The following is a 69,842-nucleotide window of genomic DNA, read 5'->3' as shown; positions in this document are numbered from 1 at the left end:
CCTTGCCAGCAAAAGTACCGAGATTTCCTCAACTTTATCGAAAAACTGAAATTAGGTTTAACCAACATAGTATCTTGCCGAATGACTATGCAGAATTGACGATATTGTCCGCTCTGTTTTTAATAGCAACTGGTGGTGCGCTTCTCTAACTTTCCACAAATGAGGCTTTCCCACAACAATTCCGTATTTAAGCGTTTGTTATGTCTACATTTTGCCGGAAAACATGTTCGCATTTCAGCATGTAAATATTAGATGTCCACTCTTTTCCTTTATGTAATGCTGTGTCAGATAGCGTAAGGCTACTGATAGTTTATGGTGGTGAGTGACCTTTACTGAATAGCTAACTCAGACACGACGCTAACCCAATCGTTCTGCTAACATTGACCTTTATGTAAACTGATTGAAGCAAACACTGCAACGACATCAAGACTAAGAAGACATTCCAGAGAACACTTTCTAGACAAGATATTCCAGAGCGACGGACGGTTTTTGGCTCGCTGATAAATGAAAAATTTTTTTACCAAACCCGCCAATTTTATCTTTATGAAACGACATCAAGACAACGACATCAAGACTCTCTTCAAGACAACGACAAGAATCAAGACACTCTTTTCCTTTATGTAATGCTGTGTCAGATAGCATAAGGCTACTGATAGTTTATGGTGGTGAGTGACCTTTACTGAATAGCTAACTCAGACACGACGCTAACCCAATCGTTCTGCTAACATTGACCTTTATGTAAACTGATTGAAGCAAACACTGCAACGACATCAAGACTAAGAAGACATTCCAGAGAACACTTTCTAGACAAGATATTCCAGAGCGACGGACGGTTTTTGGCTCGCTGATAAATGAAAAATTTTTTTACCAAACCCGCCAATTTTATCTTTATGAAACGACATCAAGACAACGACATCAAGACTCTCTTCAAGACAACGACAAGAATCAAGACACTCTTTTCCTTTATGTAATGCTGTGTCAGATAGCATAAGGCTACTGATAGTTTATGGTGGTGAGTGAACTTTACTGAATAGCTAACTCAGATAGCGTAAGGCTACTGATGTAAATATTAGATGTCCACTCTTTTCCTTTATGTAATGCTGTGTCAGATAGCGTAAGGCTACTGATAGTTTATGGTGGTGAGTGACCTTTACTGAATAGCTAACTCAGACACGACGCTAACCCAATCGTTCTGCTAACATTGACCTTTATGTAAACTGATTGAAGCAAACACTGCAACGACATCAAGACTAAGAAGACATTCCAGAGAACACTTTCTAGACAAGATATTCCAGAGCTACTAGCCATGCAAGATGACATTGATTCATTTACAAGAAGTTCTTCTCCCTCAAGCACTTCAACAGTGATTTCTGATCCAAAATATGAAAGATGACAGAACAAGCCTTCAACTTAAAAGCACTCATAGACAAACCATGAGACAACATTTTATTGATTGTTTTATGAGAGATCAAAGTACACTTAACACTTTACTAACTGGCTGATACTGTCTTGCCACTTCCTTCCGTTGCAAACCACATCACAGTATGACTGTCCATACATAATGTACTTCTACCAGTCGTACTCGTGACAGCTGTGACGGTACTTACGTATCTGTAGTATGTACATTGCACACAAGGTACTACTCAATAAATACTCAGCCAGATCGATACTGGTGCTACAATACATTATATAGTACAGTATATAGTCATATACAAAGAAATTGTTTAGAAAAATGGAATGGCAGATCAATAATTTTTTTCCCAAAGCTCGCTCCATGGTTTCGATTGCGTTTGCCCATGTGGTTGGCACCTACCGCTCCATCGTGTGTGTTGCCATTCACGTAGGCTGACGTTAGCATTTTTGCATAATTATATGCTTTATTTTTTCTTAAATCTTTTGCTGATTACGTCGCGATAGAAATCGGGCATCCGCTTGGTTGCGGTTGAAGTAAGTAAGCACGAACAAGAAAAACTGATACGGCAAGTGCTTACAATGGAAACTGAAAACATATCAACCCTGCTTATTACCGATCATTTTTAATTTATCTCACCGGCTGATTCAGTTGCGTGATTAATGTACTGTACTTAGTTAGAATCAGATTAAAAACAACAAACCCCGATCGCTATCATTTCTGACGACAAAATCGCTGACTGCCACAATTACTGAGCCCTACTGCATGTAATGCCGCTCATGTGGCGCGATAATTCTGCAGAGCGTGGAGTTTGACTTTTGAAATGATGTACTCGTGCATGCAGTGATACAGATATAAGAATATTACGAAACCCGCAAGCGAAACTCCTTTGGTCCTCGGTTCTACCGCTGCCTCTTTTACGTTTTTCTAAAACCAGTTCTCATTTTCAGTTCGGATTCTAACCACTGATTGTGGATTTTTGTCCAGCACTATCACTTTTATTTGTAGAAGCCCGAGGCCGACATTCACTGCGCTTTTCAGTGGTACAAATCATTACTATGCTCGCCTCACTGCGCTTCAGTTTTTATCTGACCACATTATGTTCCCTCGTCTGTTGCGTTGTAACTGCAACGTCTTCCCATCAGCCGTGTGTAAAATCTTGTACCAGATTCATGTGCACTTGCAATTCAACAGTGCACTAAGATTTTCCGCGTTCATTTGACGTGGATAAAATTCCGGGCGACGTAAAGGAACTGTTCCTCATGTGTCTAAGTGGAAATCGAGATGTCCGCGTGTACTGCAACATTCTGCGAGCAGACCACAAGAGTATTCCATACAGGGAACACTTAATCGGAGTGATTCTAGGGGGGTTACTGGAGAAGGCAACCAACGACCGCCCTTCAAGCACTTTTTTACAAACATGCACAACAGAATTAAGCTCCTCGATATTTATCACAGCAGAATTGGTTATCTTGATTCGGATTTTCTTGGCCCATTCATAAAACTGCGATCACTTGATTTGTCCACTAATGATATCTATGATATATCGCCTGATACTTTCCAGTATATAAAATCAGCGAAGGATGAGTTAGCCATATGGTTTCGAGGAAACGCATTGCCGGAGCTCGATCTGGGAGTATTCAAGCCGCTCCGGCAGAACATAGTAAGGAATTCATAGCAGATCATCGTTAATATTTTTTCACCGATTATGAAAACTGCTGAAGATTACGACAGATATTGCCTGATTGCACAGCTTTATGGACCTCGGTCAGCAAGAACCTCCAATCCGTAAGCTTCACGTAAACGGTCCCTGCTTTGAATTTCCCGTGTTGACATGGCTTTCGCTAACTGAAAACAATATCACTTTTATACCAATCGAAATGATGCAATCGATGCCGAAACTAAAACAGCTGCTCGCAAATAAGTTATGCGATGTCGACGACTGTTCCTGCTGCGAATCTGAACCATTTCGGCAACTGCTGCTAAGCAGACCAGACCACCTTACTTCTCTCTATTATAGTTGTGGCTCCGTAGAATATGGAAGCCACGGTCGCCGTCCACCGTTTCTTCCATCTTGTAAGACCTCTTAAATTTCCCGTTTCACCTCTCTTGCAAGACCTTTTGAAATCAAACATTGACTAGTAAATGTTTTTGATTGTGCTAATTATACCTATCACAAATTAAACTCAAATCCGGCTTTCGCGTTTCAAGGTCCGAGGTGTGCGTGGCCGGATCCACTGCAAATTAAGTGCAGGAAAGGATCCATCTTGTTGTCAGACGCTAATTTCCAGCAAACGGACGCGTTAATGATCCATTTCACCAGCGACACTTCGCTGCGCTGTACCCCCGGGAAGGAAACAGCACCGCACTATCACCGGCCGTGTCAGCGATTCATCTAAAAACGTGGATAGAGAGCCATTTGACATGTCCGCTGGGTGCTCCCTTGTTTGTCAACTGCACAAACGGGAATGTGGTGTTCTCGCAGGACCTAAACCAAACCAGATCCACCATTCTTCACATTCGTGGTGATCCTTCCCTTCGTTGCCGGAACTTAGTGATTAACTGCCACAAATACTTGAATGGAACACAAAGGGACCATGGTGCAGGATGACGTAGCATACCGAAATTCCCAAGAGTCCATTGTAGCCGCCTGTCAACACGGACGAATCGTCCTGTCCGAATCCAATGCGGAAAGTTCGGCGAAAATGCATCTGACATACTATGCAGCGCCGAATGATCCCTGTCAGAAAAACTATCGAGCTTTCCTCAACCATATCCAACAGCTCCAACCGGTTTGATTTGGTGAGAGGTTAAGAATGATTTGCAACCTTGTCCTCTATGAGCGTGAGAACTTTGGTAGCGCGCTGCACCTTTTCATCAGCGACGTAATTCGGCCTCCAGTGGACTTTGTCACCGCAGTTTTACTAAAAGGTAGAGTACTTATTGTACCTTTTCGTCGCCGAACTTGCCTTTCCTGAAATCGAATTATTTCACATTATTTCAGTGATCAATAAAATTCTATAGGACTCGTAGTGCATACTCGGCAATAGACTAGCTCTCCAACTTGGAAATAAATTATTAATAATACTAATTTTTAGGGAAAAACGTAGGTATTTGTAAAATCAGACCATTCTCCTGGAATGTTTAGGCTTCGTTGGCTTCGTTGTTTCAGAACAACGATTCCGATTTGAGTTTTGTTATCACGGCAAATGTTTAGATGGTACACTATTAAACCCTAGGGAGAAATTCTGTACAGTACTTACAACTTATCCGGGATAAATTTCTGTACCTAGTTTTGGCAACTATGCGCACTGGAGGGCGCTGCTGCACAAGCAATTTTCAATGAAAAGTACATAACTGGTTCAAGTTTCCACTTTCCACGATACAGATACTGTTCATGTTCGAATACCGGCATTTAGGGTATTGAATCCTTGACCGTTTTTTGTCATACCAAGAATTAACCGGCCAACATCAAACATGCATGTTTGACTACGTAATCGCAAGGTAAAGCAATACATATTAGAAATCACAACTAAAATGGTTAACAATCAAACAGCATACAAAAAGGGGAAGAAATGCGCGCAAAGCATGTTCATCGCTTGAGCGCCGCCGTCATGGCGGCGTTCTCCTTCTTGACCTGCGCGAGATCCTCGCGGATCCGCTGCAGATTGGTCTCCTTGTCGCGCTTCATCTCCGCGTCCACCTGCACGAAACGTTCAACCACAACTATGCAGCAATTACTCTATACAGTACACACTAACTACAAGGAAACACCCACCTCGTCTTCCAAATCTTTGGTTTCCCGCACAATCAACCCGGTGGTTTCAACGGCGCCGATCAAACACGAACACAACTCATGGAATGCGGCTACCTAAGACACACCATCAAAACGATTTTTAAAAAAAAGCATAATTAAAACAATAATTAAAATTAAGCTTAAAGTAACCACTGAAATAAAAATTAAATAAGGATTCACATAAACGGTTAAAATAAAAAACAAATATGTAAAAATCACAACGAGAAACAAAAGGGAGAAATAAAATAAAAATAATAAGAATTCAAAAAGAATTAGTTAACAAAGATTTATTTACGAGATAAATTTCTGTACGCGAAACAAATTCCTATATAAAATCAGTATTAAAAAGGAATTCAGACAGGAATTATAATGCGAGCAAAACTGATATTCAAACCGAATAAACACGCCATGAATGAGGAGGGCTCAAATAAACCTCCAAATTTGAAAAAAATAAAATTCCAAATAAATAACTCAAATAAATAACCGAATAGCTCCAATAAAATTTAAAATTCCAGAAGCTACGATCAGCACCTGTTTATACGCGCGCCGAACAAACTCATCGTTGCGCGCATCGCGGAACATGAGCTCGTCGGTCTCGGTGAAGGCACGGTCCAACCGCCCCGAGAGCTGGTTGATCTCCTTCTGCAGGAGGCGCGTGTCGCGGATGATCTTGTCGATCTCGGCGCGCTGCTTCTTAATGTTGGCCACGATCTCCAGGATGCGCTTGGTGTAGGATGTCCGACTGCTCGAAGGATTCTCCGCCACGCGCTCGTACTCCTTCCGCAGCGCCGCCACGTAGTCGTCGCGCTCGGCCAGCTCGTTGTGCAGCTGCGAGGCCGTCTGCTTGCTCTGCCGGATCTCGTCTTTCAACCGCTCCGCCGAGCCCTAAACAAACACCGAAAATTTTTATAAGAACTCATCGATATCTTTATCCAATTTTTCTTATTCGGAAAAAAATTTAATTTATTTCTTGTTTATTTATTGCCAGTCAAACGAAACGAACCTGCGCTTATAGTGATAACTGATAATTACTTGCACTTTACATTCTTAAATTATGATAATTGTTAAAAGTCATGTGCTCAACAAAAAATTAATTTACCTTTAAACTAATATTAATTGCTTATTATTTAAATAAATTCATTAATTTACAATTCAATTTTCTGAAACGGTCAAATAGACCCGTAAAAATATGGAATAAATAACAAATAATATAATTACAGGAACTGTGAAAAATTAGAAAAAACGCGTGAATTAGTTTATTATATTATACTTTTTTAACAATTAAATTAACTGGATAAGTATTTACTTCGTTAGCCAGTGATTGTTGGCGGATCTGCGTCAGTTCGCTGGCCATCCGCACTTGGCTGGCTTCCCATTCTTCATGCATACTTTCCAGAGCGCTGTTCAGCTCGTCGATTGATTTCTGCCAAAAAGATACAGAAACCAATAATTATTTTCCAAATTCTGCCGTTCTAAACCGAGTATATTTTTTCGTTTGAATTAACCAGTAAATAATTAATAATTTACTAAACAATTCCGCGAACCGTTTTCTTTACCTGGACCGAATTCTCGCTGATGACATCCCCCTCGGCGCTCTCCGCGGCCACTTGCCGCTTCACACTGGTCGTCGTTTCGAACGTCCGCAGGAATTCCTGGCCTTCACGAATCGCCGACTCCGTCTGTAATAAAACCAATCAAAAATCACGCGCGCAACATATATTAAATTCTCTATGGATGATGATTTCTTCAACGGGACGTATCGCGGAAATTATAGCACTGTCCTTATACAACACCGTGCGCTGTTGTAGAGCTTCTCGCTGACATCGGTATGCTGTGTAACGTGGGGCCTTATGGGCGCCCATGTACCTTCGACGGCGAAACAGCGGCGAACCCGGATTGAGGCTTTAATGCCGAAATCTAAGGTGCGCACCGTGGCGCATCAAACACCGACTAATGAGATCGGATCCTAGAGCCAGCGCAGCTGTGCTGTAGGTCCGTCAAAACACAGCAGCAATGTGTGGATGGAAATCCCCAGAACAGCAAAACACAACGGCGAATGGCCAATCATGAAGGCGGAGCTATCGGCCTTCACAGCTGCTTTTTAGAATAATTTGTTACAGATACACAGACCCGCCGATTCCACCAACAAACAGTTACGAAAGCAGACGAAATTCGAATTATGTAGGGCGTCTATCTGATGTGATCTGCCGGTATTACAGTGAGCGCAAACAAAGAGGAAAGCACACAACTTTAGGGGTCTTGTTTTAAATAGAAAAACGCACTCAATAAGCGCCTCGTGGTAATTGGTTAGTGCCACTCATCTACGCTACTACGGTATTCGACCCAAATGCAAACACCAACACAGACTGATCAGTGAATTCGTGACTGCGTTATCTTCAATTTTCTGCGAGTAATTTTGCGGCGTAGTGGCCGCATTAAGTTCCTACATAAATCGCGTACCTTGTTGACGCTCTGCGAGAGGGCGTCGATGTGGCCGGTCAGCTGGCGAATGTTGTCGGTGGCCAGCTGCACCTGCTTGTTCAGCGCGGCGGCCTTTTCTTCTTCGGTCAACTCCACTTCCGGCGGGCTACTCGGTGTTGCCTTGAGAATAACGAAGAGAAAAATTATATGATTTTATAATAATAGTTTTTGCTAAATTCTTATCTTGTCTCTTGACACTGCTTTATAACAACAAAAGCAACTCTACAAACTGCAAAAATTACCAAAATAGTATCATTAAAAGACACTCACTAATGCACAGCGTGACTTGAAAATACCAATCCCAACATCCGCACTTTACGAAACGCTTGCAACTTTGATTCGGCAATCACCACGACGAAATTCGCAACGGAAAAGCGTTTATAATTATTGTCATCAATATGAATTATTAAAATCATTACGCCCTAATTTTCTAGGTTTTATGTCGGACTGCATTTGGGGGTTTTGATTTTTCTTATTTTGTAATCACCTCTTCGGCCTTTTCCGGAGCGCTTTTACCCAACTTCTACAAGAAAAAAAGAGAAGAAAATAATTATCATTTCATTTGGGCAGAAAACAAAAAAAAGTAATCAAAAGAAAATTTTATGAATAAAATAAGAATAACTCGGTAACAAAAATATGGGAATACGAACAAAATTAACAAAATAATACCCAAAAAGATATATCAATAATTAAAACAATAACAAATAAAATCAGCATTAACAAATAATAAAAAGAATAAAATAAAAACCCAAGAAATACAACGAGAATAAATCGTAACAGGCTGAAAATACCGGTTTCCGCGGCGGTAACGCGGGTTTCTGGCGCGCCGCCCGGGCTTCCGCGGGGATTTGTTCGGCCACCGCCTTCTTCACGCTGGACATCACTTTGGCCTAAACAGCAATAAAAATCTACAAAACTCTGAAAAGTTTTGCTGCTTATTGCACTTACTGAAGCACGGGAGCGCGATGCGGCAGCTCCGACCAATCTGAGGCTGTTGAACTCCACGATGGAGGTGATCAACGCGGCGGGATACTCGGACGGGTCGGAGGTGTGGATTTGTTGGGTTATCACAGGGAAATCGTTATCACTGGTTGTCGGCTGACCGGGACCGGTGGACAGGACGGTGATGCGCTGGGAACGGAACGGCGTCACAACGGCGCTGGACTGTAAAGGAATATCAATGAGGGAAAATTTAAAAAAAAATAATGGAAACCTCCAATATCAAATTGCCAATGCAAATATAACCAAAACATAAAATAAAAAAGGCAAAATAAATTAATTTCAAATTCTACGTCACAGCCGGCCGTACAAAATGAGTCTCTCAATTTTGATTCGGCGTTGTTCAAACTTTTGAGCCATTCTACTACAACGGACCATAACCACAGCTGGGTTGTGGTTAATCATAATTAGAAGACAATTATTCGATCACGTTTACAACTTATCTTTTTTAACATCATTAATGCAATTAATTTTCGGTACAAGTATTCATAAATTAGACACATCTATTCTTAAGCTAACTTTATAATGTAAAATAAAATTCCAGAAACCAAGAAATTTTATTTGTTTTGAATTTTGTTTTATTTATTTCGTTTTTTGTTATTTTATTTTGTTGTTTTCTTCAGAAAAAAACACTTTTTATTTATTTATTTATTTTATTTATTTTCTTTTATGGAGTGCAGTAAAAATTGATACCTCTATATCTGTACACGCTAAAAATCGGAAAACAAGTCCAAGGCAAATTTAATTACAAAAATATTAGTATGCATAATTATAATAAAATACCTCTATACAAAAACACGTTATTGCTCTGTGGGCCCTAATAGCTGCCGGTAAACGAAAAATTAAACGTAAAAAAGGGGAAACTGTACCGCTGTGGAATGGGGCAGCGAGGAAGAGGAAGGATCGGCGTAATCCCACAGGGCCATCGGCAGCCAGGGACGCTGCAGTTCCCGCTTCACGGCCAGCTCAATATCCCGCGCGAATACCGTTCCGTAAGCTATATTAAAATTAAAAGAAATGCCACTGTTATACCACCAAATCAGTAGGAATTCAAACGGAAAACATGAATTATTCAACAATAAATACAATTAAAAAATCCACATAAAAATTATACAGAAGATCTTCATTTAAAATCTACGCTCAATAATCTCCAAAAGGTTAACGCTAACCATAAGTCAGTTAAAGAAAAAATTAACCATCAGTTAAATACGTACACCAACATAGAAATAATACGAGTGCATCATAAGTTAAAAAGAAAAATCAACACGAAATTTCTCGTAACGAAACGCTTGCTTGTCGCCACGAATGCTTTCTTATGATCTGCATATTCGTCGCGCAAAAAAATTATTATTATCTACATACTAATAATTAATATAATTATTATTATTATCTACAACATTCTGGTAAATTGGCGTGGCACCATTTATCGAAAGCCAATATGCCACTACACTACGTTCCATTATAAAGCACACATAGTCCCAGTTTTCGTTACAGAGAGCTTTTATCGGTTGCCACGCTGAAATCAATGTTCCACTAGTACTACTCGAAACGCACTTTAAATGCGTTTTTTAAGATACAGAGCCGAGAGTTCTGTAAAAGTGAATCTACCAATGGTGCAGCGCTGAATCTTATAGAGCGTTACAGAGCAACGAGACCTCGGACTCTGAAAGCGCCCAGTTACCATAGCTGGCTGAATTGGTCAACAATTTATTTATTTTTCACAAAAATGTTGTGGCAGTTTCCTTTCTGTTTTTCTGACGATTTTAAGTTTTGTTCAGTTGAAGAAATCAAACGACTGGTGAAAAAGCGAAAGGCAGTTGCACGTAAAGTACGCCGAGGTGGAATTTTATCATTCCTCACGCTGATGGCGAAGTTGCCTGTTGCCATCGATACAAATGCAAAAATGCACAGTCTGAGGCAGCTAAAACAGTGAACAAAGCAGAACTGGAAATGTTGATTCGATAGAAACAATTAAACACCCTCAAAACTTGAAAATTAAAAATAGGACTTATAGACGACTGGAAATGTTGATTCGATAGAAACAATTAAACACCCTCAAAACTTGAAAATTAAAAATAGGACTTATAGACGCACAGCGGACTGTGCATCCACATCAGAAAATGAATTTGACCTAGCAAGAAATGCGAGTTCTGTATCGTAACGGAGCCAGGAGAGTTCCTTTTAGATACAGAACACTTTTAACTCGGTCGTCCAATCAGCGGTAGGGGGGTGTGAACGAAACGTTACAGAACTTCCGGCTCTGTATCGTACAGAACGCATTTAAAGTGCGTTTCGAGTCTAGCTACTAATGACATATCTCACGATAGTTAGTATAGTAATTCAATAACAAATATGGCTGGTTTTCTTCAGAATCTATTAAAAGTAAAATTTAAAGAAAACATCAAAAACAATTCAAAAACCTAAAATTGCCAGTTGCCACATACGGCTTCATTCATTCTAAAACCAAATATAAATCAAAAACGATTAATAATATTAATAACATGCTATCTATTTGATCTGTTTTGAAATATTTTTGTTTTGAAAATAATTAAAGTTAAAGCAGCAAAATAAATATATCCAAACTCACACTGCGCACTGACGCCCAGGCCCACCGCGCCGCTCTCCTCCTTGGGGAGTTTATCCATTAAAAACAGCAGCAGCTTCCGCACTTCATTCTCCCCACCGTACAGAAACGCTTCATACCCAATTTCCCCGGGATACCCCACCGTCTGCAATCAATCCGAATCAACAGTCGAATTTTTCTGATTAAGACAGAGAAAAACCCCTGGAAAATGGCAACCCCGGGGGCGGATGGGTTTCCTCACTTTGCAGGCATCGGCCAGCGCGGCGGCCTGGCGGTACTTGGTGGCCATGGAGGCCGACAGGCGGGTGGGCACCTGCAGTTGCGGGTTAATGGCGCGCAGGCACACGGCGGCCGACTGCACCAGGAGCTCCGTGGGGAAATCGCGGATGGACAGAACATCGTCGCCCACTTCGCTGCAAGATTACAACACACGGGAAATGCAATACCGCATTACCATAGCTGGAAGTAATGCTAACTAATCGTAGAATTTTTTAAATTATTTTTCGAAAAATAATAACCAGTGTGAAAATTAAATTCAAATTTTTAACGAATAAAATCGCGGATTACTGGTGTTATGGGAACTGCAGTGCTGCTTACCAGCCAAGTTTTCGCAGCGTCTGGATGATAATCCCGTCCACTTCCGCCATGTTTTGCGTTCAGAAACGTTTGAATGTATGAAACAAATATTATGACATAACCAGCATGTTGGAACCAGGAGGCTTTCAACGCGAAAATATTCCGGAGAGGAAAATCAGGAGAATGAAATTAGGAAAATAACGACTATAACGTCATAACGAAAACCAAACATGCGCATCGACAGCTCAAAGATCAAAGATGAAAGTCGCATACATTCAGACCACCGCCTGCGGGTGCTACCCACTACGGCAAAGCGCCGTTCAGCAGGCTGCCGCCCGCAGTCGCTGGTAGAACACGATGATTCATGTTATTCACGGTCGACTTACCTATCTTCAAGCGAGACTTTATCGCGTCGACTTTGTTCGTCACTGCAGATTTGAAATTTGGAGCAAATTCAAAAAGTCACATTCTTATCATATTTTCCTATTTCCTGGAATGTAAGCTCTCAAGGATGCTCATTTTTTAAACCGTGGTATTGTTTTTGATATACTTTCTCCCAGTTTTGATATTCCCCGCGTTTTCTAGCAAGTTTTTACCTTTGTACAGAAAATCCAGACAGTCCATGAAATCTGTCATTGATTTATTCTGATTTCGTGGAAACCTTCATCCAGGAACCGTTGCTTTCTGTTTTTTAATATTCTGGATACAAGATCCTGATGAAACGCTCATCTGTCAAACTTTTTACCATCGCATCATCACCGTGAAATCAAGGATGTCATCCAGACGCTAATTCCCAGAAAATCATCCCTGAATCTTCCCGTTTCCTCTCCCCTCGGTCTTTCTCCCCTCCCCATCATGTCCGCCGAGGAACTCCCCGCCGACCCCTCCTCCCGCACCCCCCTGCACCGCTCCCCCTCGTGGACGGGGCCGACCGCCCGCGAGATCTGCACCAAGTGGCGTTCCTGGCTGGAACCGCTGGTCTTCACCGTCTACGTCATCCTGCTGATTGTGGCGCTGCCGTTGTGCGTGCTGGTCTTCAAGCACGAGGAGACCAATCTGCGCACCCGCACCTGGTTCATCGGGGGGATCTTTGTGTTCCTCAGTGTGCCCGTGTCGCTGCACACGCTGGTGCAGCATCTGATTCACTACACGAAACCGAGTTTGCAACGGCATATTATCCGGATTTTGTGGATGCCCACGATTTATGCTGCGTCCGCGGTAAGAAAATGAGAAATAAGGTATTTTTTCGTTAAAATTATTTTCTAACAATTTTTTGGGAGGGTTTACGGCGTTACAAAATTTTTGTTGTCAATAATTTCCACTATTTTGTTTAAAAGTTTATTTTTTAATAATTTTTACGATGCTTTACGGCGTTATACGATTTATGTATGTTTTCGGTTTATTTATATTATCTTACTTGAAAATTAGTTTTTTGTAATAATTTTTACGATGTTTGTCTATATCACAGAATTTTGCATTCGATTTTTCCACAATGCATTCTTCAGGCGAATAATTTAAAAATTATCAGTTTTTGTTTATTCTGGATTTCGATTGCACTGCGTGTTTTATTTCTGGTGAAAAGAATAAGTAGAAGCAGTTATAAATCAGCAAATATTGGAGACAGAGATGAATTGGAAAGGGTGAAAATTGCTTAATCTAATTATTATTGGAAATCTAATTATGGTTGTGGATTTACTGGATTGGTTTACAGTGGTTTTCCCTGCGCTTTCCTTCCGGAGCCATTTATTTCGACACATTCCGCTCGTGCTACGAAGCCTACGTGATTTACAATTTTATGCGTTTCCTGTTGAATTATCTGGAGGAACGCTGCGACATTGTGTACGCGCTGGAGCTGAAGCCGCAGCAGTGCCACTTCGTCCCCGTCCGTTTTGTCCTGCCGTCATGGGCCATGGGATAGTGCGTAATACCGGCCTTTAAAACAGTATTATCTTTTCATTTTTATTGTTTTTATTCTTTTTAAATCTGAAATTTCTTCCCAACATCAGAAAGTAGTGCTCCGTATTTTTTAAATATTTTAAGAATTTATTATGAATTAATTTGTTGCTGTGTTTGTTAACCCCCGCAAAACCTTTATTTAATTTTTTTTTATTTTTTAGTAATTTCCTGACCAACTGCAAGTTAGGCGTCCTGCAGTACACCGTCGTGATGCCGGTTATCACCGCCACCGCTTTGTAAGTTGTGTATTATTTTTCTGTTATTTTATTTTTGCCGGTCGATAAAAGTATAATATTTTACAGCGTCTGCGAGTCACTGAACGTGTACAACGAAGGGACGTTCGACTTCACCAGCGCCTGGTCTTATTTGGTCGTATTGGCAAATTTATCGCAGATCTGGGCCATGTACTGTCTCATCCTCTTCTACCAGGCCTGCAAAGAAGAACTGGCGCCGATGCGGCCGTTGTCCAAATTCCTATGCGTCAAACTCATCGTCTTCGCTTCATTCTGGTAAAATTATAATTTTTTTTATTTTTATATAAATTTTTAATATTATATTTTTCATTTTTTCCTTAAAAGCAAGCGAAAGCATTTTCTCTAATTCGTAAAAACAATGGCAATGGCTTTTTTATGATTTTTTCCTTATGTTTTCTTGGTGTGCGTAGTGCAATCGTAGTGCGGTGGTTCTAAAATAAATTTAAATTCGATACGCTGTGGTAATTATTACGTGCCGAACAAACTGGATTGTTCTGATGAATGACTGTCTCATAATAATTTAACAAATTTTTTTTTGGAAATATCCGTGCGCTAAATTTCGGTTGGTTTTTTGCAGTTTTTATTCTGTACGAATTTTTCTGATTTTTTTATTGAACAACAGGCAGTCGATTGTCATCGCGATCGTGGTGAACGTCGGCCTGGCTAAGGGACAGAGCGCCATTCCCGAAACGGACATCAAGTCGGTCTCCACGGGGTTGCAGGATATCCTCATCTGCGGCGAAATGGTCTTGGCGGTACGTTATTAACTATTGGGAAAAATTTTACTCATTTGCACTTGTATCCCAATGTATCAATTCGCTATTCGTAAAAATAACAATGATTTCAGTATTTTAATTTAAGTGAACACTGTTTTTTTTTTCGCTCAAAGGTTTTGTTTTGCTTGTAAGGCACGCTACCGTAAGTCCATGTACGTAACCCAGTCTGTGCCCTTACACTACAGTTTCGCCTCGTCAATTGCAGCGTTACTGTTTATAGGAAGCCTTTAATCTTGTTATTTGAGCTATAATTTCGGAATCAGTATTTGTGGATTAATTTGTTTGTTTGTTTAAATTTTATTTATCATGTTCTATGACCAGGCTTCCTTCTTTATTAATCTGACGGCTGTTGCCTGTTGAAATTTAATTTTTAGGGATTTTCGCCCTGATTTCAGTGAACATTAATCTGTTTGATGCGGCTGTTAATGCACGTTTAACTGGCTACTGACAATCGGGATTTTCGGCTGACGCTGGTTGTTTTTCAGTCGATCGCGCATCATTTTGCTTTTTCCTACGTGCCCTACATCGATCTGGCCGCGCCGCAAGTGCCCTGCTGCACCTCCTTCTGGGCCATGATGGACGTCCGCGATGTCACCAGCGACATGGTCGAGCACGCCAAAGTCGTCGGTAAGTCTCCGCGCTCACACTGCGTCATTGCGAATAAATCTAAAGAAAACTGACAAAATATCTGTTAAAATATCACCAGCATTTCAACATTTTCACATAAAAATTCCCAGATAATGACTCTGTTTGATAGTTTTGGAAAGATGACATATTGTTGTTCTATTACCCAGATAATTATTAATAATTTATTTAATAATTATTAGTATTTGGTTTCTGTAACTTTGCCCTTGAAAAATTAGTGTTTTGGTTTATTTTGCGCTAGATTTTGCAACGTTTTAGAATTTTTAGAAATCTTTGAATCACGATAAGTATCGTACATGGGGCAGATCGTAGTGCGATGGTTCGAAAGCTTACACTTACGTTGCAGTATTCACTTCGGCAATGAACAGATTAGATTGTCGTTGTCAATGGCTTGTTTAGAATTACGTAACAGTTTTTTTTTCTTTTTAAATAATCCACAAACATGAAAATCTGTTTGTATCTATTATGTGAAGGTCCTTGAGAATAAGAAAAACGTACGACATTTTTCACATTCCGGACATTTTCACAATGAAGATTCGCGTGCCGGATGCCAGAGACGCGGTATTCTTCGCGTTGTTCCAAATTAGAAGTCTTGATAATTTATTATTAATTTCGTGTTACAAACTTCTATAAAAACACTAAATGTCACATAAGCAATCAATTTTCGAAAGTTTTTGTCATGTGGTACAACGCAGAGCATACCGTGTTTCTGGTATCCGGTACGCGAATCTTTGTTAGGACAATGTCCCGAATGCGAAAAACGACGAACTGGAAACCATGAACCCGATAATTCCATTAAATAAACTAGAATTTAATTAAGTTTATTCTGAAGCACAATTTTATAATTTGGACGCTTCATGAATAGTTACACAGGTGCGCTTTTTATGTTTTTCCAGGCACGCAGATCCGTGGCGGGCGTCCGGCGTACACCCCTCGCAGTCAGGACGAGCGAACGCGGTTAATAGACCCGGCGTCGCGGGCGCCCAGCGTCAGTTCCAGTCAGAACGACTTCGAGGTGCTCCAGCCGCCCCAAACCGGCGAGGTGGAGGTGCGCCGGCCGCGGCTGGACGACGAAGTGTTTCAGGAACCCATCCCGACCACGCGACACGATGAGCGCAGTGATTTGCTGGCGTGATTTGACTGTTTTGGTTGAAGCTTCAGTGCAATCTGTGATAGTTTGCGATTTCCTTTGTAATTTTCTACTTTAACTGCTCTGCGATTCATTGCTTTATTTTTGCCCGTGTTCCGCCAAAGATTTGGTTACGCTGATTTATAAAGGAAGGTGAAAAATGGGCTTTATGGAGAAATTTCAGTATTGCTTCGTTGCATGTTGGTTATTGTTATCACCGCCTTTTCTGCATGCATTACTAACGCTACGGAAGTCCGAAGCCGTAAATATGGCTAGCCGATATGATGTCGGCTTACACTGCGTCAACGTCGACCGTCACGAGGGCGGCGGTTAAGAAAAGAAACAACAAGAAAAGATCCTAAGAAATAAGAAAACCAAGAATCAAACCCTGGAAACATAAGAAAGCCTAAGAAAAACTAAGGCGGACTGGCAAAAGACTGGCTCTGACTCACTTCGTGACGAGTCGACATCGTGCCTGTACGACGTAGCGGCGGTAACGGCATCCCGTCGACGAAACGGCGGTTCACCGCGAAGCCTCCACTTGGCCAGATATCTGTGGCAGACACGGCTATTTCGTTCCAGCTGTATTTTCTTTCGCATCGCACCATTCCGCTTGCTTCGATTAAAATGTTTAATGTTTTTATCTAGCTATGTACGAGTATCTGCGCAAATGTGCAGTGTATTAATGCGCGTGCTGGCTGTCGCCCATTAAAAGAACGTTTTATTATTCTGAGTTTCCTGGCGCTATCGCTGTTACTAGAAAGCTGAGCAGTTAGCATCATAGCATAGCACTGATAACAAGCAGCAACAGTAGTTCATAGGAAAACAGTAGAAGGGTCACACTGCCATATTTCATCGTTTTTATGGAAGCATAAATCGTGTCAGATTGCCTACTGGCACGAGTTAGTGCCTTTTTTAGGTATCAACTGTCAGCTGTCTTGTTGTACTTTTGCACTAAATTTATGAGCTCTTAAGCTGCATGCTTCCGTAAGAAGCGTGATCGGTGATTGGTTTCTGGAGCAGTGTCCTCCAGTCCTCCTCCAGGCAAACCGACATAGTCTGAACCCTTGCCCCCGATTCTGTTATAATATCCGACAACAACTGGATGTCCGTTTGCCGCAAATTGACAGTGGACCATTGTGTGGGGTGTTTAGTGACATAAACCTCTACAGCAGACGCCCAATCACCGTTTCTGCCACCGCAGACATATATTCGATCACCGACAACACAAGCATCATGGTAATATCTGGGCAGTTTAAGAGGCTCTATTTCCTCCCATGCTCCAGTATCAGTGCTTAGACGAATTACACCAAAAGATATTTCGGCCATCTCCAGAATTATGCACCCCAAACTCCAAATGTCAGTTTTCCGTCCGTGTGCCTCCGAACCGGTGTGGGTACTTTGCATGTGAAAAATGTCATCCAGGTCACCGATCAACAGCTTTGTGCGGCGATTGTGTTTACTGAGTGGTGTTCGCTGATGTACCTACTAATACTCGTACAGACAAAGCAAGCTTTAATGCCCCTGCGCAGATGTATAAATAAATGCTGACATACAGAGTATGTACGTACAGTACATACGGGCCGGTGATACGGCGTTTTTTGCGGTCTGTCGTTCATGCTGCTGACAATTTTTTCGACTGCATGGACATTAGCCGTGCAAGCCCGTACATGTGTATTCAGTATTACTATTATATTCGGCGCAATCATGCATGCTTCCCATTAATAACAAAAGAACTGAACATCAACAAATGCAAAGCGCTCTAAAACGTTAGTAGACATCCAAACTTCAAACTCCGTCGCGTCGTTGATGCCACTGCGGACGAATAACAGAACTTCTTTGTATTAGCGATCTGCATGCCTCTTAGCAAGGTATTTGGTTAGAACGGTCTCAGAGCGGTCCTGCTGCTACAGTCAGTCGAATGAAAAAGCTCATCTTGTTTGTACTTCCAGTTAGTCCGTTATCCTACACTGTACACACTGCCTTCTGTTCGATTTTAAATCAGGTGCTGAGTTTTGGATACCCACACGATACCGTGCAAAAGCCAGATCGCAGTGAGTGGGTCTTCTGTCAAAATGGCTCCATAATTCCACCAAAAACACACGAAGATCTGTCAAATAAAAAAAGCTGTCGGCTTCCAGATGCAGTTCGACAGCGAGCAATGGTGAGTACGCGAAGCTTCGTAGAAGTACTGAAATCCGTTCGCTGACTAGCCAGATCTGAATCACACTGATACGCTTCGAAATCGAACAAATTAATCAATCTCATTCGACAGAGGCGGCCTAATCACAGAGAAAATTTGGTCTAAATTTGTCCCTATCGGCGCTAAATTTGTCCCAAGACCGATGCTGCATTTCCTCGTTGGATTTCGATACTGATCCGTTGGCGAAGGTATTCCGTGGCTCGTTTTTCGCCGGTTTCCTGTCGTATCATCTGTCCAAATTCGGTTATCGTGCGGGCAGCATCCGGACCGGGCGGTCCGAGCGTCTCAAAGCCAAGAGCACGAAACACGAAGTCCTGGCCGATATCGCGATATTTCTCGATCTTGCCCTCCTCGGCCTGAGCTGTTGCTGCTCCCGCTTGTGCGGATGTCGCAATAATGTGCGATATGGCCATTGTGTTGACGCAAGTAGCGTCCCATACCAGCATTCGTCCTCTCTACCAAGGCGTCAGGTAACACCGTCTGGTCGTTTACCGTCAGTTGAGAAGATGCCTTGTGGTTCTAATTCGCTTTCGAAGCCGGCCGATGCGAGGCCGATAGGGACAAATTTAGACCGAATTTTCTCTGTGATTAGGCCGCCTCTGTCGATTGATGCTTAACGTGATCGTTTCTGAGTTATTGTGAAATTGTTCTTGTGAACATGACAGCAAAATTAATAATACATATGTGTAAACATAAAAGAAAAAAAAATCAATCTCATTTCACGCAGTTTGCCGTTGGCTGGAATGGTCTTCAGACTGTTCAACTGGAATCAGATAATTGGTTCACGAACGGGCTGCTAGAGTTTGCCTGTCAAAAACTCAAAATCTTGCTAATTTGCCACTATGTTGCGGATTGGTGGTTGGGCCATCGCCTCTATGGCAACGCTTAAGTCTTCTTGGTCAGATCCCTAGCAAAGTAGTTCTTAAAATGAAACTGCATCATCGCATCGTCACAGGATAAAAACTATTACACCGGGATGAAAGCTATAAGGTTCGAACATCCGCTTTGGCGAACGCTGCTTATTGCACTATCAACCGGTAGCTGTACAGGTGATATTTGGGCGATCAAGCAATGGGTAGACGAAATCTTCCGGATCGGAGCTGCAATCAGGTACTCTGTAGGTAAAACAGGTAGCCGCACCGCCTTCAGCTGTTCTTTGCGTTGCTCGAATGCAGCTGAATTGTTGACTTCTGGGTAATCTGGAAGATTTTTTGCTTTTCGCTAAACAGTTTAACTGCCTGCACTGCGTTAAATTTTTTAAATATGGTTACAGATTATGAATGAACGCGTACCTGTTTGTAGATCTACAGAGTACATGATCGCCGCTCCCAGATTTCGTCTACCGTTCTTTCGTCCCCGCAGATTTCGTCTACCCACTGCTTGATCGCCCAAATATCACCTGGACAGCTACCGGTTGATTGTGCAATAAGCAGCGTTCGCCAAAGCGGATGTACCAACCTTATAACTTTCATCCCGGTGACCAGAATTTCCTGCGATGACGTTAAGGCTTAACTCGAGAGTGGCCATGTATTGTGTCAGAAGCTGGATAAATCCATTTGATGTACAATACACGAACTATTTACCAGCATTGGCTTTCCTTTACCGGCTCACTGCGCTTGGAGCGTTGTAAATTCCATTTACATACATACATGGATTCAATTTCTCCTGTTGACCCATTCCCTTTACTTTCGGTATTATATCAGGAAAATGCTGATCTTTCGGGAAGGCTTTCGGTTCGTAGTGCATAATCGACTGGTATGTAATCGTAAGACAGACCACACATTATTTCTGAACAATGGCTTCTCGAACTGAAATTAACTAAAATAATCGATTTCTGTATTGCAGCAGAATGCATATTGATATTCGCATAACATTATGCGCTCGTTACCTGTAGAAGCCAGCATTATTTGCCAGTACTAACTACTAACCGCTACAAACATTTCAACTGTGCTACTGAATTTCAAGCAAACCAGCCGATGGAGCTTAAACATGGTTACGGCTCTGGCGGTTTGCCCATTGTTTTTGCGGTCGAAATTATTCAATCGACAACCAAAAAAAGCAAAATTCAGCAATAAGAAGGAGCGAGAATATTTCGCGACCGGTTGCAACACGGAGACACTATGTACTTCTACATACTTTTCTGGTCATCGGGGGCCCCATTGTAAAGAAAGAGCCGTTATGACGAAGGTTGTTTGATAATACGATAATATGTCATCAAGCCTTTATTGGCTTATTATGTAAGAACTGCAAAAGGTGGTACTCGAATTGATTCTTAAAAGGCAGTGCGATTAGCGGTGGGAATTGCCACACCCGGGATACTTACCTTTTTTCCTGTGAGCCGGGCGTCGCTGAAGCGCTTCGCATCACAATGTTCCTGCTGGCTGTTGGCACTGTGGTGCTCTTTCAGTCTTTTTAACTGTGATGTCTTCTGGTGTGTGTGGTGTTGCTTGCGTAAACAAAGTGACGTTCCATCGTTTATCAAAGACCGAAAGACGTAAACGTAACATGCAAATTTTGGTTTCGTAGCACGTACGTAGCATACAAATTCGGGTTTCCGACTTCCGAGATATTTGGATAGACCAATTTAAGCACTGCAGAAGGTCTGCGTAGACACCGTAGCGCCATGGCGGTCACTTTCGTAAAAGATAAAACCCTATATGAATGTGGCGGTTGTTGTCGGCAAATAGTTGCTCACATTTACTACCAAATGCATGCACGGAAATTGGGTACGAGTACAGATATATGATGGGATATACCTGGGCGTTTGAGTTTCAGTTTCTTGGATTTCAGTAAAGCGGGATGCGCAGTATGTGAAATATATATAAGGGGGAAAACCATATCAGTCGAACCAGTTCACGGCACTGCCCCCGTCACCCGACTGGAGTGTGATGTTACGGCAGTACATGCGGCTAAATCAGTCGCGGTATATAAGCACCATGTTTAGCCACAAACGAGTTGAACAGAGTTAGACAGAGCGTGTGTCTAAAGGATATTTTGCGAATATCTTTCGATGCTGGGTTATTACAATTGCCCCCGGATGATTAATTTCCCTCATCCGTGTATTATGGGTGGCTACGGGACCTAGTCCGAAGGATTTCTTTGGAATCCTTTCGGAGGCTGTCGTGGCAGCTCGTCCCGTAGTTATCAGGCCCCCACCGTCCAGTACTACGTAAGTTCCTTTCTCTCGGGTTTTGAACTCCCCATTCTGCCTTGCGGTTTCCCTCTGTAGCTGCGATGACGTGGACCTGCACCGACTGTCAGCTTATCTGCAAGCGTCAGGGCAGCCATTTAGGCAGTGGGAACTGCCTGGAACGCCAAGCGCAGAGACTGGGGAACGCTGTCGGTCCTCCACAAGCCCCCAACCAAGCACACGGTCCCCCTCTGAATACAGCCGGGATGTCTGCACCGCCTTTCATCCCCGCTAAGAGGAAAATTATGCGGCGTATTCCGAAAGCAGCACGCGCCTCCGTAGCGATAGCTCTGACAAAGCTGATTCGGAGCGCCGTATCTGCTAATGATTCCTCTGCATGGCTGAAGCTGCTATCCGCCCCATCAGCGATACTCTCCCTTCCAGGTGCCAATAAAAAGTCACGGAAAACTTCGATCACCACCCACATCCGTGACCGGATCGCCAAATTTGAGAACGGGGAGCTCAACGGCAAAGACCCTGATGCTCTCGGGAAGCCTCGGCGCGCTACTCCTAATGAAGAGATTGCCCGACGCATGGGTATACAAATCGATGACTTTAACGTCACCGGAGCTGTACGCACCTTGCTTTCGTCGGACTCTGTAGCTGACACGACTCCAGCCGTGATAGAGGCCATGAAGCTTAAACACCCAGCAGCTCCGTTACCTACGCCCCCGACCGATCCCCCAGCCTCTTCATTTGTCCCGCTTACTCCTGCAGAGGTTTTGTCAGTTTTAGAGGCGATGCCACGTGGCAGCGCTGGCGGCCTAGATTACCTACGCCCACAACATTTGCTGGACCTTATCGGCGCAAGAATGGATGACGCCGCGTCCGATCTGTGTGATACCCTGACGGACCTGCTTAACCTCATCCTGGCAGGCACAGTACCACAGGACATTATACCCCTGTTATGTGGCGCTCGGCTCGTTGCCCTACGCAAAAAAAGACGGAGGCCTGCGCCCAATCGCCGTCGGAAACGTATACCGTCGCATTGCTGCCAAGGCAGTGGATACCCGAATTCGATCAGTAACATCGGAGATCCTCCAACCTCATCAGCTCGGTTCCGGAGTAAAGAGGGGTGTGGAAGGAGTTATCCACGCTGCACGATACTTTCTGCTTCAATACAGCAGTGACGTTAAGGCTCTTCTCAAAATCGATTTTACCAACGCCTTCAACTGCGTGTCACGGGAGGAAGTATTACGGATAACAGCCGAAGTCATCCCGGAATATTACGCCTTTGTGAAAATGTGTTACGGTGCATATTCTTCCCTATTTTTAGAAGAAACAGTTATTTCCTCCCAGTCCGGCGTCCAGCAAGGGGATCCTCTGGGGCCCGTTTTGTTTTGTTTGGTTCTGCAGTTCATCGTCAGCAAACTTAACGCTTACCTGAACGCGTGGTACATAGACGATGGGACATTAGGAGGGACACCATCAGAAGTGATCCGTAACTTCCAGCTGTTGATTCTTGAAGCTAAAAAAATCGGCCTGGAAGTCAACATCGCGAAGTGCGAAGTGTTCTTGTGCGGGGGCAGCGAAACACAGCGAACATCAGCCGCTAACGATTTCTCCAGCCTATTCCCCGGAATTGCTATAGTGACAGCTGATAAACTATCCCTACTCGGATCCCCTCTTCTACCAGCCGCCGTAATTCCGATGATCAACGAAAAGATCAGCCAGTTGGGAATTATGAGCGGCCGCTTGCAGCTAATCCCTAAACACCAGGCGTTATTCCTGTTGAAGAATTGCCTAGGAGTGCCAAAAATAGTGCATACCTTGCGCACCTCTCTCGCATGGATGTTCCCACAAGAGCTATACAGACTGGACCAGGTATTTCGCGAGGCTGTGGAAACGATTACCAACGTGAAGATGGACCACCCAACATGGCTCCAGGCATCCCTTCCTGTTCGTTTCGGGGGTTTGGGGATCAGGCGAACCGAGAAGCTAGCTCCTTCTGCTTACCTGGCATCGGCTTCCTCGCTGCGCCCACTGATTTGCAAACTATGCCCCACACTGACGGAAACGGATGTCATCACCGCCACGCGCGCCTGGAGGTTAGAAGCTGACACCGACGAAATTCCACCGGAATTTCCGACACATTCAAAAAGCATGGGACACTCCCACAACCCTGCAGACGTATTCAAGGCTTACGGCACTACGGACATCCCAGGAGGAAGTTGCGCATCTTAAGGCGGTATCAGTCCCGGAAGCAGGCCTGTGGATCCATGCATTACCGGCAGCTTGCCTCGGTAATCTGTTAGATGACAACGCTTTTCGCATAAGTGTCGCGCTGCGTCTGGGAGCACCGATCGTCACTCCACACGTGTGCGTTTGTGGTGGGCTGGTTGACGAGTTCGGCCGGCACGGACTTCGCTGTAAGCGGTCTGCCGGGAGATTACCACGACACGACGGAATCAGCGCGGAATTCACCCGGGGCCTGAAATCAGCTGGCTTTCCTTCAAGAATGGAACCAAAAGGTCTATCCCTGAAAGATAAGAAGAGGCCGGACGTGATCACCCTCATCCCATGGAAGCGCGGAAAACCGCTGGCAGTGGATGTTACCTGCGTGGACACGCTGGCAGCCTCGTATATTGACCGTACTTCCGTGAACGCCGGCGCCGCAGCCGAACTCGCCGAAAGGAAGAAACTAGCGAAACACGCTTGGATGCAAAAAAGATACGATCTCGTCGCTGCATCCTTCGAAATTTACGGACCTTATGGAGAGGGTACTAAAAAGCTAGTAGAAACGGTTGGAAACGGTATAGCGACTTCAACTGGCCAAAAACGGGCGAAAGAGGTTTTTAAACAGCGAATATCTATGCAAATACAACGGGGAAACGCGATTTGTGTAATGGGTACGATCCCCGATCAGGATAGCATAGAGGAAGTGTTTCTTTTGTAAACGTCGTTTCGTTCTGGTGCATAGTTTGTACTTGTACCATGATACTTATTAAAGGTTAAATGCCACACACGTAAAACTCCACCCGGCTGACGGCAGCAGTACAGGGAATGGTTCGGCTAGACTGCTTTTTCCCCCTATTTATGGTTCCCTCCGAAACGTATTGAGCGAAAATTAATACTAGTACCACTCCGTCAAGTAACGTCAATTCTCCGAGATAATCCTCTTTCCGTCATAACGTTCGAATGTCTGTACGGCCTAAATGGCACCAGTAAAGATCCGTACCAATGGTGCATGCATTTTTGCACCATTGGTGCATGCATGTGCGCTTTTGGTGCATGCACCATTGTTTTTGTGTATTTACGTTAACGCTAATAATTTATTTAATTTTATCGTCGCCGTGTCAGATCAGTGCATGTAAGTATTATTGTCAACTACTTTATTTATGGATGTGCCGAGTAATGCACTGTTGACTGATGTTGTGATTCCTCATCTCTCCGTGGGCCTTGTTGCAGTTCACTGGTATTTTCTCGTCGAACTACGTCGTCGTCGGGTAGGCGCCCATATTGGGTACTGCACAACCATGTATTACCCACGCCCCTGGTAAAAATAAGGGGAATGTGATCAGGAATGCAGGTACAGTACCCGTGACAGCACATGCAGCCGCTGGCAGCAACATTTGCTGTAACTTGTATTATATTGTTGTGTAGAAATCGTCGATCTTAACGCTAAGTAGTAAGTACTGGCTATTGTACGCTGTATTTTATACGTCACATACTCTGATGTACAAAATACAATTACTGCAGCGCCAAAGTGACCTTCCCGAACAACGCCGAACAAGCCGAAACAGACGATCAAGCGCTGAGGGATTTTAAAGTATTGCAGTACTTTAAAAGTACAGCAGTACTTTAAAATTACTGTTGCACTTTAGCAAGCCGAAACAAACTATTAAGCGCTGAGGCATTTCAAAGTATTGCAGTACTTTAAAGTAAAGTACTGCAATTTTAATGTCTCAGCTTTTTTGTTTTGAAAATGTTGGGAAGGTCCTTTGGCATGCTGTATTTTAAAACTTTGAAGTACTGTTTACTTTAAAGTATGGCTTAGCCTTTAAACTTTAAAGTGCAATACTTTAAATACTCAAAGTCCTAAAGCACCTCAAAAGGACCTTCCCGAACAACGCCGAACAAGCCGAAACAGACGATCAAGCGCTGAGACATTTAAAAGCAATGCAGTACTTAATTTACACTATTTTGCAAAATAGTTCTTTGCAGTATCGTACAGTGCTATGAATATGTGTTGGAACGCCGACATAACGGGCTTGTTGCGGCACGGCTACGACGACAAAACAAAATATAGTACTCGCAATAATACCAAAGATAAGAATTACGAGCTTGCAAACTGCTTGCACGGTGTACTGTGATATAAAAAAAATTACGGAAAATTGCGAACCGCCCGTAAATGATTGTTGCAATAACTTTGTTGCTATGCAAGGCAACGGCGGCAATGACAAAGTCTTTGTTGCACACAAGAAGCAGCCGTGGGCAATTGTTACGGACACAGTAGTGCAATGCAATATGGTAACAACGAGGACGACATTAATGCTCGGTTTATTTTGCACTACAGACAGACTGCACCGTACTGTGCAATGCGTGCACAAGGGTGCACTAAGTTCTGCAGACTTTATGTCCTTTTTTTCTGACATACAATGCGAGCAAGAAAGGAAGCTACGGGTTTAGGATAATGCGTTTGGCGAAGACAGCGAAAACCGGTTTGTAGTGACTTTGTACAGCTAGTACGCGCACAGACAGCCACACTCGTACGCGTGTAAGTGAATGCGAGCGGATTAACCCACTCGCACACACATGTGCCGATCGATCGATACAGCAAGGCAGCATTCAGCTTGCGCTTTTTGGCAGCACTGGAATCCGCTGTCTTCGGTCTATTTATAGTCATAGCAGAGAAGCTGCATTGATCAACCAGCCTCAGCGGGCAAAAAAGGCTGTTCGCTGGCTTTTTAACATAGACCGTAGCCTCCTCATTTAGTCAGATTGTATTAGTAGTTTTTGGTATTAGTAGTTTAAAACAGACACGTTTGCACCGTGGTGCATTATAGTGCAGCGACGACGACAACAAATGCTTATTGCCAACCGCACATATGCACCGTACTGGTACAGATTACCTTTACCCTCTCGCGTGCTGAAAAAAAATTACTCCCTTAAATAAATCGACTGTACATTTTCAAAAATAAAGTTTCACCACTTTATTCCGTTCTGCAGTTTAAAATCACTGAAAAACTGTCGAAAGCTTAAGATGCTGGATCCAATGTGCAGGTGAGCTAACAACATCTGCTGACGCATCGTCATCCAGAGTAACACATACAGTGGCTGTTTTAGCCCAAAATCCTTGACATAAACCGGCCATATCTACCATTAGTCCCTTATCTTTATCTGATAATGCGACCTCGGTCCATCCTGTGTCACGGTAAATGTCGTAGAACTCCACTGATGTCGCCGGTTCTCCTTCAGCATCTTTGCCGCCGAAAACGTACACTCTATCCCTGATTACGAAAGCAACGTGTTCAAATCTTGGCTATCGAAGCGGCTTTATCCCTTCCCACGTCGCAAATTTTATATTCAAACGAATACAGTTATTTGTGGGAACAAACTCAGAGTCTGTCCCGAAATCTCCGCCAAGGATGTATACGTATCCGCTCGGCACAGCCATAGCAAATTTCCGTCGACGTTTTTCCAAACGTGGGAAAGAAGAATACCATTCATTGGATCTCGTATCATACCGTTCCAAATTTAAACCTTTTATATAAAATATCTGCTTGCGACATTTTGCAGCTGCTTCTATAGATGAACGAGTGCTGCAACAAAAAATACTGTTACACTTTGTATGCTGCGTTATGTGATGTATAATAATTGTGCAACGCAAACATTTGCTGCGTACTTAGCTCTGAAAGGAGGAGTCTTCAGGGGCACAACACTCCCGTCATGAATATCCATTTCCGCAAAGAACCTGCCGTCATAGAAATAAATCTTGGGTTTGACTACAACGGCTGGCATGTGGCGTATCAGCAAAGAAGACCGTAGTGTGCGATGCGATCCATTGCTCACGTTTATGAAGTGACATTTCACATTTCCGCAATCTGAATTATTCGCCCACTCTATCAACATTATTTCGGTTCCTGCACTAGAAAACTGAATATTATGGGCCGACAGTGAATTTATCGACGTTGGCACGTTACACACCCGAACTCTAAAAGAGTTGGGTAAGGGATCCAGTATTAACAAACTGGTTAACAAAAGCACAACAAAAACTTTTTTGTTCCTTAGGTTATTCAATCTTTATTCAAGAGCTCGCAACACTGTCGGATGAGAACGGCTAAGTGCTCAGGAATGTCGGCGCTCACAAATGGCACGTAACATGATTAAACGTTGATTGATTAAGAGAATTTATCTCAAAAATGCCATTTTTAAAAATTTTCTCGCCATTTTTATTTCAGCATTGCAAAAACTCAAATTCAGCATTATCAATTTCAAAGTAAAAGTTTTCTCCGGCGACATGGTTTTGTAAGTGGGTTATGTTCCAGAACATTTGCACTTCAATGTAACCTGATCACGTAAGCATTTCACCATTTGTTACCTAGAATATTTGCAGGTTTTAGGTCGCCCAATATTTTGATGCAAATTAGAAGCATTTCCCTGTCATTTGTGGTCGAACCACTAGAATATTTGCAGGTTCCTGTTTCCGTTCAGCGTTTTCGAGAAGAAGCCAGGTAATGTCCTTTGCGAGCCGAACCACTTTTCTATAAGTTGTTACCAAGCTCCTGTTTCGTTCAGCGTTTTCGAGAAAAGAAGCCAGATCGTCTAGAAAACGTTTACGTATGATATCGAATCTGGTTACCGAAGAGCTGCTATGCATCTAATGCATGAGTATCGTGTTACCTTGACAGTAATCCATTGCCAGCTCAAATGTAGCCCCGCGGGAATCTTTGAAAATCGAAACTTTATGATAAACTACGAGATGTTGATGCTGCAGATATATGAGCCTTTTTAATCCCGACAGGATTCTTGCCCATTTTTCTGTGTTGCAAAAAGCTTCAGAATTCGCATCAAGGTGTACCACTTTGACAGCAACAACATTTTCTCCTGTATAATCGCCACGTTTTGAAACTCTGGCTTTGTATACGATTCCAAACATTCCCTTTCCAATAAGATCATCACGTGAAAATCGGTACTGCATATTGCTACCAGTCTGTTCCACTCGTACCAATGGAACTGAATCTACCACTGCACTGGAACTGATGTTCCCCATCACAAACCCAGTAAAAATCACAATGGCGTTTGAAAAGGGCGAATAGCTCAAGAAAATGGGATGATGTTTTCGGTTTCGTTTATTGAGCTTCCCTCGGTGAGACAGCCTGTTGATAAGTACGTGGAATTGAGAAAAAAATTAGTTAGACTGAACGCGACCATGTAGCGCGATCGTAACGGAAAGATGCGCTGTGGCGATGTACTTCAACAACATAGTGCGCGCACCCGATAAGATACCTAAGCATAACTGCATTAGCTGTAGAACTACTGTGGAGTGTGGCCGTAAATCTTTTAGTTGCATTAGATATTGAAGAAGCGCAAACACGTTTAGCATTTACGCGTTTAGCTTGTGAAATAATGTGCCAGCGGCTGCTATACGCGTGTATCAGTATTTACCCCTGATAACCGTTATGACTCTTCTGATATGAAATCCTTTCTTTGCTGCAACGAAAGAATTTTTCCGCGAGAATTCACTTACAGAAGCCTACTAAAGAGGTACATAATCTATAAAGAGATAATTTTATTAATTTTTTTGTTTTATTTTGCCGATTTACTGTATACGCGGAAAAAAAGCCACAGGCCATTGCAGTTGTTGTGTAAAGTTGGAAGCAGTTAGTTTCACATTACTCTCCGTGGGAGAAGTTTGGTATAAGTTTGGTGTTTGACTGTAATTTAAACTTACCTTTTTGAAAGAAGTAATTGTTTAGAGCCAGCGATAAGCCGGCAGAGAAACAATTCAATTTTAATGACCAAGATTAACAGTCGAAGATATGAAGACACTTCTATGATCAACCAGTATTAACAGTTAGAACTTATCCTGCACCAGAACTCGAGTTTCATAAAACTTGCGTGACACGTGTCGTTGCCAGATTTAATCGTATGGTGGAGCAGCGAACCCATTGGATGGGTTTATATCTGCCGGCGATGTGAAACAAGATTTTTTCGAAGTCTTAAGAGACCACAGAAACTTGTATAAGGGTAACTCTAATGCACTGGTAACAGTTGGAATAGCGGCGATATTGATTAAAGTTAAACCGTTGTGTCAATTTTCTCGTCACCTTTTACAGGATGGAGCGACACACGCAGTTGCAACATGAAGAATTCGGCAGCAACTGCACGTACAGATATACCAACATCTGTATCGGACGAGGCCACTTCGGTGCCGTTTATAAAGCAACGGTCATCAACAATCGCGGTGTTTTGGATACATTCGTGGCTTGCTGGGGACATCGACGGCCAGAGCTGCCGCAACAAACTGTCGCCGTGAAGCAAATTATTTTGAGTGACAGGGAACTTTCCGCCAATCCCATATACGTTGATATACTGCGGCACAAGCTGAAACTCTTAATTGGACTTCACCACGAAAATCTAATTACTTATCATAAAATAACTATAACCCCTTCCAAAGTTTCGAAAGGAGGCGCGACCATTGAATTAATGATGGATTATGTAGAAGGTAAGCAGTTTGTCTAAACTACTACCAATGCAAAGTTCATGAAATTGTGCTTATTTCTTAACAGGAGACGATTTAGCAAGTTACTTGGACAACCTTGAGAAACGCAGAAGTACATTCAAACTCGAAACATTACTGCGTTATTCTATTGAGCTTGCAGATGGAATTAGCTTCTTGCACAGGAAAGAAATTGTGCATAAAGACCTGAAGCCGAAAATTGTGCTGTTAGAGCGCTTGAATAACGATGAATACTCGTACAAACTAAAAATAAGTGGCCTAGACGACTTTGCTAAATCCCGGAATGACGCAACATGTAGCGTTGACTTGGGAGGTTCGTTGACTGTTCGCTATATGTCGCCGGAAACACTCGAGATGTTCGATCGTGAAACAAGAGAAATGCCTGGTCCAAAAGGCGATGTGTGGAGCTTAGGCTGCATTATTCTGGATCTTGCGTGCTGTTTCACGAAGAACTATGGCAAGCTGCTTTTCTACAGCGACACCAAAGGAGTCAGAGAATCAGGAGATAACATATCTGATAAACGCTACAGGGAATTGATTAAAGCCGGCCACGTCCCGTTTGTGAGCGATGATGTACCAGCTGATCTGGCTGTATTTATGCGACGATGCCTGCTACCCAAACATAAAGTCCAACAGAGACCATCGGCTAAAGAAGTCTATATCGAACTTAAAAAAGTAAGTGCACTATAAATTTCTGTTCTCTGCTCTGCTTAAAAATTGGGCAGCACCTTGGCTTGGACGCTAAAACATGATTATCACACTGCACAGTCTCTCCACTATACTCAAACATGAAAACAATACAGCTGTTTCTTCAGAGTTCCACTGGTTCTATAATTCCTGTAGTTCCGTTAGTTTATCAGTTCCAGTGCTGTCGGAACTGAGCGCAGCTGATAGAATCGCTTCTGGCTATTTTTCTGATCTGAAATGACACCGCTGGAACATACAAGGGGCAGAACGGCAGCACATATGGCTACATCAAGCGCGGTGTTCAGTTCAGCCACAACGTTGCGTCATGTTCAGCCACAACGTCACACTCCAGCCGGGTGACGGCAGCAGTAGAGGGGAACGGTAGACCGCGTTTAGATTTGCCCCCTATATAAACTTTAGCGAAGTTCATTAATATTGTTGCTGTTGGAACCGTCATAAATTTTTCTGTTTTTTCAGATTTTCGAGTTTCATAGGTTTGTTAGGCTTCCTATATTTTTTCTGGTTCTCTCGGTTCCTTCGGTTCGTTAGACTTTTGGTTGTTTCACTGGTATCTCTTCCGGGGACAGCGAAGTAAAAGATGCGGTTCCAACACTAACAGTACCGATTGAGCCAGCTCTATGGGGATACCAATGACAAAATAAGCACTTTAGGTTTGTTATATACGTATACTCTATCCTTTTCGGCCAAAATGAGGTGTTGTGAACAAAAACATAGAAGTAATCGAAGAGACTTTCGCAGAAGTATGACAGCCCCAAAAATGCTGTAAACGAAGACAAAGGGGTGCCGGAATATGAGGTTCATCGAAGTATAGTACTCATGCGTGCTTAATTTACACAAAATTCCAGATTTACGATCGGCATGCAAAGGACACGAAAAGCCGTGTTTTTGGGACTAAGCTGAAATGCCGCTATGGAAATGGAGATTTCATCGGGAGGGGCTCCTGTGGCACAGTTTACAAAGCAACGGTTGCAGAACGCAACAGCTTTAATGGAGACGACATCGTAGCGGTGAAAGTTGTCCCAATATCTAGCAAACAATTTCCTACAAAAGAAAGCTACAAAACTTTGTATGCTAAACTGGAAAAGCTACTGGAACTTCGGCACCCTAACGTGGTTGCATACCATAAAATTACCGTGACGGAGGCACTGGGTGGCGTCTGCATTGAAATTGTAATGGACTACTATCGGGGTGAGTTCCTAACACCGTTAATAACTTGCGAAGCACCACTCTAGTTTACGCAATCATCAATCGAAGCTACGTTCAGCATAGCGCCAGTAGTAGAAGACATGTAACCGAACAAAAAGTCCGGATGACAAAGACAGCCGGCGGACGTTTAGGTCGTTAAACCTGCCACCCCGTCCGGGACAAAATAAATCCGTTCTACGTAAGCCCACCCATGTTTTATTTACTTTTTTGATGCATCAGTCGCTTTTTGAGTAATTTTAAATTCTCAAGTCACCGACAACGGTGCGGCGAGCGACGGCGTTACATTTTATTCGTTTCGTGGTCTGTAAACGACGTGATGCTGAGACTGGTTGTATGCCAATAAAAGTTCACAGTACGAAATTTAAATCCATTAAGGAAGCCTGTGAGGAAAATTTGAAAAATCTGGTTAGATAAAGCCTGCGACGGACATTCCTGGCCCCGGAAGTTTTGGTCTGCTTCCAGACCATGCCATCGGACGTCTTTTTCGTTTGGACATTTTGTTCGATCTGCATTGCATTCCTTACTTAATTGAGAACTTCGGCTTCTTGTTGCAAGGCTTTAAAAGCTGAAAACAGGCGCTTCATATATGTTCCTTGTTTTGGAGAATAATAATGTTTTACTGTTGCTTGTAGACGAAGACCTCGGCTCAGTTCTGCAAATGCTACGAGCAGTTGGAGCAGCACTGGATAAGGAAACCGTCGTGCGATATATGAAAGAGTTGACTAGCGGATTGAACTTTTTGCACGAAAAAGATATGATTCATGGAGACTTAAAACCCGGAAATGTGTTGGTTAAGCATGTGAGCGGTAACAGGAAATCGTTGTTGATTGGCGACTTAGATGACTTTGTGGTCACGCAGCAAGAAGAAATGTCATCCGGGCCCATCACGCACTTGCGCGGTACGCCTTGGTATATGTCACCGGAAATGCTGAAAAAGTTTGCTCAACAGCCAACAGAACCACTTGGACGCAAAACAGATGTCTGGAGCTTGGGGTGCATTATGTTGCAGTTAGCAAATTGTCATGCTGGCATAAGTCGCATGTCCTTGAAGCACAACGATACAGTTCTAGATACAACTGACAAGACACCTGAGCAATACCAGATACTAATTATCGATGGTGATATCCCGCATGTGGATGCTAGTGTTCCGAGCGACCTCGCTAACTTTATTGTCCCTTGTTTTGGTGTCCCCAGCACTGTCAGAATATCAGCAAGAAACCTGATGGAAATGTTTCCTGGGTAAAACAGCGACGCTGGTTGGACTGTTAAACCCTGCCGAATCACTGAATCCTAACCTGTTTTTAATAAACTAACGCCAGAAAAGGCTACGGAACCTCTTAAAGCGATATACTTTTCCCGAGATGAGAAATCAGCAGCCAAGTGCAGGAAAATATGGGCTCATTCATGCATATTACCAGTTTAATAAATTTATCATTTATGGACATTCGAAACTTATCTTGTTAGCCCTCTCAAGCACTTTTTTGTCTGAAATTAAAATACTTTTTGCTGAGAATTGCTTCTTCAAAAGACTTTCAGTGGCCTTTCTGCAAGAGAAGACTAGTGAAATCCGATATTGCTGCGCCATTTCAGCAAGTACATACAAGGCCGTAGCGAGGGTATAGGCGCACTGGCGCGCGCCTACCCCTCCTCGGCCAACTTTTGAATAATATTTGCGCCCGAAACTGGCGCACAGGCGCACGGGCGCAAAATTTCTGGATTTTTCAAAGGGCGCACGGGCGCCACTGGCCATGCGCCCGTGGCGCAGAGTGGACTTTGGCCGATGTGCCTTGGTCTGAGGTACGGCGATCAAGAACTATAATAATTAAACTATATTTTATATTAATTAAAGTAGTAAAGCGCGGCCTGTTTATACGGGCGCAACGGGCGCATGCTTCGAAATTTATGGGCGCAGTGGCTCAGACTGACCTTCGAAGCGGGCGCAAATGGCGCAGGGCGCAGAGTGGACTTTGGCCGATGTGCCTTGGTCTGAGGTACGGCGATCAAGAACTATAATAATTAAACTATATTTTATATTAATTAAAGTAGTAAAGCGCGGCCTGTTTATACGGGCGCAACGGGCGCATGCTTCGAAATTTATGGGCGCAGTGGCTCAGACTGACCTTCGAAGCGGGCGCAAATGGCGCAGCCAAATTGCGCCTACCCCATCCCACGGACCTCGCTACGGCCCTGAGTACATATAGCGTATTAACAATAATTTTGCTAGAAAACGCCCTTAACCAAGGTCTGCAAAATCATTTTAGCGGAGTATTCAATAACTTACTTCTAAAAGAAAATGAAAAGGTAGATATATTTTTTATAATTATAATTAAATGCGAAAATGCGAACTAATACGGCCATGGTGCATCGGGTAACCCCTGCTGCCTTACCATTCCGATTGGCGCTATTTGCCATTGATGTAATAGTTGATTAGCAATTTCTGCTGTACTCGTTGCCGTCACCGGTTGGAACGGGATGTTGTGGAATTACACCGCTGATGTACCGCGCCTATTTTAACCATAAATTATGTACTGCCACAATGTCATATTCTAGCAGCGTGATGGTATCAGCATAGGCAAATGAGTGCAGGCGCTTGGTTTACCCCATTCTGCATATTAAAGCTACCCGGGGCATCGTTGCCCCTGCTACAAGGGGCGGCTCTAAGCGTTTGCGATGAGTGAGTGCTGTATTGATCGATCATCGCTTTAAAACGGAACGGTGAATCGCCGAATCGGTGATCATGTTTGCCGTGGTTTTTCGGCAAAGTCAACAGCTCTGTCCATTGTGCGCGCGGCAGATACGCAATTTATTGCAGGGAGAAAGTAACTCGGCATTACGTCTGGTTAAGTAAAGTACACTTGCAATCCCTTTTCTTGTACACTTGAGTGCATTTTATGAACCTTGAGTGCATTTTATGAACACTTGAGTGCATTTTTTTACTTTTTGGACCTTCGTTTCACCCATAACTACCCAACCGAATGTTGCGCGCGCAAACGAATTTCACGCCTACGTGAACAACTTATTTGGCTGCAGAATGTCATAAAGCGACGCAAAATCTGTGTCGGAGTGAGCGAAAACGTAAGTTTCAGTTGATGTACAGTAAGTACAGCGAAAACGTAAGTTTCAGTTGATGTACAAGTTTCAGTTGATGTACTATTTGATACTACAGAGTATGTACCGCATGACCTCTCTTAAGCAATTAACTTGTAGGAAAAGATGTCCAGATAGTCTCAAGTAGAATCGTTCAAGTTGTTCAACTAGTCAATAAATCGAGCGCAGTTATTTAATCCGTCCACTTGACTGTAAGTACAGTTTGGAATATATCCATTATCCACATTGAAAAGCTTTTTGAATAATAATGCACGTATTTCATTGAGTAATAACTGCAGCAATGTCGCCATCCAGATGAACCGACATGGCGCTCATAAACTCGAAATGTTCAGTACATTTGGACACCAAGTCCGACAACAGCTGAATGCCCTTTTTCCGCAGACCGACAGTCGACCATCCTTCGTCGCATTTGGTATCGTAAAACTCTACTGTAAGCGCGTGCTCACCTTTAGCACCTATACCACCGCAGACGTATATCTTCTCCTTGATAACGCAAGCAGCATGGCGATACCTCGGCTGTCTAAGTGGTTTCATCTCTTCCCACAACCGATTATTCATGTTCTGACGAATGCAGCCTGCTGAGGCACGTGCATCGCCCGACACACGTCCGCCTATAATGTATACGTAGCTGTTTACTACAGCCATTGCAAATTCCGTCAGCCAAATTGGCAATTTTTGTAACGCTTCCCATTCGTCGGCTACCGTATCGTATTGATGCAAGCTGAACGGTGTACCATAATATATCCGCTTGCCACATCTTGCCGCTGCTGATACAGAGAAATCCACGCTACAAATCAAAGGTTGAATTAGAATGGCTCATGGTCTGCTTGCGCTAAGAAAACGCATTAGCTTTTAAGACGTACCCAGTCTTTGCAAGAGGACTGTTCAGAGTAACAGTCCTGCCCGTGTAAGTATCCAGTTCTGTGAAGTGTCCATTGCGATCCCAGTAGTAACCCTTTCGGTTTACCATTACCAAACGTGTGTCCAGATGCATGCCTGATGAAAGCGTCAGTTCACGCCATGTTCCTTCTCCTGCATTCCAGAAATGCAACTTCGTAATTTGACTGTTTGGAAGATCTACTCGCTCAGCAAACAGAATTTCTGTATCTGATAACTGACGGAATTCGGTCGAAAGCCAAATGAATGGCGATAGTTTCGTGGCCGCTATCTGAGCGTTTAGAGATCCAGTGGCAGGGTCGAGTAATAAAACGAGGAAAGTGCGATCAACTTTACAGCCGTAGGCAAAAAATACAATAACTTCCTTTTCTTTTAACATACTAAATAGTATTTCTTTTGCTGATATCCTTTCCGCAGCAATGTCGTTCAAACATTTTCGGATAAGACCGGCAAAGAGGGGTGCATTGTCTTCGCTAACGTAGGGCACGAAACCTTCGATGATTTTGGCGGCATACTGGTTTTCGGTAAGGTTGTCCTCAATATCTACGACGTTCCCGCTCTTAATGAGTCGTTTCCTACGCTCACCACTTGATATTTGTGCCAACTCCAGAATTATGCAACCCAGGCTCCAAATATCGGTTTTTCGCCCGGGTGCCTCTGCTTCTAATTGGGTTAACTTCTTGAGCACTTCCGGTGACATGTAGCGTATCGTGCCGCGCAGTTGCGATATGTCAGCAGAACGAGTTACGCTCCCTTCCAGTTGAACTGTATCATCCAGGTCACTGATCACGAACGTTTTGCAACCACTTCCTGCGACTTTTACAAGAATGTTTTCCGGCTTAAGGTCTCCATGGATGATGCCAATGTTATGCAAGAAGTCTAGTCCTTCAGCTATGGATTCCACGAAATTAACAATCTTTTTGTAACCGTTAAGCAGATTTTGGTTTTGCCTGGCTTCCCGCAGAAAAGCAGCCATATCACCTGGACAGATTTTTCTCTACTGTAACAAGCCATCCGAAAAGTAATGCAAAACGCTTTTTTTTATTTAATTGTTTTTTTATATAATTTAATATTCTTTATTTAATTGTTTTTTTTTTCATTTATGATCGCCTCTCTCCCTTTCTCCACTACCAATCCAAACCATTGCACTCAATCCATTGGATCCAACACCAACTTTTTATACTTTTTGTTTGCCTTTTGTTTTAAATCTCATCACACTTGTTATTGCTGCATATTTGCTGTACTGGCCACTGCGACAGACGGAGATCAGATGTGATAGTACAAGCATCATGGGATGTAACAACGGTTGCAAACTTTTGAAACGTGAGTTTTGAGTTAAGTGCAGTAAGGTGAGCAATAAGGTGCAGTAAATCCCAAAAACGACAGCATGTCTAACGTCCCGTCAAGACGTCCGGACGTTTTGGCTCTTAAACCGTCGAAATTCCAAAACGTCCGGGAATCGCCAGAAGACTGCCATACATTTTGCCCACCCAGTTTTTTCCGCTGTTAATCGTGAAGAAGATGGCAAATTCACAGTCTGCACGGTAAATTCTTATCCAGAAGTTTTAACTAGGATAATACGTTCGTTCTAGGACGGTTTAAAGGCCAAAACGTCCGGCGGAGGTCTTACACTTCTGCACGTTTTGGACGGTCACAACTTTCATTGGCGTCAAAATGTCTCGCGCGACATGCCTGTGCGAGGAGAAGTTCTGCGTGAGTTATAATGCGACGAAATGAATACTCAAAGTTGTGCGGGTCACACACAGCGGGTGTACTTAGGCACTGGCTATAACACCGCACTGAGGTCGCCAAAATGGCCTTCAAGCCTTTGGCTATGCAACCGCACACTACAGTTTTGCCGCAGTCTTGGCCTCGATTAATAACTTGAACGAGTCCTCATCCTTTCCTGATAACTTAGATTCCTGATATCTCAGAGTTCCCGAGATTCGTGATACTTTACCGCGGAGCTCTTTAGAATATTTACTTCTTAGTTCTTTGTTCTTTTTAAATATTTTTTACTTCTTAGAATTTTTAGATTTGATTTCTTTAAGTTAAGTAAAAGTTTGTTTTAATTTCTGAGCAATAAAGGCGCAGGAAGATGCTCGAAGACTATTTACACGCGCCGAAGAATAATGCGGGAAAATAGCCCTAGCCAAAAATTTTTGATAGTAACATAATAAACACATTAGTCACCTGCATGATAGTCCATCGCTAGCTCGATTGTGGCTCCGCCAGAAGTTTCAATGATGGACACTTTGTGATAGACTACGAGATTTGCATGTGTAATTTTAGTAAGTTTACTTAACCTCTCCACGGTTCGCACCATGCCTTCGGAATCAGCGGCTTTTTGGGACGGAGCGCAGGTTTGGATCACTTTAACAGCTAAAACAGTGTCTCCTGTATAATCGCCACGCTTCGTGACCCTGGCTTTGTAAACAGCGCCAAACGATCCTCTTCCAATTAAATCCGCGTGAGAATAGTGATATTGCACAGTACGGCCAAAATTTTGGACGGATCTCACCGTGTCGGACGCGTTGTTTCCCATTCTCAGTCCGGTGAGGAAATAAAGGAAAAGTTTAAATTTTGCTCGCAAATCCAGTTAGACACGCTACCGTACGTTTGCAAATGAGTTAATTTTTAACGCTGTCAATAAGCCTACTTGAATATACGCGTAATATGGACTACTACTACTCGTATTATGGACTGTATACATTTTGCCTTGCGATGTTGCAGTGGAAAGCAAACAAAGTATGCAATCATTAATCAAACAACATTATCTCGGAAACATGCAGCAGATAACAATGCCCATAGACCCACAGTACTGTACTGTTACCCTGCACTTGTCGAAAGTTTCAGTGGCTCAGCCTGGCGAACGTTGTACGAGCGCGCTCAGTCTCCGTTCAGAATTCACATACTACTGTACTTTTAGCTTTTTTGATTATACTGCAAGTGAAGCCGAACCCGGACATTTGGGAGCGTGACATTTCGCCGCAGTTAAATTCGACGCACGACTTTTCGCCGCGAAGACATTTCGTCGGGGGACATTTTAACGCTGGGACACTTCGGTTTGGGACAATTTGCATTGTTTATTTCGTGCCATGTTGTCCATTTGGACGCACCATTACGCAGCTTCCGTATCGTAAAATGAGCTGCACGGTTGAAAAATTACAATACAGTAACAGAAAGTCAGCTACTAAAAGTTGAAAGTAAAAACGGTAGTTTGAACTCGTAAGCGACGAAGGGCATCGCCTTGTCTCCGCATCAGTGATTTGAGCAAGGAACTGTCAAATGCGACTAAGCTTTTCGCCTGTAGGATGCAAATCAGTTGAAAGCAATGAGCCTGCTTGGAATCCTAGATAAAGGAACTGAAACATTCGTGGGAAATGGATACCCACTGGTTTCATTTTTTATCCTTCAGAATCGGTGTTGTTTAGAAATTCATTGAGAAATGTCGCCATACAAGTTGACAGAAATGGCGGCTAGTAACATTCTATCAGTTTTTGCCGTGTAGTCCGACAGCATTTAAGCCCCATTTTCCAAGACCGCGACGGCCGACCACCCTGTTTTCCGGTTAACCGTGTATAATTTTAGTATTAAAGCGTGTCTTTCCACAACGTCTATGCCACCGCATACGTATATTCTGTTCTCGGCAAAGCAGGCTAACATGATAACTCCGCGGCTGTTGAAGCGGCTTCATTTATTCCCATGCAGCAGTCTCTAGATTCAGTTATTCAAACGAATACAGTCAGCCGTGAAAGTAGTCGCAACGTTAACAGCAGAAATGTATACTTTCCCGCCCAGAATAGCCGTTCACCGCAACCATAGCAAATCTCTTTCGCCATTCTGGCAAATCCGGTAGAAATTCCCAGTTGTTGGTCGCGGTGTCATACCGGTTACCGGAGTAGTCTGCGAACTGTGCGAAGTGTCGCAAAAATTATATAATTACCCTGTTTCGCCACTGACTGTAATCTGTAGATATGATTAAGCCGGCCCTGCAACCGCGAAGTGTTGTTACAGTTTTCTGTTGTCGTCATCTTAAGTGAGTCACTAAAATTAATTAATACATCGCTACCGGAGTTTTTCAGTTTCCGGAGTTTTTTAGTGTACCGTGCAAAGTGTGCTTTCCAGGAAGATTCAACAATTTGATAAAATGGTGTGTGGCTTGCAGGGCTAGACTGCTTGTAGGCAGAGCTGTCACGCGATATGTTTGCTGTCACGCGATATATCAACCTGTTGGAGCTAGAAAACGTTTATATCAAGTACGGTTCTCGCAGCAACTGTCCTAGACCTTATCAAGGAAATTAATCTTGCCGACAGACACCTTTATGGCACAAGAAAAATGTAATCAGATCCTTGTCTTGACCTATTTACGTATCACGCTAGCTATCCATCAGCCAACTGTCTAATGCTCACAACCGCATTGATGTGACTTTCAGTCGAAATTTTCCTCCGACCTGATTACTTGACTAATTGCTCGATGTTTTGCACACCGCACCTAAGGCAATAGCATATCAATCAAGTACTCAGTGACCTTCAGCGGAAAAAACTTCTGATCCCCAAACCCACATCCGATTATTTCAAGCAAATTTAACGCTCATTTCTTACACCCCAGAAATGACTGGACGTGGCAACCGAGGACGGCAGCCAGCGAAGAGCGCGCCCGCGACATCCAACAGAGCGAAACGGACCACCGCCGCCAGTAAGCCCCCCACCACAGCGAGCGACGCGGAAGCTCCGGAACCGACGGTGCAATCGCTCGCGCAGTAACAGAAAAAGCACCAGGAGCAGCTGGATAAAATTCTCGCCGCAATGGAGCGCCTAGCACCACCACCCCCACCGCCGCCACAGATAGCACCACCAGCACCGGAACCTGTTCTGCCGCCATCAGCACCGGAGAAAGTTCCAGATCCATCGGCACCTCGTCCACTGTCTCCATCCTCCAACCTGCAGATCCAGATTGGTGACGACTTCGGAAGAATCGTGCACCAGACTGATCACTTCGGACACTCCACTAACCGCAAGCGTAAACGCAGCCCAGAAAAAGGTAAGCGTAGCAGCTCGCAATCATCTGTTAGCAGTGAATTATCGGACACACTACCAGTACGTCTGCCGGCCGGCGAGCGCCTTGGGAGACGTCCAGACGTTTTCAGCCGACTGGGGCCTCTGCGGGGAACTGCCGCCGGAAACGCAGCCATTCCCCCCTTTCCGTACCATTTTCCGTCACTGGACAAAAAGCTCGTGAAGAAGCTGCTCGACCACACTGAATACATTGATCTGGACTTACTCCTGCTGAAGAACCGCGTCGAAAAACCAAAGAAACTGGATTCCAAAATGGTGTTCGATAACGGAAAGGTCACCATTAAGCCGGAGGACGGAAAGTCCGGATTACCTGTTTCACATCATGGATGCGCGCTTTCGGCGTGTTCGCCAGCTACCGCTCTCACATTGCACCGGAACTAAGCACCCGCTTCTACAAGTATATGGACATAATTGCATCGTATGTCGAGCGTGGGGTTCCGACCGCCAACTGGCTCGAGTACGATCGGCAGTTCCGCGCGCATATGACTGGACATCCGTACGATTTCGACCAGTGGACCCATCAACACGAAGATACGTACATTGAATGCATCCAGAACGCATCGCACGCCGAACGCGAACCGTCCCCGCGCCCGGAAAAGCCGAAGCAGAAAGACGATCGCTGCCGAAACTGCGGAGGGACAGACCATTACATCAGCAGCTGCCCCGCACCGCGAAAAGGTCAACCGGGATACGGGCAGCCCTTTCGTGCCGCTCCCGCCGCAGACGGGGAAATCTGCCGTAACTATAATTACGGAAACTGCCCAACACCGTGCCGCGCCGGGAGAGTCCACGCCTGCGCCAGCTGTGGTGACCGCAAGCATCGGACGGCCACCTGCCCGAAGCTGGATAAATAAAGAAGTAACAGTGCCGGCAAAGGCAACCACACCGCTACAAATTAGCACCTTTGCCAGACTGCTTGCTCAACATCCTGACTCCACATTAACGTCATTTATATCCACCACACTTACAAACGGTTGCACTATCTACTACAACGGTCCCCAGAAAGCACGCTCCACACCAAACGCCGTCTCAACACGCAAGCACCACGCTGAGGTTACGCGTACCATACGGAAAGAGGTCGATGCCGGCCATACCATCGGTCCTTTTCCTGACCCACCCTTGCCGCACTTTGTCTGCAACGCCCTCGGCGCACGGCCAAAGAAAGACGGTAGCATTCGAACCATCCTGGATTTATCCCAGCCGCACGACGACAGTGTAAACGATTACATTGACGTCACGCAACTTCCTCTGGTATACTGCACCGTTGACCATGCAGTATCCATCCTAACGGAACTCGGCAGAGGCGCACTCATGGCCAAAATGGATGTAAAATCAGCCTTCCGACTGATACCGGTACGCCCGGCGGAGTGGAATCTCCTCGGCCATCAGTGGAACGGCGAGTTTTACTCTGATGTAGTGTTGCCTTTCGGGTGTAGGGCATCACCTGATGTAGTGTTGCCTTTCGGGTGTAGGGCATCGCCGTACGTGTTCGAGCAATTCGCTGGCGCCATCCACTCGATCGTGTCGAACCGCACCGGTCTAGTCAGCATGCTCCACTACGTCGACGACTACTTCTTTGCTGGAAAACCTGGAAGTAATCAGTGCGGCACATTGATGTCCACCATGACTCAGACGTGCAGTGAACTCGGGGTCCCTTTGGCACACGACAAGACCAAAGGGCCCGCGACTCAGCTGACGTTCCTGGGCATCCGGCTAGATTCTGTCCGACAAACCCTTAGCCTCCCCGACGATAAACGTCAGATTATCGAAGAAACGCTGGAAGAATGGAGCAACCGTGACCACTGCACCAAGCAGCAGTTCCAAAGCCTTATCGGAACACTCACGTTTGCTACCCAATGCGTCCCAGCGAGCCGCTTATTTACTCGACGCATGATCGCCCTGCTAACCGACAACTACCACGAAAGGCTCATCGCTCTCAACAGTGAATTCCGTAAGGATCTGGAATGGCGGAAAGAATTCCTCCCAGCCTGGAACGGCACCGCGTCCTTCATCCAGCCGGACTGGACAAAATCTGACGTCCTGGACCTTTACACAGACGCGTCAGGAACTCTCGGGCTTGGTGCATATTGTCACGGGTCATGGTTCCAACTGCGCTGGCCACCGTGGATTATTTAGCGGAAGCCATGCATCGAGTACCTCGAGCTGATACCGATACTCCTCAGCCTAATTGTTTGGGGCTCTAAGCTGCAAAGGAAGCGGGTCATCTTCCACTGCGACAACGAAGGCGCCACCCTGGCCTGGGAGAATCTACGCTCAACCAACGTTGGCGTGTTAGATCTCATGCGCCGCATGTTAAAAGCCGCTGCCTGCGCTAATATGACTTTTACTATAAAGCATATACGCGGCGTTAATAACGCGATTGCTGACCCCCTATCTCGTTTTTAGCGAAGCAGATTCCGAGCGATTGCACCAACAGCGTCGGAACGTCCGGATCCATGCCCGGACATCTTCCCGCAGCTTCTAATAGCGTACAGCGCACACGCGGCCTAAACAACTTGCTGCACGCCCATATTGCCAGCTCCACCAGGCAGACGTACGTAACTGCCGTCAAACAGTTCTCAGTATTCTGCAGTTCTAGATTTGCTCAGACACTCCCAGCGACGCCAGAAATCACTGCGGAATACGTCGCGCATCTGTATTCCGCAAGAAAATCCCTCCGGACCGTAACCGTTTACCTTGCCGGCATCAACAATTACCACCGTGAAGCTGGCATGACATCCCCAACCGGCCACGACATTGTGACTCGCGCCCTGCAAGGCTACCGGCGACTGGCCCCATCCAGTGCGGACAAGCGCCAACCTGTCACGCTGGAGATGATGCGGCACCTGAAGGACGCCATCCGCTCCAGTAGCATGTCCCACCACGAACAGTCATTGTATTGGGCAACGTTCACCCTCATGTACTTTGGCTACCTTCGCGTCGGAGAAGTAACGTGCCCCGCTACCAATCGCTACGATCCGCGGCGCACTCTGATGTCAACAGACGTGCAAGACCAAGATAGCCGAGTCCTCATCCAATTAAAAGTCACGAAGACCGATCCAACCGGTCAGGGCCACTCCGTAGCGCTGACGGCGACCGGTCGTTCCGTGTGTCCCGTGCAGGCCTACCGGAAGTATATGGCTTTTGCTCAGTTCAACCCGACAGCTGAAGCACGGCCGCTCCTCATCCACCAGGACGGCAGATACCTGACCAGGCGTGGAAGCCTGCCTCCATCGTCTCCTGGAGGGGCACCCGGACCAGCTCCGAATTGACACCCACAGCTTCCGCATCGGCGCGGCAACCACCGCCGCATGCAACAACGTGCCAGACCGCGTGATCCAGCGCGCAGGGCGATGGAAAAGCAACTGCTACACGCGCTACATCCGGACGCCGGCCTCCACCACGCTGAATCCCTACTCCAACGGGTAACGGTTTGTTTGGGGCAGTCGGGCACAAAAGGGATATCGGAAAGTCGTCGTCGGAAGGTCCGCCTGCTCCGACTTCGATTTCGCATATGCCCAATTATGCCGACCTGTTCTCTCTCAAAAACCCGCAACACTGCTGTCGCTTCCGCTTACTCGCTACCGTCCACAACAAACAACAGTACCGCGGCTAACCGAATTTAAGTACGTACTACTTTTAAGCAAGCGCCGTAAACCTGAACCGTATTTCAGTTCTCTGTGAATAAGACAAAATGGTGTGATTATCTAACGATTCGATAGCATCTATGTTAGTACTCAAATGCTCGTGCATGGCTGTAGAGCGGGCATTACAAACTGGTTTTGATCCACCACAGATAAAAACCGGTGCAATAAAAACCGCTGTCTCCAGGCTGTTTATTGTAGTATCTAAAATAGGGTGTCCTCTCACAAAACTTTTCTGACAATTCAAACATCGATCGACCGTTTGGCGATGCCTTTTGCCGGTATTTTACATCACTCTGCCAGCTGAACATATAGCAGTATCGAGTAGTGAGATATTTTATAAATTTTGTCTTTGCTTTAGGCGGAGCACCGACGTGGGAAACTGCCTGAGGAAGGTGTATTCCCGATGTCCCGAGGTATACAACAGCGAGAAAAGCAACTATGGTGGATGGTACAGGCCGGAATGGCACATCGTCACTGGTCTGCTGTGAAATACCACCATCGGACCGGTGAAACACATCCGCGCTGCAATGCACTGCGATGAAAAAGATCATCGCAAGTTCTCCGACTGTTGCACACTAGGCTCAGCTGCCCCGTATGAACAGAACGAAAATGAGTCCGCTGCCCGCCAGACTATTTGCCAGTACGTTCTTAAAAAGCAGCGTCGGTATACGGCAAGCTTATTTAAAATCACAGTCGGTCTAGGGTCATATTTAGTTAAAGATATTAGAAAATATCGTAGTTCGTTCATTCGTTTCGGTCGATCAGCAAAATGTCGCCAGCAAGTTGTCAGTCAGCATGATAGTGGTCATCGAATTGTCGGTGTGCCCGTGATGAACATGCAGACTTACATGCTTATGATTCGTATTATGGTCTAACGATATTCCCTCGCATGCACTGCAGCGATAGTATGTCGCACAACATAGCTCGGTAGTGATATCAATTGCTGCGGCCAGTACGCAGCTGGTTAAAGCAATTATTTATAGTACATGTCTCCCTACTGCTTTTTTTAGGCGTTTGAAAGCCCTCGTAGAACGCATCAGCGGCACGGATGGTATTGAAATGGGGAGAAAATGCGGTCAAGATGCTATGGAAACGGTGAAAGAGGGTTATCAGCAGTTGCATGATGTATACTGTCCTAATCTGTAAACGGCTGTTCATAACATTAATTTGAATACTTCGCACGCTTGGATTTTTTTTCATTGCTTGTTTGAGCTGTTTCATCAAGGTGGAGGGAGACCATTGTAGCGGACTTTTCCATAGAACAACCGGCGACTTGAACTGCGCGAAATGCGTTGAGCGAGATGATTTTTCAAGTTGATTACTGGTTATTTCATTTTTATTAGATCAGTTGTGGTAATTAGTGCGAATTACAATTATCGCCGACTACTGAAAATGTTAAGGCGAATAACAGCAGGTGCATGGGTGGGAGGAGAGGGTGGATTTAATTCACGAAAACCCTTGAAAAATTAATTTATCTGCCGCTACAACGAGAACACAGAACATTAACGCCTGCACGCGCGCAGGTAAGCCTGACAAGAACATCAGTTCTAAAAACAAACGATCGTGCAATGTGCAATAATGCCTGTCTGAGCAAATGCTAGCGGGTCAAACACCAATGTAATCGTACAGCGTATAACTGTGAACATATCTTATTGTATAAGCGTGTCATCATTCTATATAAATGTAAAAAATCCTCAATCTCAGTTAAAAAGCTCCCCTTTCTGCTCTGGGAAAAGTACTGTCGCAGCTTCGACCAGGCTATACCACTGAGTTTGTGTACGGGAAGCAGCCCACTTGTACCGTGTGCATGCCCATGCGTTACCATGCCCGAGCGCTGCACCGCTGCAAGCGTTGAATTACCGTGCACCAATCGTGTGGTATAACCTGCTCGAGCCGCTACAGTACATGTTAAAGTGCGGCTTCGTTACAATAATTGCAAACGCTGGCACACTACTGTACTTCATGGTTAAAATTTGAACACTAAAAAAAATGTCAGTTATTTTGTTTCCATCGCATACGAAACATTTGGTAGCTGGATGCGGCTGTTGTTTGATTGAAGGAGATCGGTAAGAAACGCTTTATTAGAACTTTGACGGGGCGAGAGTGGCTTCACTTGTTGTGAGTGTGTTGTGTACTTTCTAGCTCTTCTCGTGCTAACTGGGACAAATGTATCATCTGAAAGTAACGAGACATGAGAGACAGCGAAAACGTTTTTTAGCTTTTAGATTGGCTGATCGGGAATGATTTGTTCCCGATGTTGTTTTTCTTGGCAGCTTTGCTGTAGTCTTGTTTATATGATTAAAATATCCATCTGAAAGTACGTGAGCGATGCTCGCTTCTACAAATATTGCTAATGCTAATAAATTCAGACGAATCAAGGTCATCAAACGGTCCCTGGGCATTCGTCTGTTCCCAATTTTATTCAATCTTCATTCCATCTGTTCATGCCATAATTAATCCAGTACTCACAACTGCAGAAAAGGTCAACAACAAATCAAAAATATCACGCCGGTTGATTTTCCGTCGCAGCAGCATCCGTAAGCGGCGGCCGCGGTTTGAACAGGTTGGCATCGACCCGGTCCAGGCCGACGCTGACGTCCGGCAGCATGCCGCTCAGCTCCTCCTCCAGCGCGTGGATGCGGTGCTCGGGATGGAATTCCGCCGGGTATTTGCCGCGTAAATACCGCACACTATCCATAATTAAATCAGTCATTAACTGAGGAGAAAAACAGTTACAAAATCATGGCACAAATAATTATCTGCAGATTTGTTTCTTAATCAAAAATCTGTACGGCGCCGCAAGCTATCTGTCGGCGAGCAAGGAAAATTAATACACATTAGCATCATCAAATAAATACAATACAGGGAAGAAATGAAATGAAACAATTTGCCGAACTAGAAATTAAAGGAAATTCAATTTAAAATAAAACCAGAATAATGAACGGATAGTGTTCTTAAATATTCCACGGTCCATCAAATCTTGTGAGAAAAAACTAACTTTTTCGTAAAAAATTTTCAGGTTTCTGGTTTACTATTTCAGTTTTTATTGAAAGTGCTTTTTAGTGTTCAGCAATGATTAATAAATAGAAATTATCAATGTTGTGCTTAACCAATGTTCACTTGAATAACCCAATAAAATGTGCTTGTAAGATTTCTTGTAAGATACAGTATCTGAATTTTTCTTTATTATAAAAATTCGTTTACCCTGATTAAATAATTTGTATGCAGTTATTAATTAATAATAACAATCGATAATAATAATATTATTCAGACAAGAATAGAAATTAATTTCTGAAAACTTGCACGAAAAATGGGATAACGGGCCAAAAAAAGAAAATCGGAACCAAATAAACCAGAATTAATTATTCAAGTCGATCGCAAACAAGTAACATGTCGACGGCGGACGACACGACACAATTGTAGCAGGTAAAACGCCATTGCACTACGAAGACACACATCTCTCAAGCAGCTGTCGCGGCGTCTCTGAACTGAGCGAGCGGATGATCTGTTATGTTCACAAAAATCACATTTAAAATCATATTTAATTTCTTAACAAAAACAGATTCAAATCATAATAACTTTTATTTTAAAAAAAATCATTTTTAATTTATTCCGCCGTGAACGTAAAACGCCACTGTACTAGAAAAAACGCACCTTCTAAGCAACCCGCGCGCCGTCTCTGAAGTGAGCGTATGGGCGTGGCTCTTGCCGAGGAGCTTGAGGACCATGTCGACGACGGGATGGCTGAGATAGGCGGCGCGTTCCATGCGGTGGCGCACCCAGCGGTCCAGGGCGTCGTACAGCGGCAGGCACTGCCGGATGTGGCCGCGGTAGTTGGCCACGAAGGCCAGCGCCCGCGAGATCTCCGCGATGCTGTCGGCGTCCAGCTCGCGCGGCAACCGCAACTCAAACGCCACCTGTTAGGGTAATTTATCGGTTAATTATCGACTTGAAGTGTGTACGTAGTAACATAGGTGCCGTTGCTGCTGGCGCTGTAAATAGGACAGATATTACTCGCAATAATTATTATGATAAGATCCCGTATTACCCGAGACCGGAAGTGAGAAGTAAGGCATTATTCCTCTGTTCGTATCTTTCGTAGGGCTCCTGATAGGGATTCCTGGTTCCTGTGTACCAACCAGTTCGTGTGTACATCGTTCCTACAATTTATTTCCCCGTACCAGTTTGCGAGAAAAGAGTGCTCTACCGAGAGATATAGGCAGGGATACAGACTGCAACATTTCTCGTACGCAGACAACGTTACCGGACGGTTGTGTTGAGTCTTGTAATACGACACATCTGTATGCGCTTATATTAAAGTGCCAGTTTTAAGCCCGAAAGTCTTACCCGGAACCATTTCCATACAATTGCCAGTTGATTTTAATGCTGAAGAACCACTTTTTTTAGGAAATTTGGAATATTATCATTCTTTATTGTGGCACTAAGCTCAGCATTTGTAAGGAAAAATTATCAGCCAGGAAAAAAAGAAGCGGATTAGTTAGTTGAAATTGCGTGTATCGTCATAACGTCAGTTGAACTCGGCACCGCCGCAGCGCGTACACCGGTTCCGCAATAAACACAGGCGCGATCGCAGATCCCTGACGCTCAGACAGAAAAAGACCGGATCGAGTATCGCCTGCAGTGAATACAGAATGGCCGATACGGTATAAAACATGGAGATTTCCTTCCGGGAAATAAAGTTTACGAGAAGATAGAGCACCAGCCCGGGGATCCAGCAGACGACAATACCAACGGTGAATAAGGTCAGAACGATGAAGGGCCGTGAAGCAGCGCTCTCGCGTCGAACCACATTATCTGCTCGGGCATGATGCCGTCGGCGATGACGGTGCTCTATCCTCCATCTGCCCGCGCAAGGTAGCCCCGATTTTTCGCCTCTGCAATGTCTTCCACAACAGCACTGGGTAACATACGGGAATAAAGAGCTTGGGGATATCGAATACCACCACGGTGGTGAATGTCGACCACACCATCTGGCGGGAGTTGTTGACCCAGCAGCCGTTCTCCACGGGGAGGCGGTAATATACAGCGTCCAGGATGATCCCAGGCAGCAGCAGAATGTGCACATAAAGGACCATACCTACGCAGAACATCACCGCCAAGCGTCTGGTGTGGTGGCTGCGATAGGACATTGGTCCGAACAAAGCCCAGGCGCGGCTGAGACTAACCAGCAGGTGGAGATGCACCGTGACGGCGCTGACAGCGTAATCGGTATATATGCGTACCGTACATAAGGCGACACCCAGTGTCCAGTTCTGGTAGATGTATCGCGCGTTGGTTATGCTCAGTATGCCGGCGATGGTGACGTAAGCGATGTTGCTCAGATCACTGCCATGATGTACACGTTGAAGGGGGTCCGAAGTTTCTCGTTGCACACCATCAGGATGACAGCAGCGCTGTTGGTCAGTAGTGCTATGAATGGAGCAGCAATGGTCCAAATCGCGAAATGTGACGGTTCGGTGCTATTCACGGATGAACTGAAAAGCAGACTCGAATTGTGGAAGGAAATGTTCAGCGTTACGGAAATGTTGGGCATGTTTTTCGTTGAATGGCTTGACGAGCAACGTTGGAATGTGCAGAGGAACCAGCCTTTTCATATGCACAAGCAGCTTGGGAATAAAGAACCTGCTTGGACGTCCGTTGACTGAATGAAGTCTTCCTGTGATCAAGAATCCTCAATGGAATTACTTGATCGAATAAAAAGTCTCCAGTTAATATGCACCGGGCCCGTGCATACGATGCGCATTGCAGAAGTCACAGTCATTGATTTTAAAGTTTTTTGTTTAAAAAGTTTTGCAGAAAAGTGGATGTTCTTTTAATCTGCGACTTGCTTGCTTTTTCCAGCTTGTTCCGACAGAACCACAAGGATATTCATGGAGCTTTGTCGCGGAAGGGGAAGCGGATGTAACCGCAACGCCCGGAAACTAGCAACGGAAAAAACAACAAAAGCACGAAGCCGAGTGCGAGTGTTTTGTTGAGAAAGCAACTAAGAAGTCAACCAAAACCAGCGATGAACAACTGCTGCGTGTGTGTCAGTGTGTGTGTAACGCCGATATGTAAACGAACAACCAGATGCCCGGAGGGGCAGAAACAGAGAAACGAACAGAAACACACATATCACGAGTGCTCGTGACAGCTCTGATTTCACCGTGCATATATCGCCACACACGAGCATCAGCCTCTTCATAGCGCAGCGCAGCCATGTCAGTTTTTGGGAAGTTATCCAGTGTAAGTACTGGCCCCATCTGTCCGTTAGCAGTCGACTATTTTAAAAAGCAGCACGCATTGCAGAGCCTGTTGTCGCGATCGCTGCCGTCGAAGTTCCTCAGCTCCCGGATCGCCCAGCCGTCTCTGCAGCGCCACAAATCCTCAGCCACGCAGAAGACCCAGGTCCGCCCTGCATTACTTAAATTCCTCTGCCTGTGTTGCACTATTATGACGTTACGTGAGTGAAAACGTGCCTGCTTGTCCCGTAGTTCTCCGGCCAGTACCCGATCATCGATCACGCCTACGATGCCGTGGTGGTGGGAGCTGGCGGTGCGGGACTGCGCGCTGCTTTTGGGCTCTCCGAGTTGGGCTTCAATGTGGCCTGCATCACCAAGCTGTTCCCCACGCGCTCCCACACCGTCGCTGCCCAGGTACGCTACGGAATTTCCGCATTTTTTACTTTAAATTATTTTTGATTAATTATTGAGCAAATTTACGACTATCACCGTTCGAAAAAAACTGCTTTTAAGCTTGTTGGTGACGTGATATAGATTACGGTAGCGGTAGTGTACGTAAAGTGACGGCTTTATCGTACTTTCTGTTATTTGCTATACTTTCTCGATCTTCTCTTTTGTTTTCGGGTCTACTTTTGGTTGTTTCTACACGGATGCGCCGTGTCTACATAAGTCCGTGAGTGGCAGTACTTTGGCATGATCAGTTCTCTCATTCTGAGTTTGGCAGTGATCGGAGTTATTCATTAAATTATAGCCGGAGATTCAGTTCTCGCTTCGCGTATTCGTAGGCTTAGCTATGCCACATTGAGTGATTGAGATACCAGCTCATACTCTGTCGTTGAGTTAGGTCGGTAGGATAGATTATTGCGGTAATTATTCCTATCGTACTGATCTCTCCGTCATTGGGTAGTCAACAGGAATTTTTTAGCTATTATTTTTGGTTAATTTTTAGAAAAGTTAGATTATGATTTCGATAATTTTGAAGTTGTATTAGGTAGCTGAAATTAAAACATGGATTTTTCACGCAAATTATTTCTGGTTGATGTTTTAAAGATTTGCGATTACCACTCTAGGAAAATGCACTTTTGCGTGCATTGGCAGACCGGAGCGCGGCGGGAAGAGTTGCATTTAGCACATTTTTGGTTTATGAATGTGTACTTGGCAAGTTGCTAAATTTTTGCTGCTACCAGCGCGCATCTGTCTATATACATTAATATTTGTTCCGATAGAAGGCAAAACGGATATGTGACCAGAAGCAAGATTGCGGAAAGATGAGAGTAATTTTTGAAAAAGTTTACGTTATACAAAGTTTTTATTGCATTTCCCAATGCGGCTGTCCTGGTCTTGCGTTCACAACTCATTTTCTTGAATTTGAATTAAAGTTCGGGATGAGGCCATTATGGACCACATTAGATGCAGTACAATTTGGACCGTCAAAAAGGTCATTTCTTAAAGATTTTCTTCTGGTAGTTTTTTTCACTTTTCGTTGACCACGAGGACAGAAGCTGGGAAATCTAGGCACAAACTTTCAGTTAATGGTTGTCATGTTTAAGCGAGAAGAAATATTTTTCATACAGAAACAAGATCTTGAAAATGACCGCAAACTTAAGTGAAGACGCACATTTCGGAATTTCATTGTTGTAACAGCTCTCGTCTGCAGTGGTTGGACAAGTTCTAATGTAGCAGCGCTTCGGCTTCCACCGGCTAATTCGAAATGCATGATACGGCCGCCATTTGTTGCTGAATCACATGAGAGCTAATTGGGCCAACCTTTATGCTTCGAGACCTTTGAATTCCCTGGAATGTGCTAATTTTCGATTTTTCGTTAAAACATTTTATCCAGGAAAGAGGGCGTGATAAATTTCATAAGTTAGCCTGTCCTTTTCCAGTTTCCAGCTTGTGCTGGTTTCCTGGCTTCCTATAACCTTTGGTCGACGTCTGTAGCTTTCAGGACCTTTCCTTGTCTGTCTATCTTAATCAACCTCCCCCTTCTTCAATCTCAATCGTTTCAACGTTTTCGAGACTTTTGCCCGCTGGAAATATTTTCATTGCTTTTCTCTGTCCCCAAGCCGTATTACAAAAAGGGCGCAATAAAAAAACTTCTAACGCTAAAGTGTTGACGAGGTATGAAGCTACGGGATAAAGAAAAGATGACGTTATAAGGGAGTTACATGATAAGGAAGTGATTGCGTAATAAGGAAGTTACGTTCCACTTTCGGGACAGACAGACATTTCTGAATTAGAGGACCTTCGCTGCGCTCCGGTGCGGATGAACTTTTAAAGCATTGAGGACAGCATTGAGGAAGTGTTTCTGTTATAAGATCAATGTTTTCTAGTACTAAGTTTGTACTTGTGACATGATACTTATTAAAGGTCAGTTATAACTTTTAAAGGAAATTGCTGTTTTTTTGGTAAACATGGACGTTGTTCTGCTTTTGGAATGAGCGATGTGGAATTATTCGTGTAATTCTTTTAGGGTGGTATCAATGCAGCGTTGGGGAATATGGGATCGGATGATTGGCGCTGGCATATGTACGATACGGTGAAGGGATCCGACTGGTTGGGCGATCAGGATGCCATTCACTACATGACGCGCGAGGCTCCGCAGGCGGTTATTGAGGTGAGTTATCGTGGTTCGTATTATGGGATGCGCAACACTTTCTCGAATCTCTGAACTCCGATTATCATGGCACGGTGGATTTATGGTTCTTTAGAATTTCTTTTATATTATCCGAGTTTACTACTCTTTATTATCTGTAAATTTCGCATATGGTGGTGGACGTCAGGGATAAACATTTTTGGAAACCTTTTTGTTGTGCATGCACCGTGCATGCACAACAAAAATGCATGATGCACGTGAAATTGTTGCGTTTATGGTGAAAGCACGTGAGACAAACGTGTACCCCTTGTATGTGAACGGTGCGGTAAAAAAACCTCCCAGATTTTTCAACCTGGAACCGTTGCGACTGGAATAAAGATGACTTTGTCATGACTATTTTGTTTCGTTACTCAGTTGGAAAACTACGGCATGCCGTTCAGCCGCACCAAGGACAACAAGATCTACCAGCGCCCATTCGGAGGCCAGAGCTATAATTTCGGGAAGGGAGGCCAGGCGCATCGCTGCTGCGCTGTGGCTGATCGCACCGGACATTCACTGCTGCACACACTTTATGGGCGCGTACGTGTTTGTAGCTTTTATTTATGGGCGCGTACGTGTTTGTAGCTTTTATTTTGTAGCTGTATCGTTTTCGTATTGTGCTACTGGTGTGCTTATAAGCGATTTTCTTGGTAGTCTTTGAAATATGATTGTCAGTACTTTGTGGAGTACTTTGCCTTGGATCTGCTGATGGAGAACGGTGAATGCCGCGGTGTCATTGCGCTGTGTTTGGAAGACGGAACGCTGCACCGGTTTAGGGCTAATAATACCGTCATTGCGACTGGGTACGTAATTTTAAACTTTCTTGGCGCCTTCATGATGTACTCGTACTGATTACCGTTTTTGCTTACTACATTTTGTGCGAAAATTATTGGATGTAAATGTAATAATAATGTTATTTTAATTTTTTGTATTATCGCTGCACTTTTATTTTTTATGGTAATATTTGAGTGTCTCTATTCCCGATTCGCTTGCTGCACTGAGCAATCTGTCTTCGTAGCGGTTTTGGACGAAACTACTTTTCCTGTACATCAGCGCATACTTGCACCGGCGACGGTAACGCTATGGTGACGCGTGCCGGACTACCCAATGAAGATATGGAATTTGTACAGTTTCATCCCACCGGTATCGTTGCTTGATTCTATATAAAACCTTACAGTGGATGACTCGGAAGGTCTAACTTGGCAATGTAACAGGAATTTATGGCGCGGGATGTTTGATTACCGAAGGAGGTCGTGCTGAGGGTGGGTATCTGGTCAACAGCGAAGGGGAACGCTTCATGGAGCGCTACGCCCCCATCGCCAAGGATCTGGCCTCCCGCGACGTGGTCTCGCGTGCTATGACGATTGAAATCCGCGAAAACCGGTAAACAGAATTGTTTACATGCAGAATGACCATGTACCGGGTGGCTGAACAAAATGGCAGCCTACTGTTTTGGTTTGTTTCTCGCGGGCCCGTTGCCGGACCGAAAACTATTTAGGATGTTCGATAAAGAATTTGTTTAGTAAACCATTTCTGAAAACAGTTAGCCGTGTTCGTTTGCAATGCTGCCAACTGAAGTCGTATAAAAAGTTTTCGTGTCCCAGCTTTCTGAACACAAGAATCATGTTGTGGCACTTCTTTCCCGTACGGACGTTTTGGACATTTTCAACTGCTTTGTCTAGAGAAATATGCCTTTTTCTAAAAGAAAAAAAGCTGTGGACATGCTGCTTGCGCTGGGCGAGTTATGCAGTCTAGTTTTATGTTAAAAAGTTTGCTCTTTCGAATGAACCTAGGATGACGTGAAACAAATGTTGGACAGATCCAGCGCACCATGGTAAACGAGACTGCCATTTTGCTCAGCCACCCGGTAATAAATTTTTTAACGGTTTAAGTTACGTGTTAAATGCATTAATAAATAACTGAATAAATAGATAGATTGAAAAAAATAAAAATCTGTGTAATACGCTTAATAAAATAACTGCGTACAGTAGCCGTACACTAATAAGAAGATTAATCAATGCTTTACGCCTTTACTATAAGTTAAGTAGTGTTTGGTACGATGACTCTGCAATGAATTCGCTTAAACGTTCGATGTAAGTCACTTTAAAGTTTCAATGACTGGAACCGACTGTTGATTTACTGTGCGAGAAACCCAAAGGCGGTAGTTGTCGGCGTTTCTTGCACGTAAAGATTGCGCCTTTAAAACATTAAGTACTTACTTAAATGCTCGAATAATCAGTATACAATTATTAAGTATTTAAAAAATTGATAAATACCATCTGAATGGTAATTAAGACGCTGTATGCAATTTAGAAAATAAATTACTCATTGGTGTTTGAACTGCACTGCTTTGCAGTGGTGTGGGTCCACAGCGTGACCACGTGTTCCTGAAGTTGTCGCATCTGCCGCCGGAGGAGCTGGCCCTCCGTCTGCCCGGTATCTCGGAGACGGCCATGATATTCGCCGGCGTTGATGTCACCAGGGAGCCCATCCCGGTGCTGCCCACTGTCCACTACAACATGGGCGGCATTCCCACGAATTTCAAGGGACAGGCGCTGCGCTATGACGCCAAGATGGGCGACCAGGTCATTCCGGGACTGTACGCCTGTGGGGAGTCCGCCTGCGCCTCGGTGCACGGAGCTAACCGGCTGGGCGCCAACTCCCTGCTGGATTTGGTGGTGTTCGGGCGGGCCTGTGCACTGACCATTGCCGAAAACAACAAACCGGGCGAGAAGGTGCCGGATCTCTCCGAGGTCAGTATGGTCGGCTGAGCGAGGAAAACTTCTTCTTTGTATAATTTTTAGCATAATTTTCATTGTCGATTGTGGTGTTTCAGTGGCAGTTTATCTTTTTTAATGTTATCATACATTACGAGGAGGGAACAAGCATCTTCGGTAGCGCGTTCGAATGAATATTCGAGACACTTTGAACACTCGTGTGGCTGCAAATCTGGCTTAACAGTCAACCGCGGAAGGCTGGCAGTCCACGTTTAACTTGGCCGGCCACTTTCAATCAGGGCACCCATCCACGGTTGACAGTGTTCAAAGAGTCTTGACTATTCGAACACGCTACCGAAGATGCTTATTCCCTCCTCGTAATGTAAGGCCTCGTCCCGAATTCAAAGCGAAACTCGTTGCGATACAGCAACTCCACCTCGCGAGGTGGCTTCGCGTACCGTATCTGTAGGCGTGGCCACTGCATACAGCCACCTCGTGCGGTTGAGCAACCGTACCATAACGAGATTCGCTTCGAATTCGGGACAAGGCCTAAGATAACATTAAAAAAGATAAACTGCAACTGTAACACCATAATTGACAACCGTACAATCAGGCGTGCCGAGGGTATACGAGGCGTAGCGTGCCTAGCCATTGTCATTTGAAATGAAACAGTAGCGCGTTACACATAATAGGATTGCTTTACAAGCATATGCAAAACTCCATTCGCAATCAGATCAAACAACTAATAACTTCGTTTAATGTCGTTTTCCTTTTAATTATAATTATATATTTAATGTTGTTTACTATAACAACAGCTAAATAAGTTATACTTCCATAAGTATGGAAGTAATCTAACCTTGTTTCGGCACAGACATTGTGCAAATCTGTTGTCGTATTTTTGAATTGTGCTTACAGTAAGTATGCCCCAGTAAATTTTCTAACAGTCTGTGAATTAACGACGATTGTTTTTAGCTTACGGAATGGTTGTATTAGCCATTTTGATTACGGCTGAGATATCCAACAACGCGCGCTAAATAAAAGTTTATTTTGGATCTCATAGGGCGAGCATGCGTTCATTGCGTTGATCTTCAGGATGTATAAATAATTCAGTACTTAATGTTACGGAGTGATGTTAGTACTTTCTGTTACTACTCGACACTTTAACGATCTGCTTCAAATTCTCAAAACTAATTCAGTTTTGTATAAAATTTAAAAAATGGGTAATAAATCGTAGAAAAGTGCTAATAGGAGATATTTTCCAAAAAATAAGGACGTAAGGATATATGAATCTATTGATATCTATATAAGTCGTAACTAAAAACTAACAACTGTAAGTGAACATATACGATGTATGTCATTGCTAAAAACTAATTATAAATCGTTTTCACAAACGTTGTAGCGACAAGTAAACGACGCTCACACATCACAAGTTCTGTACAAGAGTAGATCGAAAGCCATTCAAGTACAGCGAAGTCGCCGCCCTGGTCACGTGTATATGGCAAGATCTATAACTTGGGACATGGTTTGCTTTTGCAGAAAACGGAGTGTGACATTTTACTGGTATTGCTAAAATTGTTAAGATTAGTTTAGTTTTGTAGTAAATTTTGTGCTGAATAACTTCTCTTTGATTGTTCTTAGAAAAAAACAAGTAGAAGAGGGTATACACGTTGCAATGTGGATTTCACTGGTGTTTTGCCCGTAGACGCATATGCTTAACCTTGCGAAATGTCTCATTCCAAATGACACAATATGTAGAGCCGAAATCACACCTCATTAGCGATTGTACCGTTGTCAATTGACAACGAATATCGTTTAGGCGCAAATTACAGTACTACTTAACCACATGCTATTGCAAAATAAATAAAAAAAACTAACTTTTTTACCGGTAGCATAATACTCGTACTGTAGCACAGTATCACTTCTGTGTTTTTCGTTTTTAAGCATGCATGGAGCCATCACACCAGTGGTGTTTACAAACAAAAACCTTCATACTACGATTGCGTAATAATTAAGTCACAATTATGATGACTTGGTAGATGAGTTAGTAAAGACGTTTTTTTTCTTTCACCTGCACTGTTGCATACTGTAATTGATCGCATAAAAAAACTCGATCTGGACACGTATTTTCTTCATCAAGTAATTGTTATTTAACTTAATATAGATTCGTATTTTTGTCATATTTTATCTTTGTCATCACACCTGTTAATGTTTTTTTTATTTGTTGTTATTTATGTTACATCGATTATGATATTTTGAGTCTTTAACCTTTGTTGTTAGTTCCATTTTACTTTCCGTTGATATTTTACATGCATTGCATCGAGTAAGAAATATTTCATCAGATCGTTTTTGTCAGCTTGGACATTTACACAGCCAATTTTGGGTCTGAATCTGTTTAGAATGCTGGCGAGTCATCCATTGCCAACATCGACCATCTCCGTCATTCGAAGGGCTCCATCAGCACCGCCGATCTCCGCCTACGGATGCAGAAATGCATGCAGACCCATGCTGCTGTCTTCCGTACGGGCGACGTCCTGAAGGAGGGCTGCCGGCAGATGAGTGAACTGTACCAGGAATCCAAGGACCTTAAGGTACGTACAATGGACGACAAAATTTACTTTACCCCGGACCGTTAGCCGCTGTCGGCTTACAGCGCATACGATGAATGAGCGCCGCATATCCGTCGCTATAGCCGCTTACTGAGCAGCAGGCGCGGCAACCGTGTTCTCTCTGTTCTCTGCCTAAAGCTAAAGCCGCAAAACCGGTTCCGAAGTTAAGTAAATTTTGTCGTCCATTGTATATAATCATGCCTCGTTACAAGCAGTGTTGGTTGTTGAATGTCGGGAAAATATGGTTGATGTTTGCAGTTATTCGACCGCGGCATGATATGGAATTCGGATTTGGTGGAGACGCTGGAACTGCAGAATCTACTCTTGACCGGTTTGCAGGTGGTGTACGGCGCCGAAGCCCGTAAAGAAAGCCGTGGTGCACATGCTCGGGAAGATTTCCAGGTAAACATACCAGTAGAATCACACTTTGTAGCAAAAACTGCTGTTTATATGAATCCGATGTTGTTGTAATCTTAACGGCTTTTATGGCGTTTCATTTTGAATGTCGATTGATATTCGATTGCTCACAAAAAATATCGTTTGTATTGATTTTAAAGGTTATGTGAAGTTATTTTAGTAATTTTTTGTTGTATTATTTATAAACTATTAACCAATTATAATATATTGTTTTTAGTAATTTTATATACACTTTAGTGGTACAAATATGTATTATTCGATCACAGATTTGTTTTCCCAGTATATGACAAATTCACCCTTTTTTTAGGATCGCGTGGACGAATATGATTACACGCAGCCGCTGCAAGGACAGCAGAAGCGTCCGCTGGACCAGCACTGGCGCAAACACACCCTGGCGTACGTTCAACCGGATGGCAAGGTGAAATTGGAATATCGTCCGGTTATTGATCACACGCTGGATGAAGAGGAGTGTAAACCCGTGCCGCCAGCTGTGCGCTCATATTAATATAAAATGATTAATACCTTATTTTGATGGTTTAATATTCTTTGCTTATGATGATTCTGCCTATCGTTTTGTGTAATGACCGTAGAACATAGCTAGGGCAATGTAATTTGCAGTTTATTTTGGCTTCTGATTAGTTTTTTGGTGATTTTATCTGTACTTTGAATTTGTGGTGCTTATTCGGAAACCCGCAGGATTTTAGTAAAATAGTGAAAACTGATCATGGTAACAAGTTTGGTAACAGTATTTAAACAAATTACACATGTAATCAGTTTTCAAAAATAATTATAGTATTGCTAATGTTACCATACACCAGCAGACAAAGCAAGCAAGCACCACAATATAGAAAATTAAGTAGACACAGTTCCATAAAAGCTCCACACAGGAAAGTCGCAGGCCAGTCCTTTTGAAGCACCTCACAGATTAAAAGGCGTGGGCTTATACAGAGCGTGGGCTCTGTACTTATAGGAAGGCCAAAATAAACAACAAAAATCCACAGAGCGCTCGGTATCCTGCAAAAAGCAGCGCATTCTTTGAACAAGCGACGTGATTAACAGTTGCAACTGGTCACGTTTTACCGTTGCGCCAGGTTACCGCGTGATTAGGTTGCGGTGAAGTGGTATTTGTAGTTGCCGGCTGATTTAGCTGCGTCTGACGCGGTTCTCCAAAACAGCACGGCGTACCAGCTCCACATACCCACGGGTAAATGTGGACTGTGGTAGACGTTAGGCACAATGCTGCCAGCCTTCGTCCTGTAGGATTTCGCGCTTTTTACGCTCTAAAAGTCTGGAATGCGATCCAAATATATTCCCTTCCCTCCCACTGATTCCGAACGTGGGAACAAATAGATTCGGATATGACTCAACCACCATCGGGGTTGCCAAATTTCCGGTGGTCAGTACAGGATGCGATACAGTATGAGCTATGGTGGTGCCGGTTTGGACAGCTGTGTGTTCTGTGGTCACGGATGTCGCTGGATGGTGGTGTCGGTAGCCAGCTGGGCATTAAATCCGTGCCACGCTTATTGCCTTGCCTTACCCTTAAACTTAAAAAAGGTTGAACATCCTTTTCGAATACGTTTAATGGCGAGTATTCTGTGTCGCTTTCGCCCTATCGTCCAACTCTATTTCGAGTGCGTGCTTCTTTTCAACACCACTGCCGCCGCAGACACACGAAGTACGGCAAAAATTAATCCGACGTCGGACCACACCAGTTGAGCAAGCGGCTGTTTCGGCCAGTGTCAGGTCGATTTGCAGTTCACTGTACCCTTCTCTTCTACGGTTCTACCTGCTCCTTCAAGCAAGCGACCTTCACCTTCTCCTCCTACTGTACCTTCTACGACTTGTTTTGCGGTACAGTTGGTTTTTGAAAAAAACGACAACGTTTTACATACTGTAGAATGTAGATACATACGGTCTCGTAAAAACTGCGGCAGAAAAGATATCAAAACACGGAGGCGTAAGAGCATGGAGCTGAAGATATATAGGAAAGGGCGCAAGAAGTAGTTTGAGAACGCGAATAAAAAGAAAAAGGTTGCTTACTGAAAAGTAAAGCCAAAGGAGAAAGCGGAAAAAGATGGCAATTTAAATTTTACAGCCGTCCTTAAAAACTCAACAGACTGCACGCTTTATGCGCATGCATTTGGCATGGCTGGGTATACAACCAAATATTGCAGTAAAGTATACAGCATAACCTCGATTTCAAATTTAAAAATGCAGTTAAAATGCGGGCGGGTCAAACAATAACGTACAGCGCATAACTATGAATGCATCTTTAAGTATAAGCGCAATATCTGCCTGGACGGCTATTGTGTATGCCAAGGAGCATCGATATTTAGTGGATAATGCTGACGTTATCGAGAAAGCACGCTTGTTGGCAATTTCTACGAAAGAATCGGCTGCTTGGTTGTCCGCTTTGCCCGTCGCCAGCCTTGGTAATTTGTTGGACGATGTGGCTGTGAGGATTGCGGTTGCGCTACGGTTGGGTGCTCCTATTTGCAGTGAGCATAAATGTATTTGTGGTAATATAGTTGACACGTTCGGCCGCCACGGTCTATCTTGTAAGCGTAGCAAGGGACGGATACCTCGCCACGAGCATTTAAACGATATCACACAAAGAGCGATTGGATCAGCGAAGATATCGTCTATCCGTGAACCACCTGGTTTGGATCGGAAGAATGGCAAGCGGCCTGATGGATTAACGCATTATCCTTGGAAGAATGGCAAAGCGTTGGTATGGGACGTTACCGTAGCCGATACGTTTGCGCAGACATATATCGGTCAGACATCCGATCATGCTGGCGCTGCAGCAGAAGCGGCCGAGCACCGGAAGTGCGGCAAGTATGTTGACTTGGCTGATCGGTACATTTTTCAACCCGTAGCGTTGGAAACAATGGGAAGCTGCGGCCCTCTTACCATGGATTTCATCAATGAGGTGGCTAGACGCATCAGAGAGCAGACCGGTGAAATCCGCGCAAAGCATTTTCTGTTACAACGTTTTAGCATAGAAATTCAGCGCGGTAATGCTGCTTGTGTGTTAGGAACAGTTGAGAAGCAGCTTGATCTCGATGATGTGTTTTTGGTTTGTGTATAGTTGAGCAGACGGTTTCGTAGGTGAAAAACAATGTGCGTATGAAAAAAAAAAGCGCAATATCATTCTTTATAAATGTAGAAGGTCCTCTTATTTAGTTAACAGGTGCCCCTTATGCTGCAAGTGCTGAATTATCGTACGCAAACTGTATGGTATAACCTGGTCGAGCCGCTGCTGTATTAGTACATGTTAAAGTGCGGCTTCGTTACTTAGGGGTCGGCCAAGTTTACCTTTGCCTTTTCTTTGCCTTTGCCTTTTCACTTTGCCTTTTTCAACATTGCCTTTACCTTTACCTTTGCCGCCGCGAAAACTTCACCGTTCTAATTTACCTTCCCCAAAAGCCGTTTAGAATAACCTTTACCATCGGCTTTAACCGTTGCGTAACAGAATGCCGTCAAACACTTTACCATTTTCGGAATTTTTAGCGCTGTTGTATCTTCTGCGTAAACCTTTACGAAATTATTGCTTTCATTTCGTTATTACTGCGGCAACAAATTACAATATAGCTAACATTTTTTATTTTCATTTTGTCATATCAGTTTCTCATAGCATAATAACAGAATTACATACAATACGGATACTGGCTGGTGCAGTGTCCTGGTTAGGTACAAACAGCTGCTCGCAACTTCAGTCATGCGGAACTGTGACCTGTGTTACTGAGATGGTGACGACTGCAAAAACATTTACGCGCAAAAAAATTTTGAAACAGCATTGCCGGCACGGATGACTGATTCAGAAACTATCTGTGCCGATTATTGATTATTGTTCATATTACCGTAATTTAGCTTTTGTACTCTTGATGCGAGCGGCAATAACATGCCGACACATAGCGATGACAGTTCTGTCATATCTGACGACGATATTGGTCCTATTACTGATGCTACCAATTTCTAGCCTAGTTCGTCAAAATGGTTTGTGGACGCCGCGGACAACAGAAAAGGATATAGTACGCAAAAATGTTTTGTGACGGCCTTCTTTTTTGAAGCACAATTTACTGCGTTGGGAACGGTAGTTTTAGAACACAGTTTTGTTCGCGGATTTGTAATTATAACTGAAGCGCAAATTTTTAAGCTGTAAGTAATGGTCTCCACTTGTAATTTTTATTTACCTGATGATGGCTGCTTTACCCGGAATAAGGCCCTGTAAACTTTTGAATAAAGCCCAGAAACGGTAAAGTGTTTCACTGTGGTCCATCATGTAACGGTTATAACCGACGGTAAAGGTTATTTCAAATGGCATTGTGGGAAGGCTAATTATGACGGTAAGGTGTTTGCGGCGGCAAAGGCAAAGGTAAAGGTAATGTTGAAAAAGGCAAAGTGAAAAGGCAAAGGCAAAGAAAAGGCAAAGGTAAACTTGGCCGACCCTTACTTAGAGTGTGTTCGTATTACCTAGACACTCTGTACATAGGATAGACGTTACTCGCAATAATTATTGGGCGTAACATCCCCAATCAAACTGTCAAACTGTTTAGTGTTTCCAGAAAAGGGTAAAGAAGCGGCCAGATCTGCAGTAACTTGATCGAACAGCTGCAATAACATCATTCTAACATGGGGAGGAGGAGCCCACACACCGCTGTACGTACGGATGCCCCGTTGATGTCCGCCCTTACCTGTAAAATATATTCTCGGCACTCTTTTACCTTTACCTGTGATCGGCTGTACTCTGAATCCCAAGAAATGTGTAACAATGTCTGACTCTAGTCTTTATAAACCTGAACGGTTCTAATAACAGAAGCGGTCAGAAATAAGTCCGGTGATTTCTGTGGCATTCTAACTTTTCTTACTTTCAAGTCTCGAGGAAAGCGTTGAGAATAATTATTAAAAAAAGGGGCAGTATTTTCTATAGGTTACGTCTGGCGTTCGTATCCGAAGACTGGTTATAGCTTAGTCAGCCGCAGTATACTCGTGTCACAATATTGACCTTTGCCCTTATTCTAATCTTCGTGATACCCAAGACCGGAAGTTAGGGGTAAGGCATTCTTCCTCTGTTTGTGTTTTTGGGAGGGCTCCTGACAGGGATTCCTTGTTCCTGTGTACCAGTTCGTGCCACCATCGTTCCTCCAAGTTACCAGTTTGAGAGACAAGAGCGCTCTAGCGAGAGATATAGGCAGGGATACCAACTACAACATTTCCCGTACGCAGACAACGTTACTGGAAGGTTGTGTTGGGTTGTTCGGTCTTGTATTACAACACATCTGTATGCGCGTATAATTATTTCGGTGCCAGTTTTAATGCCATTTAGCCGCGCGAGTCTTACCCAAAACAATTTCTATACAATCGACAGCTGATTTTTACTGCTGAAGAACCACACTGTTTTTAGGAAATTTGAAATATTATTATTCTTTATTGCGTCACTACGGCCAGCATTGATAAAAAAATGATGTAATTGCGTGTAATGTCAGTTGAACTCGGCACCGCAGCAGCGCGTACACCGGCCCCCCCATTAAACACAAGCGTGATCGCAGATCCTTGACGCTCAGACAGAAAAAGACTGGATCGAGTATCGCCTGCAGTGAATACAGAATGGCCGATACGGTATAAAACATGGAAATATCCTTCCGGGAAATAAAGTTCACGAGAAGGTACAGTACGAGCCCGGGGATCCAGCAGACGACAATACCAACGGTAAATAAGGTCAGAACGATGAAGGGCCGTGAAGCAGCGCTCTCGCGTCGAACCATATTATCTGCTCGGGCATTTGATGCTGTCGACGGTGACGGTGCAGTCGGTGCTCTATCGTTCATCTGACCACGCAAGGTGGCCCCGATTTTTCGCCTCTGCAATGTCTTCCACAACAGCACTGGGTAACATACGGGAATAAAGAGCTTGGGGATATCGAATACCACCACGGTGGTGAATGTCGACCACACCATCTGGCGGGAGTTGTTGACCCAGCAGCCGTTCTCCACGGGGAGGCGGTAATATACAGCGTCCAGGATGATCCCAGGCAGCAGCAGAATGTGCACATAAAGGACCATACCTACGCAGAACATCACCGCCAAGCGTCTGGTGTGGTGGCTGCGATAGGACATTGGTCCGAACAAAGCCCAGGCGCGGCTGAGACTAACCAGCAGGTGGAGATGCACCGTGACGGCGCTGACAGCGTAATCGGTATATATGCGTACCGTACATAAGGCGACACCCAGTGTCCAGTTCTGGTAGATGTATCGCGCGTTGGTTAGGCTCAGTATGCCGGCAATGGTGACGTAAGCGATGTTGCTCAGCATCAGTGCCATGATGTACACGTTGAAGGGGGTCCGTAGTTTCTCGTTGCACACCATCAGGATGATAGCAGCGCTGTTGGTCAGTAGTGCTATGAATGGAGCAGCAATGGTCCAAATCGCGAAATGTGGCGGTTCGGTGCCATTCACAGATGAACTGAAATGCAGACTTGAATTGTTGAAAGAAGCGTTCAGGATGACGGGATGGTTGGACATGTTTCTCTCTGCCTTGACCAGCAATGTTGGCATACGGAGGAAAATCAGCCGTTTCGTATTCAAAGGCAGCCTCGGAATAAAAGAAACTGCTGCTTGAACGTCCGTTGACTGCAGTTTTATTCCGGCCCACTGCGACCAAGCATCCTCAGTCAAATACTGGATCGGCTAAAGAAGTATCCGGTTTATATGGACCGGGCCGGTGCATACGTTGCGCACTGCATTTCGCGCAGTATTTTCAGATTTAAATGTACAACAGGAGAACAAGCGGAGCGGCTGTCTCCCGTTTCATTACCTATATATTCTTGCTGAGCTACAGCAAGCTGCGTTTTTGAAAATGCGGAATTATGAATTATGCTGCTGGAAATAATTGCGTCGGCCCATTGTGAAATGTCCGTTCCACGGATGAAAGAAAGTAGCACAAAACGATCGCCATCCGCAGACATAACCGAACACCATACAAGGGACGTACCGGAGACGTATTCAACAGGGAAAGAGTATTAACGACAAGCATATAAAAATTTCATTTGATAGAAAAATAGAAAGCACTGTTTGCTGACGAGGGCGCGCAGGAATGGCCGTTCAGTTGGATCGACGTGGCTGTCACGGAATATTCAAACTAAGGTAGCGCGAGTGCTGCATTCTCGTTTTCCTGGTACATTTACAAAAGCAAGAGAGAAATTGACGACGTAATTGGAAATTAATATCTGTAACTGGTGCTTATTTCCAAAAGAGCGAAGTACCTGGAAATACGTTCGCTGTGGCGCGGTTTTGATTTCACAGTCTAAATTCAGAAAATTAATACGCTAATGTTTCGAGTACAGAAGGTGCCGGAAATTAAATAACAGGAACAGGGGATGCAATTTATGTGGTGCATGCACTATCCAATGTGCAGTGTTAATTCCACTTAATTCCACAATTTCATTACAGTGGAATGATTGATGGTTTTCCTACGAAAAGAAAATCAATAAGCGAATATATTTTTATATAAGTATAATTAATTCGCAGAAGTGCGAACAAGGCAGCTTCTATTGCACCGTTTAATTTCAAACGGTTACTTAACGTGGTAATGCTGTGTGCATTTCGGACATAGTTAAATGTTACCGAGAAGTAAAGGGATTTTACAACTTTCGCTATTAATTTATTTGAGCAGGGAAAGGAAAATGTAAACATATGTTTTGCACACTTGCTCAGTGTTAAGCGTACGGCTCGTTTTGAACATTTGCACATCATTGTGCGCATGTTGTCATTGCGACATCTCGCGATTAAGTTTAACTGGCGCGGCTCGTTCGCTTTGCTTTTGAAAGATTTCCGACGTGACGACGGAGCCTCGTTCCACTGCATTTTTGAAGCAGCAGTAAAAACGTTCAAGAGCGACTATCACAATCGTGGACAGCCACGTATACAAGTCTTTAAGTAGCAACAAGTCCGATGAAAGAAAACGGTTCAGCTTTTTTAAAAATTTCAAATACTCTGTGAAGATATATCATGTTTAATGGGATGAAGAAAAAAATCCGGGAAAAAACTGGTTAAAAAAACTCAAACAAAAAAAAAACTTAAACGACCATCGCTCATTCACTTAGCATAGTGTTTCACTTAAACGACCGTACTCGTATGCTTTCTGCTAATTCAGACAAATTCACTGTCATGTAAGCCTCTATTCGGCTTTTCCTCGGTGTCGCACGTGAGCAAGAGCACACCGACTGCTCTTACTCTTACTCAAAGAGCATTCCCAGTACTAATCGCAGTAATTGAATTTCTACTGAGAGCGTGCAAATTGGTGCAATCATGGGTGTTTTACCCTGTGCACTATGTATGTCATCGGTTTGTTGCTTATTTTGGAAGCAGTAAATTGTGCTGCTAAAAGTAAGGACACTCCATGACATTACCATTTTCTTTATAAAGTAATCTCATAATTGTGATGTCCTTTTGCAAATGGGATCGAAGATTGTCTACCAACATGCTGAACAAGCAATGAATACCAAGCGCAGTGGCGCAGATTTCCTGAATGTGAAGTTTTGTCTCAGATCACCCAGAAATGCTGAGTAACGTAATCTCGTAAGCAGAACGTATTATGACATTTACTGCGCTTCCGTAGTAAGCGGAATTGTACTCAATGATTTGCTGAACCATTAATTTGATCATAAATTTTAATGACAAAATTGAAAGAGGCAGAAATTGTAAGAGGGATTCCAACTTTTCCGCATTGCACTGCATTCTATCGTTATTCCTATCGTCGCAATAAAGGAAAAAAATAATAATTTCTTGTATCAAATGATAATTTCTTGTGTTATTTCAAAGCAGGTCAAAAGGAAGTTTGGCAAGTGAACCAAGCCGTTCGAACAGCTTGGTTCACTGGTCGGTCGTCGGCCGGTATTTCCGACGACCGGAAAGATCATTCTGTATATACTGTAAAGGGTAATACACAAGGCAACAACTGTCTACTAAAGTGAGCAGCTGCGTGCTTCTCGTGCTCTCGTCGGAGCAAATGTATTTAAAGTTAGCCGGGGAAGATCTAGATCACGAGCATTGTACTTGGATGTTGGTTTTCCCTTGACCTGGGAAAATTGCAGACATCAGGAACAACGAGCAGCACGTCGAACGATCGCGCGAACGGTGTCAATAAGATTACAGTGAACCCGTTGTTTCATTTTGTAAAGTAGCGACAAAAGTGATAGCAAAAGGAGAACCAAACGCTTAGAATTAAGCTCTGTAATCGATGCCGGCACCGGTTGGAGTGTTGGGGCTGAACACGGAGCTGATATACCGCGCCGGACTAGACCACAATAATTAATATGACTGTAGTAATGTAGGTAAGCCAAATGTACCACCATAATCTGAAAATCCAGCCGGATGACGACAGCAGTAAACGAGAAATGGTTCTAAGCGTTTGACCTACCCCATTTTACGTATTAAACGGTACGAGTATACTACGGATAAAATTGGGAAATTTGTTATTCAGAGGTGCTCAGTTCAGTTTGCAGTTGTTTTTCTTATAAATTTTTAAAGGCTGTGCCATGACAACAATACAAAGAAACATGCCGTGTACAAGACAACCAATAGTGTACAATATTTCTCACTGGACGTGGCGCGACATAAATCAGTCATTTATTATGCAGCAGACTACTGGACAACAAAAAAAAAACAGCAGCAGACGTGATACAGAAAAAATAATACGGCTAGGTACATAGAAAACGACTAGACACAACTTGTAGACTTCGACGAATATGTTTTCTCGTTCACAAATCACCCTTTCTTATAAGTTGGGACAGAGCAAGAAATACAGTAGTACTTAACATGTTATGGGTAGCGCTAACTAAGGGTCGCATTTGGGAGTGCCTCAGCATTCCTCAGCGTGCCTCATAAGTAACTA

General features: G+C 43.9%; 7 protein-coding genes and 1 long non-coding RNA gene across 11 annotated transcripts in view; 5 read left to right on the top strand and 3 right to left on the bottom strand.

The window, feature by feature from the left end:
* The window catches only part of LOC129590723 (uncharacterized), a 1,628-nt gene extending 1,450 nt beyond the window's left edge, over positions 1-178 (top strand). Inside the window, exon 3 of the mRNA XM_055486080.1 lies at positions 1-178. This exon is cut by the window's left edge and continues 761 nt beyond it. Within this exon, the coding sequence (XP_055342055.1) occupies positions 1-99 (99 nt within the window). The 3' untranslated portion in view covers positions 100-178.
* A 4,624-nt stretch (positions 179-4,802) lies between these two features.
* LOC129590666 (coiled-coil domain-containing protein 22 homolog) lies at positions 4,803-12,049 on the bottom strand. Its single transcript, XM_055486004.1, has 13 exons — positions 11,869-12,049; positions 11,513-11,684; positions 11,275-11,416; positions 9,557-9,684; positions 8,637-8,852; positions 8,480-8,578; positions 8,176-8,211; positions 7,668-7,808; positions 6,764-6,886; positions 6,514-6,630; positions 5,739-6,092; positions 5,190-5,282; positions 4,803-5,114 (listed from the first exon to the last, which is right to left on the bottom strand). Exons 1-13 carry the CDS (start codon positions 11,916-11,918, stop codon positions 5,004-5,006), a joined length of 1,782 nt encoding a protein of 593 aa, XP_055341979.1. The 5' UTR covers positions 11,919-12,049; the 3' UTR covers positions 4,803-5,003.
* Positions 12,050-12,255: 206 nt separating this feature from the next.
* On the top strand, positions 12,256-17,308 carry LOC129590634 (transmembrane protein 184C-like). Its single transcript, XM_055485966.1, has 7 exons — positions 12,256-13,065; positions 13,559-13,764; positions 13,965-14,039; positions 14,106-14,312; positions 14,680-14,812; positions 15,319-15,460; positions 16,375-17,308. Exons 1-7 carry the CDS (start codon positions 12,703-12,705, stop codon positions 16,611-16,613), a joined length of 1,365 nt encoding a protein of 454 aa, XP_055341941.1. The 5' UTR covers positions 12,256-12,702; the 3' UTR covers positions 16,614-17,308.
* Positions 17,309-29,579: 12,271 nt separating this feature from the next.
* On the top strand, positions 29,580-34,126 carry LOC129590716 (uncharacterized). 3 transcript variants are annotated; one of them, XM_055486070.1, is made up of 5 exons: positions 29,580-29,707; positions 30,280-30,668; positions 30,733-31,358; positions 32,237-32,579; positions 33,230-34,126. In XM_055486070.1, the coding sequence occupies exons 1-5, from the start codon at positions 29,637-29,639 to the stop codon at positions 33,838-33,840; spliced, it is 2,040 nt and encodes a 679-aa protein (XP_055342045.1). In that variant the 5' UTR covers positions 29,580-29,636; the 3' UTR covers positions 33,841-34,126. The 3 variants fall into 3 exon arrangements, with proteins under 3 accessions (XP_055342045.1, XP_055342047.1, XP_055342046.1); XM_055486072.1 differs by lacking the exon at positions 29,580-29,707 and adding an exon at positions 30,031-30,190; XM_055486071.1 differs by lacking the exon at positions 29,580-29,707 and adding an exon at positions 30,031-30,207.
* Positions 34,127-35,874: 1,748 nt separating this feature from the next.
* On the bottom strand, positions 35,875-39,251 carry LOC129590721 (uncharacterized). 2 transcript variants are annotated; one of them, XM_055486079.1, is made up of 4 exons: positions 38,796-39,251; positions 38,233-38,294; positions 36,569-37,583; positions 35,875-36,492 (listed from the first exon to the last, which is right to left on the bottom strand). In XM_055486079.1, the coding sequence occupies exons 2-4, from the start codon at positions 38,264-38,266 to the stop codon at positions 35,964-35,966; spliced, it is 1,578 nt and encodes a 525-aa protein (XP_055342054.1). In that variant the 5' UTR covers positions 38,267-38,294; positions 38,796-39,251; the 3' UTR covers positions 35,875-35,963. The 2 variants fall into 2 exon arrangements, with proteins under 2 accessions (XP_055342054.1, XP_055342053.1); XM_055486078.1 differs by lacking the exon at positions 38,233-38,294.
* A 5,898-nt stretch (positions 39,252-45,149) lies between these two features.
* LOC129590722 (uncharacterized) lies at positions 45,150-46,732 on the top strand. Its single transcript, XR_008690768.1, has 3 exons — positions 45,150-45,307; positions 45,687-45,968; positions 46,339-46,732. It is a non-coding gene; the product is annotated as an uncharacterized LOC129590722 (long non-coding RNA).
* Positions 46,733-51,208: 4,476 nt separating this feature from the next.
* On the top strand, positions 51,209-60,667 carry LOC129590717 (succinate dehydrogenase [ubiquinone] flavoprotein subunit, mitochondrial-like). Its single transcript, XM_055486073.1, has 13 exons — positions 51,209-51,227; positions 51,485-51,574; positions 51,638-51,736; positions 51,823-51,984; positions 54,044-54,187; positions 54,581-54,745; positions 54,860-55,008; positions 55,224-55,348; positions 55,420-55,588; positions 56,562-56,958; positions 59,319-59,510; positions 59,787-59,930; positions 60,253-60,667. Exons 2-13 carry the CDS (start codon positions 51,548-51,550, stop codon positions 60,448-60,450), a joined length of 1,971 nt encoding a protein of 656 aa, XP_055342048.1. The 5' UTR covers positions 51,209-51,227; positions 51,485-51,547; the 3' UTR covers positions 60,451-60,667.
* Positions 60,668-65,389: 4,722 nt separating this feature from the next.
* LOC129590657 (5-hydroxytryptamine receptor 1B-like) lies at positions 65,390-66,472 on the bottom strand. Its single transcript, XM_055485992.1, has one exon. It carries the CDS (start codon positions 66,470-66,472, stop codon positions 65,390-65,392), a length of 1,083 nt encoding a protein of 360 aa, XP_055341967.1.
* Positions 66,473-69,842: the final 3,370 nt, after the last annotated feature.

Source organism: Paramacrobiotus metropolitanus, unplaced genomic scaffold, assembly GCF_019649055.1.
Source record: "Paramacrobiotus metropolitanus isolate TYO unplaced genomic scaffold, Prichtersi_v1.0 Parri_scaffold0000041, whole genome shotgun sequence".
Classification (NCBI taxonomy): Eukaryota; Metazoa; Tardigrada; class Eutardigrada; order Parachela; family Macrobiotidae; genus Paramacrobiotus; species Paramacrobiotus metropolitanus.
Note: the sequence above shows the minus strand (reverse complement) of the source record. Positions and strands in the feature narration are given on the sequence as shown.

Bases quoted from the DNA above. Each gene is read 5' to 3' on its own strand.
- LOC129590666 (XM_055486004.1), bottom strand. From the start codon at position 11,918: ATGGCGGAAGTGGACGGGATTATCATCCAGACGCTGCGAAAACTTGGC. The intron at 9,685-11,274 runs GTGAGTTTGGAT...ATTTTAATATAG, and splicing joins CCTGGGCGTCAGTGCGCAGT to CTTACGGAACGGTATTCGCG. The intron at 8,853-9,556 runs GTACAGTTTCCC...ATTCCTTTACAG, and splicing joins CGCTGCCCCATTCCACAGCG to TCCAGCGCCGTTGTGACGCC.
- LOC129590634 (XM_055485966.1), top strand. From the start codon at position 12,703: ATGTCCGCCGAGGAACTCCCCGCCGACCCCTCCTCCCGCACCCCCCTG. The intron at 14,813-15,318 runs GTACGTTATTAA...GTTGTTTTTCAG, and splicing joins GCGGCGAAATGGTCTTGGCG to TCGATCGCGCATCATTTTGC. The intron at 15,461-16,374 runs GTAAGTCTCCGC...ATGTTTTTCCAG, and splicing joins CGAGCACGCCAAAGTCGTCG to GCACGCAGATCCGTGGCGGG.
- LOC129590716 (XM_055486070.1), top strand. From the start codon at position 29,637: ATGAAATCCTTTCTTTGCTGCAACGAAAGAATTTTTCCGCGAGAATTC. The intron at 30,669-30,732 runs GTAAGCAGTTTG...ATTTCTTAACAG, and splicing joins AATGATGGATTATGTAGAAG to GAGACGATTTAGCAAGTTAC. The intron at 31,359-32,236 runs GTAAGTGCACTA...ACAAAATTCCAG, and splicing joins TCTATATCGAACTTAAAAAA to ATTTACGATCGGCATGCAAA.
- LOC129590721 (XM_055486078.1), bottom strand. From the start codon at position 39,147: ATGGGAAACAACGCGTCCGACACGGTGAGATCCGTCCAAAATTTTGGC. The intron at 37,584-38,795 runs GTGACTAATGTG...AAATCTGTCCAG, and splicing joins AGCGATGGACTATCATGCAG to GTGATATGGCTGCTTTTCTG. The intron at 36,493-36,568 runs GTACGTCTTAAA...TTTGATTTGTAG, and splicing joins AGTCCTCTTGCAAAGACTGG to CGTGGATTTCTCTGTATCAG.
- LOC129590717 (XM_055486073.1), top strand. From the start codon at position 51,548: ATGTCAGTTTTTGGGAAGTTATCCAGT. The intron at 51,575-51,637 runs GTAAGTACTGGC...CACGCATTGCAG, and splicing joins TTTTTGGGAAGTTATCCAGT to AGCCTGTTGTCGCGATCGCT. The intron at 51,985-54,043 runs GTACGCTACGGA...TAATTCTTTTAG, and splicing joins CCCACACCGTCGCTGCCCAG to GGTGGTATCAATGCAGCGTT.
- LOC129590657 (XM_055485992.1), bottom strand. From the start codon at position 66,472: ATGTCCAACCATCCCGTCATCCTGAACGCTTCTTTCAACAATTCAAGT.